Source organism: Lagenorhynchus albirostris, chromosome 18 (assembly GCF_949774975.1).
Source record: "Lagenorhynchus albirostris chromosome 18, mLagAlb1.1, whole genome shotgun sequence".
NCBI lineage: Eukaryota > Metazoa > Chordata > Mammalia > Artiodactyla > Delphinidae > Lagenorhynchus > Lagenorhynchus albirostris.
Window position 1 is genome coordinate 15,258,632 of NC_083112.1, and position 56,543 is coordinate 15,315,174.

Consider the following 56,543-nt stretch of genomic DNA (forward strand, 5'->3'; position numbering starts at 1 on the left):
CGGCCATGGCTCATGGACCCAGCTGCTCCGCGGCATGTGGGATCTTCCTGGACCGGGGCACGAACCCGTGTCCCCTGCATCGGCAGGAGGACTCTCAACCACTGCGCCACCAAGGAAGTCCCGGGTTCTTAATTTTTAATATCTCAGAAAGTTTAACAAAGATCTTAATCTCATTTAAATCTCTTGATTTTACACATTAATGAATAGCAGTGAGTTATTTTCACATGGTGATATTCAATCCATCTAAATCAGAAGCTTCATTCTAGGACCATATTTCAAACTCCTTTCCCACGGAAGCATCGTTCGGCAGCCACAAGTATGGCACACCTGACTCTTTCCTCCCCTTTCTTTTCCTGATCCCTCTTGCTGATGGTATAGGGAATAGAGATTGACTCAAAGTCAGACAATGGTAGCCTAAACCACCAATCTGTGGATTATTACAAGCTGACCTAGAGCCTAAAAGAATACTTTTCTTTTTTTTCTTAATTTTATTGAAGTATAGTTGATTTACAATGTTGTATTAATTTCTGCTGTATGGCAAAGTGACTCAGTTATCACAGGATATTGAATATAGTTCCCTGTACTATACTGTAGGACCTTGTTGTTTATCCATCCTATATGTACTAGTTTGCATCTGCTAATCTCAAACTCCCAGTCCTTCCCTCCCCCACCCCCCTTCCCGTTGGCAACCACAAGTCCGTTCTCTGTGTCTGTGAGTCTGTTTCTATTTCGTAGATATGTTCATTTGTTTCATATTTTAGATTCCACATATAAGTGATATCATATGGTGTTTGTCTTTCTCTTTCTGACTTACCTTGCTTAGAATGATAATGTCTAGGTCCATCCATGTTGCTGCAAATGGCATTATTTCATTCTTTTTAATGGATGAGTAGTATTCCATTATATCTATCTATCTATATATTTATAGAGATATATATATTCCACATCTTTATCCATTCATCTGTCGATGGACATTTAGGTTGTTTCCATGTCTTGGCTATTGTTCATAGTGCTGCCATGAACACTGGGATGCATGTATCTTTTTTTAAAAATAAATTTATTTATGTATTTATTTGGCTGTGTTGGGTCTTCATTGCTGCGTGCAGGCTTTCTCTAGTTGTGGCAAGCAGGGGCTACTCTTCATTGCAGTACACAGGCTTCTCATTGCAGTGGCTTCTCTTGTTGTGGAGCACAGGCTCTAGGTGTGCGGGCTTCAGTAGTTGTGGCACGTGGGCTCAGCAGTTGTGGCTCACGGGCTCTAGAGCGCAGGCTCAGTAGTTGTGGCACACGGGCTTAGTTGCTCCGCGGCATGTGGGATCTTCCCAGACCAGGGCTCGAACCCATGTTCCCTGCATTGGCAGGTGGATTCTTAACCACTCTGCCAGCAGGGAAGTCCCCATGTATCTTTTTGAATTATGGTTTTCTCCAGATATATGTCCAGGAGTGGAATTGCTAGATAAAAGAACAATTTTCTTTTTGCCCATAATGACACTGGAAAAATGACTTCTCTTCTCAGTGCTGTTTCTCACTTATCATCCCATTAAAAATTCTTTTTTCATTGTGGCCACTTTGACATTTGCCCCACTGAGCTTTCTGCCTTTAATTTTTTCCCAAATAGCCCTACTGAATTAGCCCCCCAAAACTCTGAGTTATTATTGTTATTCCACTCTTTAATGATTTTTCATCTAAACATTAACTACCACTTCAAAGTTCCTATGTTTGCGATGATCCCATTAGAATATTTTATTGAACCCAAATGAAGAAATTCCTTTTCCCTTTACTCCAGTGTATCCATATAATTGCTCTCAAATCTCTTCTTGAGGGGTACTGGGGAAAAAAAAACTTGGTTTTTGGAGTTGTTGATCTAGGGTTTAAATCCTGGCTGTACCACTTATTTGCAACATTGGGAAATTTATTAAATTCCTGTAAATGGGAATAATACATACCTTAGAGAATATTCCAGACTTCAATGATGTAATATGTGTGAAGCACACAGCACCAGGCCAGTCAGCCGAGAGGAGCCCACCACCGCAGTGGTGCCTGTGACCATCTCAGCCACGATGCTGATGACAGTAATTACTCTAGACTGGCACGCATGGAGCAACCACCTCTACTGCCCTCAGCCACCGAGCTACACCCTTCCAGCTTTCCTGCACCTTGGCTAACACGTGCTTCTTCCCGAAATGGTAGGTGGTCCTCTATTTGGCTTGAGAACAGAGCATTCTTTTTTCAAATGGTTAGAGTATCTTCATTATACACATAGACCATGGGACCTAGAATCTAAGGATAGTAGATTCTTTAGAATTAAGTGTGTAGATGGACAAAGAAAGGATGTTTTTAATGTCATGGTCTCAACTGTGAAGGTATGATAGTCCTTCAAAACTATGGCCAGATTCTGCATATCTTCCAGTTATACACCCACTTCCATTCATTCCTTAAAATATCATGAAATGTTGTTACATACAAAGGGATATCTGTAATATAATTTTTTTTATTTATTTATTTTTGGCTGTGTTGGATCTTTGTTGCTGCGCGCAGGCTTTCTCTAGTTGCGGCGAGCGGGGGCTACTCTTCATTGTGGTGCCCGGGCTTCTCACTGTGGTGGCTTCTGTTGTGGAGCACAGGCTCTAGGCATGCGGGCTTCAGTAGTTGTGGCTCACGGGCTCAGTAGTTGTGGCTTGCGAGCTCTAGAGAGCAGGCTCAGTAGTTGTGGCGCACGGGCTTAGTTGCTCTGTGGCATGTGGGGTCTTCCCGGACCAGGGATTGAACCCATGTCCCCTGCATTGGCAGGCAGATTCTTAACCACTGTGCCACCAGGGAAGTCCCTGTAATATAATTTTTAAAGCATGATAATAAAATGATCACCTGTGAACCTACCATCCAACTTGGGAAATAGAATGTTACTGCCGTTTAGGCTCCCTGGGTGTCCCTCCTCAACGCCACAGCCCGTCTCCCTTGGCTCCCTGAGTTACAGTATTGTGTTTATCATTACTGTGATCTGTGTTATAATCACATTTATTGCTCTGCAATATATTCAGAATTGTAAATGGGAGTCTATTGCATGTATTCTGCTGCAACTTATTTTTCACTCAACATCTGAAATTCGTCTGTATTAATGTGTATAGCTCTATTTTAATCATTTTTGCTTCTGTTTAGAGTTCCAACTGCCTGAATAAACCACAATTTATTTATTAGTTCTCCAGGCAATGGGCACTTCCTCCCCAAACCACAATTTATTTATTAGTTCTCCAGGCAATGGGCACTTCCTCCCCAACTTTGAACATTTTTGTAAATGCCTCCCAGCACTTATCTGCAAGGGTTTCTTTAGGTATGTACTCCAGAAGCGTTGTTCAGTTTATATAAATACACACACACACACACACACACACACACACACACACACACACACACACACACGGTAGATGTTTATACTATGTATTTACATATAATTATTAAAAGATAACTAAATGTTTCATGTATGTTATATATTAAGTTACATACTATATATGTATGTAATATATATTATATATAATTATGTAATTCCAAGAGTATTTGCCAATTTATACTCCCACTAACCTCAACATATGAGTGATATTGCCTATCTTTTGATTTTTCACCCATCTAAAGAATACACAAATGTTATCTCAATATGGGTGTGGTTCTTTTTGTTTGGTTTTTGTTTTTGTTTTGCGGTACGTGGGCCTGTCACTATTGTGGCCTCTCCCGTTGTGGAGCACAGGCTACGGACGCGCCGGCTCAGCGGCCATGGCTCACGGGCCCAGCCGCTCTGCGGCATGTGGGATCTTCCCGGACCGGGGCACGAATCCGTGTTCCCTGCATCGGTAGGCGTACTCTCAACCACTGTGCCACCAGGGAAGGCCTCAATATGGGTTTTTAAAAAAAATTTTTAACTGAAATGTTCTTTAAATTCTATAGTGCTTTAAAACTTTCAAAATTTCACACATAATTTCATGTAATCCCATAATAGCCTTTCCCCCCACCCCTATGTTGCCCCTCCCCCTTCCCTCTCCCCACTGGTAACCACTAGTTTGTTCTCTGTATCTGTGAGTCTGCTGCTTTTTTGTTTTATTCATTAGTGTGTTGTATTTTTTAGATTCCACATATAAGTGACATCCTACAGCATTTGTCTTTCTCTGTCTGACGTATTTCACTTAGTATAATACCCTCTAAGTCCATCCATGTTGCTGCAAATGGCAAAATTTCATTCTTTTTTATGGCTGAGTAGTATTCCATTGTGTATATATACACCACATCTTTATCCACTCATCTGTTGATGGACACTTGGGTTGCTTCCATACTTTGGCCATCGTAAATGATGCTGCTATGAACATTGGGGTGCATGTATCTTTTTGAATTAGTGTTTTCTCCATATGGTTTTCATTTGCATTTTCCTCACATTCTTTCATATATTAGCCAGTTATATTAGTTCTTCTATGAAATGCCTGTTTATATATTTTGACCATATTCTTTTGTGTTGTTTTTCTTCTACTTGATTTTTAGGAGTTCTTTGTATACATACTACTGATTTGGTGATTGTATTGAAGCATTTATCTTCTCCATGTTGGACACATGTCTTTTCACTCTTGGTGGTATCTTTTTTGATTAAAATTTCTAAATTTTAACATAGCCAAATTTATTAATCTTTTTCTTAGAGATTGTGCTTTGGTATTTTAAATCCTTGCCTACATCAGAGCCATAAAGATATTCTTCTGTATTTTCACTTTAAATGTTTATAATTTTATCTCATTTAAGTATCAAATTCAACTGAATTGGATTTTTTTAAAATATGAGAATCCACTTTTTTTCCTTCATGTGTATAACCAATTGTCCTAATACCATTCATTGAATATCCACTCTTCCCATTGATCTGCAATGCCAACTTTGTCATGTATCAAGTTTCCATATACTAATGGGCCTATTTCTGTGTTCTGTATTCTGTTCCATCAGTCTATTTAACTATCTCTGTGTGTAATATCCTGCTAATTATCACAGCTTTATAATAAATCTTTTAAAAAAATATTTATTTGGCCACGTTGGGTCTTAGTTGCAGCATGCGGGTACCTTCGTTACAGCGTGCAGGCTTCTCTCTAGTTGTGGTGCGTGGGCTCCAGAGTGCGCAGGCTCAGTAGCTGTGCAGTGTGGGCTTTAGAGCGCAGGCTCAGTAGTTGTGGCTCACAGGCCCAGTTGCTCCGCGGCATGTGGGATCCTCCCAGACCAGGGCTCGAACCCATGTCCCCTGCATTAGCAGGCAGACTCCCAACCACTGCGCCACCAGGGAAGCCCTACACATATTTTTAGATTCTGAATATGATAAGCCCAATATTTAAAGGCTCTGTGAGTCTGATTCTGTTGTCTGTTGTTTCTGCTGGCATACATTCATGGTGCTTTCTTTCCTTATGTGTTTTGTAATTTGAAGACTGGGTTTATGGTGAGTTCCTTCACATACAATTTTTGTTTGCTTGTGCCAGAGCTTGAACACTATTAGCCTGAGGCCACTGTAAACTAAATTCTTAATTTGAGGTTGTTTTTGTTTTTTTAAAAGAATCCTCGGTGCTTTCAGTTGTATGAATCTGAATCACGTTGCTATACACCATAATGGAAATTAGTTCTGGGCTTCCCTGGTGGCACAGCAGTTAAGAATCCACCTGCCAATGCAGGGGACATGGGTTCGAGCCCTGGCCCAGGAAGATCCCACATGCTGCGGAGCAACTAAGCCCGTGTGCCACAACTACTGAGCCCGTGTGCTACAACTACTGAAGCCTGCACGCCTAGAGCCTGTGCTCTGCAACAAGAGAAGTCACCGCATTGAGAAGCCCACACATGCAACGAAGAGTAGCCCCCGCTTGCCACAAATAGAGAAAGCCCAGGCACAGCAATGAAGACCCAACACAGCCAAAAATAATGAACAAATAAAATAAATAAATTAAAATTTAAAAAAAAAGGAAATTAGTTCTGATTTTAGCATGATGACCTAAAATTCTAGAAGTGATTAGTATAAGCCCTTTATTTCTATAAGGTTACTTCACTATAGTGACCCAGACTTAGGTAAGGGTAGTTAATTTAGTGTGGAAATATAAATATGTATATATGCAAATATAGAAACATGTATATGTAAATATAATCTATGCATATAAATTTGTCTGTAAATCCTCTCAACTGTTATAGTCCTCTGATGACATCACATGTATGGCGACTTATATTTCAAAGAAGTATGGTCACTGAATGAAAAGAAAAAGGTTACAGGAAGTTGCCTTAAACTTACTTATTAGTGATTCTAAGATACTCTTTTTGTTTAGAATTACTAGTTGAATCCATAAAAGCTGGTAACTTTTTTCCATGCAGGAATATTTTTCAGTTACCACCGTACATATACTTTTAAACAATTTAACATTTATACGATTCAAATCAGATGCAATAATGAACACAATATAGGAAAACTTCTAGTAAAATTATTTAATTATAATACGAATCTCCAACAGCTTGAAATAAGAATTTCCATGATCTTCAATTGAACTGTATGCCACTTTCTTTTAGAATGTCCCGTTTTTCATTAAAATAGTTCCTAAACCACTCTATATGTTCAACCTTCTGTTTAACACTCAGATACGGGTTTTTGGAAAGGCCACAGGTCACCAACTCCATGAAGTGGCGAATTGGTCCCTGTTTTGGAAAATCCTCCAGGTATTTATCCAGAAATATATGTTCATGAAATTCTGAACCATCATCATCAAAACCTAGGAAATGAGACAAAATATGTTACAATTTTGAATGTAAAACCTACACTATCAAATTAACATTAATGAGGTAGTATAGTATTACAGTAAAGGCATGAACACTGGAGTAAAACAGAGGTTTGCTCACCAATTTAACAGCCACATGATTGGGCAAATGAACTTCACTGAGCAACAGTTTCCTCAGGCATAAAATGAGTATTAAGACAGCACGTTCTTCATGGGGTTTTATAAAGTTAAATAGACATAAATCTTACAAAGTTCCTTTACAATGCTTAGCATACTACAAATATTCAAAATGTAGCAGCAATTACTACTAATGGATATTTTAATATCTAAAGAAACCACTAAGAAAACTATACAAACTACACTAAAAAAATACATAAAGCAAAATAAGATGGAATCCTTATATTCAAGCAGCACACAGGAAGCCCAGAAAAGACAGAGGAGTGGGAAGCAGAGAAAATGAACAGAAACCAAATAACAAAATGAGACTTAAATCCTAACAAATCAATAATTACTTTAAATGTAAATGTCTAAATATACCATCAAAAGAAAAACACGATCCAACTATATGCTATATACAAGAAACACACTTCAAATATTTACCTATAACATAGGTAGGTTGAAAGTAAAAGGATGGAGGCAGACATATCTTGCTAACATTAATTTTTAAAAAAAGAATGCATGAGTGGCTATAGGAATATCAAAGTAGACTTCAAAGAAAATTATTAGAGAGAAAGAGGAACATTACATAATAAAAGGATCAACCCACCAAGAAGACAAGCAATCTTAATTATGTATGCACCAAAGAGTTTCTAAATACATGAAAGAAAAGTTGATAGAAATAAAGTAGAAATTAAAAAATCCACAATTACAGTTGGAGGTTTCAAGACCCCACTGTCAACAACTGTGAGAACTAGCAAGTAGAAAATTAGCAGAGACACAGAAGAACTGAACAACATCAACCAACAGGATCACAGTGACATCTACAGAACACTCTACCAGACTATTGCAGAATACAAATTCTTTTAAAGTATCCATGGAACATTCACCTAGTTTAACCATATCCTGGGTCACAAAACAAATGTCAACATATTTAAAATAACTGAAATAATATACAGTATGTTCTCTGATCATAAAGGAATCAAAACAGAAATCGGTAACAGGAAGACAATAGGAAAATCTTCAAACAGTTGGAAATTAATGTCAGTAATTCATGGTCATAAAGGAAATCTCAAAAGAAATAATATTTATTTATTTGGATTGCGGGTCTTTAGTTGTGGCAGGCGGGCTCCTTAGTTGTGGCATGCATGTGGGATCTAGTTCCCTGACCAGGGATTGAACCTGGGCCCCCTGCATTGGGAGTGTGGAGTCTTAACCACTGTGCCTTGAGGGAAGTCCCTCAAAAGAAATTTTAAAAAACACATAGAATCGAATGAAAATACAACAAATCAAAATTTGTGGGACACAGCTAAAACAGTGCTGAGAGGGAAATATATAGCACTGAATGCACACATAAGAGAAGTCTCTAATCAATAATCTAAGCTCCCACTTTAAGAACCTAGTAAAAGAAGAGCAAAATAACCCCAAAGCAAACAAAAGGAAGGAAATAATAAAGATAACATCAGAAATCAATAAAACTGAAAACAAGAAAATAGAGAAAAATCAATGAAACCAATACCTGGTTCTTCACACGCACACACACAAAACAAAAAAAACAAAAATTGATACATTTCTAGCAAGTCTGATAAAGAAAAAAGAGAAGGCACACACCAACAATAGTAGCAATGAAAAGGGGGTTATCATTATAAATCCTGAAATCATTAAAGGGATAATAAAGGAATACTCCAAACAACCTTACACTCACAAATTCAACAACTTGAAAAAAATGGACAACTTAAAAAAAAATCCATTGAACTACCAAAACTCAACCAAAATAAAAGATAACCTGAATAATCTTATAACTACTAAAGAAAAGAAATATGTAATTTAAAAGTTCTCAAACATTTAAAGAAAAACTAACACCAATTTTACACAATCTCTTCCAGAAACTAGAAGACAGGATACTTCCTAACACGTTTTATGAGACCAGCATTACCTTGTTAAAAAAACAGACAAAACAACCAAAAACAGGAGCGAGAGAGAGAGAGAACTACAAAACAATATCTCTAATAAACTTAGAGGAAAAACCTTTAAACAAAATTAGCAGACAAATCCAACAATGTATAAAAAGATTTATACACCAAGATCAAGTAGAATTTACTCAAGTAGGATTTTACTGCAAGGCTGGTTCAACATCTGAAAGTCAAGGTAATCTACCATATCAACAGGTTAAAGAAGAAAAATCGTATGACCCAACACTCACTTTGATAAATATTCTCAGCAAATTAGGAAAAGAGAAGAACTACATCAACATGGTAAACCTACAGCTAATATCATAGTGAAAGACTGAAGGCTTCTCCCCGAAGTTCCTGAACAAGGCAAGGAGATCAGCTCTCACAACTCCTACTCAACATAGTTCTGAAATTTCCAGCCACTGATGAGGGAGGCAGAAAGAAAAGTCACATAGATGGGAAAGGAAGACATAAAACTATTTGCAGACGACATGATTGTCTACGTAGAAAATTCCAAGGAATCTACAAAAAAACTCCTAGAACTAATTAGTGAGTTCAGTAAGGTTACAGGATACAAGATCATAAAAATAAGAATCACTATTTAAATTGGAAGACTCAACATAGTAAAGATGTCATTTCTCTCCAAACTCATCTACAGGTTTAATGTACTTTCTACCACAATTCCAGCAAAGTTTTGCCACAGACAAGCTTATTCTAAAATTTATATGGAAAGGCTTAAGTCCTAGAAGAGTTAAGACAATCCTGAAAGAGAAGAATCAAGTGGGAGGAATAACGCTCGGGCTGACTCTACAGCTACAGTACAGGCATGCCTCGTCTCGCTGTGCTCTGCTTTACTGTGCTTCACAGATATTGCCTTTTATTTTTGTACAAATTAAAGGTTTGCAGCAACCCTTTGTCAAGCAAGTATATCTACACCATTTTTTCCAATGGCATTTGCTTACTTCCATGTCTCTATGTCACATTTTGGTAATTCTCACAATGTTTCAAACTTTTTTCATTATTATTATATTTGCTATGCTGATCTGTGATTGGTGATCTTTGCTGAAGGCTCAGATGATGGTAAGCATTTTTTAGCAATAAAGTATTTTTTTAACATCTTTATTGGGGTATAATTCCTTTACAATGGTGTGTTAGTTTCTGCTTTATAACAAAGTGAATCAGTTATACATATACATATGTTCCCATATCTCTTCCCTCTTGCGTCTCCCACCCTCCCTATCCCACCCCTCCAGGCGGTCACAAAGAACTGAGCCGATATCCCTGTGCCATGCGGCTGTTTCCCACTAGCTATCTACCTTACGTTTGTTAGTGTGTATATGTCCGTGACTCTCTCTCAATAAAGTATTTTTTAGTTAAGGTATGTACTGTACTTTTTTAGACATAATGTTATTGCACACTTAACAGAATACAGTGTAGTGTAAACATAATTTTTATATGCACTGGGAAACCAAAAGATGCATGTGACTTGCGTTATTATAATCTTTGCTTTATTGCGATGGTCTGGAAACACACCTGCAATATCTAAGGTATGCCTGTAATCAAAAGAGTATGGTATTCACAGGGAACTCAATATTATGTAATGACCTATATGGAAAAAAAAAATCTAAAAAATAGTAGATATATGTATAACTGATTCACTTTGCTGTACATCTGAAACTAACACAACATTGTAAATCAACTATATGCCAATAAAAGTTTTTAAAAAAATAGAGTATGGTATTGGCAGGCAGTAAGACACAAAGGTTGATGGAACAAAAATCGAGGACCCAGAAATAGACCCTGTTATGGACTGCCAACACATGGATCTTGGACTTCCAGCCTGCAGACTTTGAGAAAGTAAATTCTGTTGTTTAAGGTACCTAGTCTGTGATATTTTATTATAGAAGTCTTAGCAGACTAACACAGATCCACATGAATATGCCCAACTTTTTACAAAGATGCATAGACATTCAATGGAGAAAGGACAGCCTTTTCAACAAATGGTGCCAGAAGAATTGAAAAAGAACCTCAACCTCATACAAATTAACAAAGAATGGATCACGGTCTAAACTATATATATAACAGAAAAAAAACCAGAGGAAAATCTTCTGGTTCTAGGGCTGGCAAAGAATTTGACACCAACAGCACAATCCATAAAAGGAAAAATTGGACCCCATCAAAATTGAAGACTTTTGGTCTGTGAAAGAATCTGTTAAAAGGTTACAAAGATGGGCTTCCCTGGTGGCGCAGTGGTTGAGAGTCCGCCTGCTGATGCAGGGGGCACGGGTTCGTGCCCCGGTCCGGGAAGATCCCACATGCCGCGGAGTGGCTGGGCCCGTGAGCTGTGGCCGCTGAGCCTGCGCGTCCGGAGCCTGTGCTCCGCAACGGGAGAGGCCACAACAGTGAGAGGCCCGCGTACGGCAAAAAAAAAAAAAAAAAAACTAAACCTGTAACTACCACACTACCCAGCAACTGCACTCCTGAGTATTTATCCCAGGGGAATGGAAATCTGTATTCATACAGAAACCTGTACATGAATATTTACAGCGCCTTTATTGTAATAGCCAAAAACTGGTAACAGCCCAGATGTCTTTTATCAGGGGAATGGTTAAACAAACTATAAGGTACATTCAAACCATGGAATATTACTCAGCAATAAAAACAACAGCAGCAAACAACCCCTACTGACACACATAACAACTTGGATACATCTCCAGAGAATTAATCATGCTGAGTGGGAAAAAAAAGCCAATCCCCAAAGGTTACATACTGTGTGATTCCATGTGTACGTCTTTCTTGAAGTGACAAAATTATAGAAATGGAAAATGGATTTAGTAAGATTGCCAAGGATCAGGGACTAAGAAAGGACAGCAGTGGGAGGTGAGTGGATGTCGTTATGAAAGAGTATAAGAGAGATCCTTGAGGCGACAGAACTGTTCTGTATCCTGACTGTGGTCGTGATTACATGAATCTACATATGTGACAAAACTGCACAGAACTAAGCACACAAACACACTCACACAAAGGAGTACATGTAGAACTGGTGACATCTGAACATGGCTGAAAGACACGGCTGCCGGCTGCCTGCCTGTGATACTGTGCTGTGGTTACGTGGGCGGTAACTACTGAGGGAAGATGGGTAAAGGGTATGTGAGATATTTATCATTTCTTACAGCTGCATGTGAACCCACAATTACCTCAAAATAAGAAGTTTAAAAATGCTCTCTAATCACTTACAATTATCTTACACTTACTGAAAGAGATTTTTAAAATTTTATTTGGACAGTTAAAGATCTATTCATCATTTTTCTTTTTTTTTCTTTTTTGCAGTGCGCAGGCCTCTCACTGTTGTGGCCTCTCCCATTGCGGAGCACAGGCTCCAGATGCGCAGACTCAGCGGCCATGGCTCACGGGCCCAGCCGCTCCGCGGCATGTGGGATCTTCCCAGACCGGGGCATGAACCCGTGTCCCTTGCATCGGCAGGCGGACTCTCAACCACTGCACCACCAGGGAAGCCCTATTCATCATTTTTATAAAAACTAAAACACACAAGAAATAAATTAAGGCATTAGACGGCCAAATGGCCACATACTACTCCTATGCTTGTATACATGCCCCTTTGCACTGTGCCTTTGCCATTCTTCCCATAAAGAGGTAGATACAGCCTGTTTCTCCAACCCTTAAATTTGAGGTTGGCCAGGTGACCTGCATTGGTCAACGGGACATTACCAAACACAATGCAGACAAAGGCCTGAAAAGCGCTTGCACATCAGTCCCTGTTCTTCCTTGTGTTAGGAACTCTTCTATAGCCAGGTGAACAGCCCAGGCTAGCCTGTGAGATGATGAGTGACATATAACCCTCCTATCGCCTTCTCTGACAACCAACTAGACACCAACCAGCCAGCACCAACTAGACACTTGAGAGAAGCTACTCTAGAACAACCCACCCCCAGCCAACCTGCCAAAACCAACCAGAAAACCCATAAGCTCATGAGCAGTTACAACTTAGCTGTTGTTTTAGTAAGTTTGGGGTGGTTTGTTATGTAGCAAAAACTGATTGACATGATCGGCTGAAGTATTCCTAAAACTTCTTCACATTCAGAATCCAACTCTCCTGAACTGGCTTTTCAACTCGGAGTTGTCAGCGGCCGTGCTTTCCAATGTCTATTGAGAACATTTGCGATGCAGCGTTTCTTAAGAGTGTTCCACTATGGCCTCTCTGACGCCCCTAATGCAAATCTGGATGCGTATCCACAACAGGCAATGACAACTGCTCCTTCACTGATGCCTGACTAGCATAACCAGGTGCATCACGATCTCAGAGATATTTAAAACGGTGAAAGACAAAAGTAGTCATAGTCAATGAAATACAGGGAAAAAGCTGTGCAGGAATTTTTTAAATGGAAGTTTTCTCTATCCTATAACCCCCGAAAGTTTCTACTCACATTTTCCCAGGCTAGTCACTTCCAAGACTAATCACTTCTAAGGTGTATATCCTTCTAGTCCTTTCCCTAAATGCATACGTATTTTTTAAAAATAAGACAAATTATTGTTTAAAAAAATTAAAAAAATTATTGTTTAAAAAAATCTTTCTCTGAATCTCTATGAATTCTCTATGGTTCTCAATAGTTTATATCACAAAGCAAGCATGTTGTTACTCCTTCACTTTTTTTCCTTTTGTTTTTAAGGCGTATGCACCTGGGGATAGGAATGGGAGAAGTGCAATCCAGAGAGGTAAAAAATGAAAAATAAAAGCCTCGCTTTGCTAAAGGTCTTTTCCATATTGTCAAACACTACTAACAGTTTCCTGTGACAATTATTCTTTAAAAAAAAACAACAACCCAATATGGCTAATGTGAAAAACAAGGCAGGTTTACATGTTCAATATATTTGAAAGAGTATGTTAGGGCTAAGACATAAGGTCTGTAGCACTGGAGACTTAATAAATCAAGGTGATAAGTGCTCTCAAAAATCCAAGGGTGACTTCTGGATTGAGATTTTGTTGTTGTTGTTAGTTATTAATATCCTTAGATATACTTAAAATATAAGACTCAAGACAGAAAATTTTGCAAATCATTTTTAAAAATAGCTGTGTTAACACAAGTTCAATAATCAATTTATTAAATCATTAACAGATCGACTATCTCTGACATAAAGTTATAATGAGTTAATGGGTATAGCAATTATGACTATGCTATATTAGGTGGAAAAGCAAGGGCATAGGTGATCTTATTTCTTTTTTTTCTTTTTTTTTTTTTTTTTGCGGTACGCGGGCCTCTCACTGCTGTGGCCTCTCCCGTGGCGGAGCACAGGTTCCGGACGCGCAGGCTCAGCGGCCATGGCTCACGGGCCCAGCCGCTCCGCGGCATGTGGGATCTTCCCGGACGGGGCACGAACCCGCGTCCCCTGCATCGGCAGGCGGACTCTCAGCCACTGCGCCACCAGGGAAGCCCAAGTGATCTTATTTCTTATTACTCTTCCCCTAGATGAGAGATCAACCATCTTTTTAACTCAGAATGTTCCAGCAAGGCGTAATGAACAGATCCTTCCTGAATAAGTCAATGAGTGAATGAAAGCCAAGTGGTACTGGCAAGTATAAAACAAAGGAAAAAACGAGAAAGAGATAAAGAGGGGATACTATATACAAAAATAAGTTCCAGATAGATTAAACAGGAAAAGGCTAACAGATCTGACTAGGTCCAAATTAAAATCACTGTTGGTTGAAGACGTTTTGAACAGTTAAAAGATAAGCAACAAGGACTTCTAGTTAAAATGTAGCAGATTGAACCCATGCTTTAAAAATCTCTGTTCCCCTGTAATATCTACTACATGGCAATAAAAGGAATAAAAAGACAAAGAGAACAGAAGAAGAAACAATAACAGACAGGAGGTATCAGCAAAATGTTAGAGGAAGGACAGTGGACAGATAAGTAGTAACTGACTCAGCTGAGTCGAAGATGCTAAAACCAAATTAAGAAGCAGACTTCAAAGGCTTCGGGAATTAGTGGCAGCATATACCACTGAAATTAGGAATGGGGATGAGGGACAAAAAACCAGAGGATTAATTAAAACTGGTTTAGGGAATACTTAGATCTCCCATCTTCTACCTATATCTCTAGATGACTACACCATCCATTTCCCAAAGAAGATGGGAAGTTTACTTTTGGGAGAAACTAAAACAGAAAGAGGAATGAGTCACTAAATTGATAAGAAGGGGAATTAAGTGAAAATCTGTGTGCTGAATGGTGAGACATTCCATGCCGCCCCCGCCCCCATCCTACCAGCTGGCTATCTTTTTAGAAGAGAATGTGCCAATATTTATTGCAATATAAAACACGCCTATTGTTTGACCCTTCTAGGAACTGAAGTACTCAGACATATACAGAAGGATATGTATAAAAAGATTCACTACAGCTCCATCCATCAACAGGAAAGTGGTAAAATAAATTAGTGCATTCATACAATGGCATACTATAGAATATGTAAAATAGTTCCATTTTATGGTCCCATATAGACCAAAACAACAGATAAATGTGAAACTACCATTTAAAGTGGACTGTGAGGACACTTACCAAACTATTGACAACGGTCGTTTCAGAAAAAGGGAAGAGAACTGAGAGGTAAAGATATATTCTCTATTCTTCCATATTATTTAACTTTTTTGCAAGTAAACTTTAATATATTTATTTCTGTAATTTAAAATATTTTTTAATAAAAGAAACATAGTAAGGAGAAAATAAGAAAGTGTGGGAAATTAAATACAACAAGGAAATCCCAAATGGTGTACAATCAACTCAGGTTAAATCTGTGTCTAATTCTCCTTTAAATATTACTGAATGCAATTAAATATTACTGAATACAGCTAAAAATATGGTACAGCAAATAAACGGTAAAATCCAGCTAATAGCAATGACTGATTTTTTTTTTTTTTTTTTTTTTTTGCGGTACGCGGGCCTCTCACTGTTGTGGCCTCTCCCGTTGCGGAGCACAGGCTCCGGACGCGCAGGCTCAGCGGCCACGGCTCACGCGGCATGTGGGATCTTCCCGGACCGGGGCACGAACCCGCGTCCCCTGCATCGGCAGGCAGACTCTCAACCATTGTGCCACCAGGGAAGCCCTGACCAATTATTTTTGACAAGAGTGTATTATAGCACTGAAGCAAATTCAGTCACTTTCACTTTGACTTGCTTCCACTTCTATTTTGTCAAAACTATTATTTCTTTTCCTATTTGTATTCTGAGGCTCTTGTTCAAAGGCCACCATCTCAAACAACCAACAGATTGTTTCAGACAACACATACTTAATCATCTTTATATTTGCCCTAATTTTCTCCACACTATACCCTCCCACATGACAACAGAGCCCTCTTTAGAGTTCTATGGTAATTCTGAACTTTTCTCACTATTCTTGCTAGCTCATATTACAGCACACATTCCAGATACCCTAGCAAAGGATCGCACATTACAAGTTTAAACCAACTGAAGAATAAAAACAAAAGTGTGACTGACATCCATGACTGAGCTTTTTTGCCCACTGAAGCCTCTAAACTGAGAATTACTCCTGGAGGGTATTTCAAAACACCTGTAATTCGGTGGCATGTACATGGCTAATGGATATTCAAGAGCAGGACCCTGTTAACTGGGTAGTGGTAAAAATGGGATTAAATTTAGATAAAGCCAAAGCTAAAACAGAAGTGATCTTATTATCAATCCAATATATAACAAAGACTACAAAATCTAACTGGGAATAATTCCATCTAACAGCTTTTATAAATCTCTAGGCTCGCAAAGCACATAGAAGGGACAAACCAGGTTTTAAAAACTGACAAAAAGCTACTTCAAACTGGGAAAACAATGTTTACATTTTAAGTGGCAAAACAAACAAGTGCAATATTTTATATAACAGAAAAACACAACACTGGGAAGTAAATTTTAAACACAAGACAGGCATTTTATCATTTTTGGTATTATGTTCCCAAACTGACGTGGTGAGTCCCTAAATACACAACAAAACATCTTTTCCCAAAAACATCAAAGTAAATCTTCATGAAGCTAATTATTAGGAGAGAGAGCATGATGCTTTACTACTCTTAAAATTCAAGTATAAGAAATATAGAAGAATGTTACTGAACGGCTGAGGCTCCAGGTTCTAAGGCCGGTCCTCTTAAAGTATTCAGAAGACCCTAAGTGTGTACTGAGGGGAGTGATCAAGGTGAGAACGTTTCCACGGTTCCCTTCCTGTTCTTCGTTCAGATAACAATTGCCTTCAGGAGCTGGAAATGAGATACCTCCCTTTCCGACCCCAAAACATCAATAATATGTACAGTGTATATGGACACTTGTCACATTTATCTCCCCAACCTGACCAGAAAACATGTTTTTTTCCTTTTTCAGAAATTACACTTTCTCAGAAACGAGGTCAAATCTAAGATAAATTCCTTTGGAGTTTGAACACTCAAGATTCTGATGAACTTAAATGTTTTTCTGCTGATGACAATGTACTGCCAATTCATGCTTTTCTATTATCCTATTTGGTGGTTCCTAGAAAATACACAGTATCCTCATGAATATTTTAAGATTTAAAGATGTTATAGTATAGAAGAGAAAATAGTTATAATAGCAAATCTCCTCACAATATCGTTGTTGTAGAAACAGGGATGAGGATGGTAACAATGCTTTACTTGTATAATCAGTTGTTTCTCAGAAGAATCCCATAAAATAATCCTATTATTATTCCCATCATTTTATAAGATGGAGGAAGTGAGGCTTGGAGAGATGAAGACTCACTCAGGAACTTGGTCTCTAACCACCACACTCACTGTCTCTCCTAAGTAAAGTCACATATTCTACCTCAATACTGGGTTTTAAAACCATATCTTGAACCATGAGGACCTGGAACACCCAACTTTCATCAAATATGGAACAAAGTCTTCCCTTAATATCATAGATTGTATTTTGTTAGTTTTTTTTGCTACTTTTAAAATTCTATCATCATACAGGAGGGGAAAAGAACTAACATTTATTCCTATGTATTATATGCCAAGAACTGTGCTGAGCAACTCAATATCTTATTTAATTCTTACATTCTTCCAGTGAGGTACCTTTAATTTTACACATGAGAAAACTAAGGCTCAGGAGGTTAAATAATTTCCTCAAAGGCAAATGGCTAATAACTGACATAGCTGGAATCTGAACTCAGGCCTACAAAAATAAAAGTCCTTGGTTTTTGGGTTTTTTTTTTTACCTTATCCTGATACCTTCTAGAATGTAGAAGCCATAATACTTTTAAAAATATTTAAAGTATACTTTAAAAAATACACATTATTTAATAGATGAAATGCAAATTTCTATATTACTGAATATATCATACAAATATATAAAATATTAAGAATTTGCTAAAGGATTTGTAAGTCCCTAAAGTTTTCCTATACAAAAGATTACTTTATGAAAATATAAGACTATTTAAGCTACCACTCCACTTATTAATCCAAACAAATGAAAGGTTATCAAAAATGAAAATATTACAGTGCAGCATACTACTACAAAGGTTAAAATACAGACTACATTTTCCTAAGACTTCCTGAGGTGTTTGCTATTTCTATTTAATCTTACCATAAAAGTAAATGAATCCCTTCTAACTGAAAATACATCAATAAAAATTCAATGAAATGTTTAGCTGATGACATCACGGGCGCCATAAAAAATAAACAGCATAGCAATACAGTTTTCCTTTTGATTGAGGAAGATGTAACACCTCTAGAAAAATCTCCAGGAAAGTAGATAATGTTTTATTACTGGCTCAAAGCACCTAGGTATGCAGCCAAAGAATTTCAAAGCCTCCTAACCTATTTGTTTTGAGTGGCTTTGAATACAAGAAACTTGTGTCTCATTAATGCAACCGTTTTAAATAAAAGATACCAGCATAAAACTTGAAGGTTGTAATGTTCCCCAAAACTGAAGGATGATCTCATACCCAGTATTTAATGTATTAGAAGATTTACCAGGTAATCTCCTGCTTTTAGCAAGTAGAAAACTGTCATCATTTGCAGTTCTCAACACTTCTATGTCACAGAAATTCATGATGCATTTCTGCCATATAATTTTACTTCTTTATTTTCCTTATCCAACAACTAGAATTCAGTGAAATCGTAGCATTCTTTTTAAAAAAAACACTGTCAGATTTCTTTTAGGACATCACAAAGATGTTTACACAAAGTTTTGAAATTCAGGTAAATATCCAAAACCTACAACTGAACATCTGCCAGATTTAATCTCAATCATTGAGTTTTATAAACCTATGGCATTAAGACTTACCTGCTTCATTGTTAATTGGGAACTCCCACAATTTCCCCTCTTTTGTCAATTGGATCATCTCTTCAAAACCATTCTGAAAGGGTTGTTCATTGACTGCCGCTAACTGCTTAGCAAATTCTACATCCCAAAGAGAAGGTACTGCCTCTGTAGAATAAAAAATCCAAATTACACACAATTCCATATAAATATCTTTCTTTTTAAAAATGTTATCATCAGGGCTTCTCTGGTGGCACAGTAGTTAAGAATCCGCCTGCCAATGCAGGGGACACGGGTTTGATCCCTGGTCCGGGAAGATCCCACAGGCCACGGAGCAACTAAGCCCATGTGCCACAACTACTGAGCCTGCCCGCCACAATGCTACTGAAGCCCACATGCCTAGAGCCTATGCTCCACACCAAGGAAAGCCACCACAATGAGAAGCCTGCACACCACAACGAAGAGTAGCCCCCACTCGCCACAACTAGAGAAAGCCCATGCGCAGCAATGGAGACCCAACACAGCCAAAAATAAATAAATAAAATAAATTTATATTTAAAAAATGTTATCAGCTCTGAATTGATAATATATTTTCAGATCTAGAAGCTCATAATTAAACAGTATATAGGGACTTCCCTGGTGGCGCAGTGGTTAAGAATCCACCTGCCAATGAAGAGGGACACGGGTTCGATCCCTGGTCTGGGAAGACTCCACATGCCTCGAAGCAACTAAGCCCGTGCACCACAACTACTGAGCTTGCGCTCTAGATCCTATGAGCCACAACTACTGAGCCCACACGCTGCAACTACTGAAGCCCACGTGCCTAGAGCCTGTGCTCTGCAACAAGAGAGGCCACCGCAATGAGAAGCCTGTGCACCACAACGAAGAGTAGCCCCTGCTCACTGCAACTAGAGAAAGCCCGCGTGCAGCAACAAAGACCCAATGCACCCCCGAAAAAACCACAAAAAACAAAACCAACAAAACAAAAACCAGTATATAATGAAAGGTCACTCTTTGATAGCTAAAATTGAAACAAAAATAATATATAAAGACTGCAACCACAATAATTGTAAGCCTTACTTTTTGTTTTTACTACAATGCTAGGTAATTAACCGCTAGTCTCACTGCCCCCTCTATTGGAAAGGAAAAAAGAAATGTCTATTCTGTTCACAGATCTTTTTATGACTGAATATTTTTTATACAACATGTGATTTAGATCTTTAAAGTCCAGTCTGTTTATCTTTATTTTTAGTCTGTTAAGATAAGTCACAAATGTACTACTAATAAAGACCAAATAAGTTAAATTAACATAATTACAATAACAATGACAATGATAATACTATTAATGCATACTGGGCACTTATTCTGTGCTAAATGCTTTTTATACATTAGTTCATTTAATCCTCACAACCAACTCTATGAGTAAGGTAATATAGTGTTAGCTTTTTACCACCATCATATCACATGTTTCAATCATTTATATGTTTTGGAAATTTAAGACATCTTTAAAGAATGAGTCACATTCCCACCAAACATCACTGGTGGAAATGTAATGGTACAGCTGCTCTGTATTGAATAAAAGAGTGTGGCAGTTTCTTAAGAAGTTAAGAATATACTTATCGGGACTTCCCTGGTGGCACAGTGGTTAAGAATCCACCTACCAATGAAGGGGACACGGGTTCGAGCCCTGGTCCGGGAAGATCCCACATGCCGCGGAGCAACTAAGTCCATGCACAACTACTGAGCCTGTGCTCTAGAGTCCACGAGCCACAACTGCTGAGGCCACATGCCACAACTACTGAAGCACGCACACCTAGAACCCGTGCTCCGCAACAAGAGAAGCCACTGCAGTGAGAAGCCTGTGCACCACAATGAAGAGTAGCCACCACTTGCTGCAACTAGAGAAACCCGCGTGCAGAAACAAAGACCCAAAGCAGCCAAAGATAAATAAATAAATAAATAAATAAATTTACTTTTTAAAAAAGCAAGCTGGCTCCTTCAAGAACCCATCACCTCTTCTGGCTGTTCATTAGGTGAACCTTAGCAGCTGCCCTGACAAAAAATTCCCCTTTGGGGGCAAGCTTAAGAGTTGCCACTTCAGGAATTCCCTGGTGGTCCAGTGGTTAAGATTCACGGCAGTGGCCAGGGTTCAATCCCTGGTCCGGGAACTAAGATCCCCACAAGCTGGGCGGTGTGGCCCAAAAAAAAAGAGTTGCCACTTCAACAGGGGAGAGGTGATCCATTCTCCACGCCTGTGCATTTTGCATTTCCTTTTCATCAATCATAGAAGACAGAATGCAGTTGTCACAGTACAAGAAGGGGGGGTTGTTCTCTTAGCTTCATCTTCAGCTTAAATGAACAGTGATTGAATTAATGCCTTTCCTCCATGGATATTTATTTTATAGCTCAATTTGTTTAAAAAAGGATTTAAGATAACGGATTCCTATTATTTGTAAGCCACTTGGCTAGGGGCTATTGGGTATACAAAAATCAGTGAGACCCAGACCCTAATATCAAGGAGTTTATTGAATAGTGGGAAAATCAGATGTTTTTATAAGTAACTGAAAGATTAAATGAGCCACTGGAAGATGGCCTAGAAACTTAAATATCAAAAATAAAATTATTTCTACCAAGGTCCAAAAAGTTAACTGATAATCCTTAGAAATGAAAGTCACTTATAAGCTAAGACCATTTGTATGGAGTTTCTTCATTTATTTTAAGTTATCAGTAAAACAAATTTAATGTCAAGCAAGAGGACACTTATTTCTCTTTTAATTAGGCTTAAAATGGTGACTGTGAAGGATTTGACTTCTTGCCGAAAGAAGAAAGGGGGAAGAACAGAGAACAAACACTAACTGTGTGTTAAGAAAAAAACACTACAAGTCTGCTAAATATATTCCCTGAATGCTCTCCTTCCCATCTCCTAAATAATCTCTAAATCACTTCAATAAATTAGCACCTATAAGTGCTATCTCCTCTTCTAGATAGTAAGCTGCCTTAGGGCAGACACCACAATTTATCTTTACATAATAGTACAAAGGTGTGTTGCAAATAGTAGGTGATCATTAACGTTCTAACCCAAATTAGCAGCCAATCTATAGCTCTGGATTCATGTGGCTGATGGTACTTACCTCCCATTGCCTCACGGGCTGCAGCATTTCAAGGGAGAAATCTGACCAACACTAACATGTCAACAACTACGCTAATAAGAAAGATCCAGGTCAAGGACAGGATGGAATATTAAAATACCTGATGATTACGCAATCAAAACATGAAGGACATTTTCCAAAGATGGAATGTTTACACCTGAGAAATAGTGTTATTTTCTTAACAAACCTGTTTCAGGTGCCTCTTCAGTAACTGCCTTAAGCTCAAAAATATTAAGCCTCTTCCCCTTGAATATATTTTTCCTAAAACTGAAAAAGAAAAAAATTATTTTAATGAATATTTTATACACAGTCAACAATAAATTGTTTATGAGAAGAAAATTTTATCTGAAATATTCAACGTAAAAATTAAAAATAATTCTGCTGCCCCACACCAGACATTTTAACTAAATTGCCACGTCTTTAGGACTGATAACTAAAAACAGGAACAAGTTCACCTGAATTTCTGCATCATAATACAACAAAGAAGTTACAACAATTTAACTACCAAAATACCTAATTGAAAAGATCAGCTTAATTTGCCACAATCTTTATTTGATCCATTTCATATTAAGGTTTTAGAAAACCTGACATTGTGGAAAGCTACTAAAATATGCTAAGTTAGAAGTTGTTGAAGTCAACATTTGTCTTAGTTTAAGGGTAAAAAACACTGCCTGCTTAATTATAAATTATAATTATAAAAGATTGCACAGGGGCTTCCCTGATGGCGCAGTGGTTGAGAGTCCGCCTGCCGATGCAGGGAACACGGGTTCGTGCCCCAGTCTGGGAAGATCCCACATGCCGCGGAGCGGCTGGGCCCGTGAGCCATGGCCGCTGAGCCTGCGCGTCCGGAGCCTGTGCTCCACAACGGGAGAGGCCACAACAGTGAGAGGCCATGGGAAGCTCTGGCAGGTGGATTCTTAACCACTGTGCCACCAGGGAAGCCCCACAGTTATTTTATAATAGAAAGCTGTCTGTACTTACATAAAGTTTCTGTTCTTTCTCTCCTTCAAGCCTATAAAGTGACAGTTGGGGAGGGGAACCAAATATTTAGCATGGTCTGACAAACACTAACTGAACTTCATAGCAGGAGGTGCTTACAGAATGTCTTCTGTGTGTTGTGTATTCCATGGGTTTTGTTCTATGTATAATCTCAGGAACCTGAGTTAGCTCCTTCTGGGTGTTAGATTATTAATTTGTACAGGAAGATTGGAAAAGATGGTCAGCAGTTAACAAAGGAAGTTCAGGGGTTATAGTGACTTCGGAAGATTATTTGAATTACTAATTTAAAGTGATATTTATATCTATGACATTGAATAAAGCAGAATGTGTACTTGGAGTTTAACTTATTAAATATTGCCCTGGGACTTCCCTGGTGGTGCAGTGGTTAAGAATCCGCCTGCCAATGCAGGGGACACGGGTTCCATCCCTGGTCTGGGAAGGCCGCACATGCTGCGGAGCAGCTAAGCCCGTGCGCCACAACTACTGAGCCTGTGCTCTAGAGCCCACAAGCCACAACTACTGAGCCCACGTGCCACAACTACTGAAGGCTGTGCGCCTAGAGCCTGTGCTCTGCAATGAGAAGCCACCACAATGAGAAGCCCGCGCTCCACAACAAAGTTAGCCCCCCGCTTGCCGCAACTAGAGAAAGCCCATGTGCAGCAATGAAGACCCAACGCAGCCAAAAATAAATAAATAAGATAGAAAAGGCATTAAATTTGTTAAAAAAACAAACCAAGAAATATTGTCCCAAAATATTTAACTTTAGTCTTCTTTAAATCAGTCTTCTTTGAAATGATGCCATGCAACTACATCAGAATGTTATATTATAGACTGATTTTTTTTTTTTCGGTACGCAGGCCTCTCACCGTTGTGGCCTCTCCCGTTGCGGAGCACAGGCTCCGGACGTGCAGGCTCAGCAGCCACGGCTCACGGGCCCAGCCGCTCCACGGCATGTGGGATCTTCCCGGACCGGGGCACGAACCCGTGTCCCCTGCATCGGTAGGCGTACTTTCAACCACTGTGCCACCAGGGAAGCCCTAGATTAATTTTTAATGATTCAAGCTGTCATCAAAAATTAGAAGGTGGTGAGGAAGAAGCTGAAAAAGTAGGCAGGGGGTTTATATGCATATAATGACTGCATTAAAAAGCGGCCTAGGACTTCCCTGGTGGCACGGTGGTTAAGAATCCGCCTCCAATGCAGGGGACACGGGTTTGCGCCCTGGTCAGGGAAGATCCCACATGCCGTGGAGCAACTAAGCCCGTGCGCCACAACTACTGAGCCCGCGCTCTAGAGCCTGCGAGCCACAACTGCTGAGCCCCTGTGCCACAACTACTGACGCCCGCATACCTAGAGCCTGTGCTCTGCTACGAGAAGCCGTTGCAATGAGAAGCCCGTGCACCGCAACGAAGACTTGCCCCTGCTCACCACAACTAGAGAAAGCCCGTGTGCAGCAACAAAGACCCAACGCAGCCAAAAATAAATAAAATAAATAAATGTATAAAAACACAACCAAAAAACTATGTAACGCATGGCTTAGCATCTTTAAGAACTGCAAATTACCAAATTCAGATTGCCACAAATAATCTACTACTTTAAGGTATTATAATGGATCTTCTTTCTTTTTCTGATGGTGGGTTATTTCTCTAAGGTATGAAGAAAGATGATTATATATAGAGATAGAGAGAGTACATGAATCTACACTGTTAGGCACACATCAGAATGGAAAATAGTGTTTCTCACAAAACATTCATTTGTTCAGAATTCAGTCAGCTCCACTTACTCTAAATCAGGAGACCTTTATTCACCGTGGGTAAATGTGAGGCAGGGCCCATTCTGATTTACGATATAGAAAAATGTAGGGCTGCTAAACCCAGTACATCTTTCCCTCTCTAGGAAATGGGACGTGGAGAGTAAGGAGACAGATATAAATGCAGCCGTGACGCTCAGACACCCAACAGCAACAATATGCACAGCAACAAAGTAAATCTACAGTTCAACAAACAAAACCAAACTGACTGCAGAGCCTGAATACCTTCTTCTCAGATCAGCAGGCTTCGCTTGGCCAACAAAATCATCAGTCCCTTCATCAAACTGAATCTGATGCACTGGTCTTGTGCTAACTCTCACTGTGGCAGATCTGGCAACTTTCATATCTGATATGATGTCAGTGAAACTGAAATAAGAAAAAGGTCAAGTGTGTTAGAAATTGTAGCTACAGAAGAGTAATAAACTTTCTTTTTTTTTTTGAGTGATAAACTTTCTTAAACATGAGATTCATATCACTTAATTCTTACTTCACTTCTATGCACTAATACTGAACAAAAAGTCATGTTTAAATAAAAAATTATATGTTGCCTATTAATACCACAGACCACTAAGATTGATGTGGCTTTCTCTCTTTTAAAGATGTTCTTCAGAAATGTTCATTTAAAACATAATTAAAAGTATCCCTCATGAAAAACTGTCAAACATTCAGACAAGTAGATATCAATATCTGTATACCTAGCATCTAGATTAAAAACCTGTATTAAAGTTGAGATTTAGCCATATTTATTTATTGCCTTGCATTTGTTCAAAGACAAATAAAATGCATGATCATATTGTGCATAAAACCAGCATATTATTTAACTAAAAGAAAAACTTCTCAGAGAAATTGTCTTATTCTATTATTTATTTCTTTATTTTAAATAACATTACTGAATTTACCACTTCTTTTTCAGGGACAAGAAATTATGTAACTTCTCAAAAGAAGTTTAATCATTCAATTGGTCTTTTAAAACTGAAATCTTACTTAACACACGAGTTTTAAAAGAAATCAAACTGCTAATACTTATGAGGCATATTTTATATATAAATGAATATATTATGTAATGTAGCTCATCACTCACATGAAGCCAGCCTATTTTGACATATCAGCATCACTGACACAGCTATTGGATTCACCAACCTAATTTTAGGTCTCTCTCCATCCTTCTGTGCCCTCGAGACTTCCTCGTGCTGCTGGAGCTGCTTCAGCAGATCTGACTTGGTCATCTGCTTGTCAAAAGGGAGAGCGTCTGCAACCGCGGAGGCAGCCGCCACCAACTCCGGGCTCAGGGACTCACTTCTGAGAGAGAACATGGAAAACAAATGAGAGAAAAGAGGCATTACTTCAGTGGAAAGTAAAATGATTTCTTGGGAGAAAACTTTTTGTCCTTCAAAAAGTATCATTCAATTCAATTTCTGACAAAATCAAGAATTCTTAACACAGCATTGTAAATCAACTATACTTCACTAAAATTTTTTTTTAAAAAAGAATTCTTAAACACTAGGTGTCGGTTTTATAAAAATGTTACAATATTGAAAGTTAAAGTTAATGGATCCTTAATGAAGCACAATACTAACTCAGAGCAACAGATTAAGGTGGAGGAATGAGGGATCAGCCTCGAAAGTGATAAATTAGTGGATTTTTAAGTTAGATGCCATTTTATTTCAAAAACAATACAGGCTGCAAGCAAATATAAAAGTGGTTAAACCTGTTTATACAAGCTTTAACGGTAATATCTCAAATTGGAAACAACCCAAAGGTCTATCATCAGAACAGATAAACAGTGATATATCCATGCAATGGAACAGTACTCCGCTCACTCCACAACATGTATGAAACTGAATGAAAGAAGCTGGATTAGAAAAAGTATATATGGTATGATTCCACTTATATCGAGTTCTAGAAGAGGCCAAATTAAGGTGAAAAAAAATCAGAACAGTGGCTGCCTCAGTACAGAAGGTTACTGATGGGGAAGGTGAAGATGGGAAATGCTCTGCATCTTGGAAAGTGTGTGGGTTACATGGGCACATCAATTTGCCAAACTCCTACAGCTAAGATTTGTACACTTTAACGTATGTAAATTTTACCTGGAAAAAAAAAAACATAAAATCACCACGTGGGAGATGGAAAGTGGGTGAAGGTATAGATGACAAGAATGGCAAGATTTGATAATTATCAAAACATCATACGATTTTGTTTATGTTTTAAACTTTCCATAAGCTAAAAAAAAAAAAAAGCTGTTCTTCAGTAAATTAGGGTAAGTTAGGAGAAAAATATGCCAGATATAAAAAGTTATTTACATTTTTTACATCACTGAAAATTGCCACCTCAATGAGTGGGATCTGAATTACTGTTTTACTGCACCTGGCTTTCTACCTTAGGAAATGATGTCTAACTTGCAAATCAAAGTTCCCACATCCCTGAAGCTGGGCCTCAAAGAGACTGTCAGAGCCTGGAAACGCTCAAGGACGCTGAGAGTGAGGGCTGTAGGAAAATCAATGTTACTGGAAGCTGGAGGAAAGGGGACCTTAATGAATAGGTAGCTGAAATCAGAGCAGGTAGTTGCTTGGTTAAGAGAATGTTACTTAAAGGAGGAGCTAGAAACTATGGTTATCACTGCACCCACCAGGGGTCTTGTAAGGTTTCACAATACATGCAGACTCACAAGTCTACCACTGACGTGCCTGGCCCGGACTACTCAGAAAGGTAAAGGGCAGAACCACAGCAGGCTGGCAGGGCAGCCTCAGGTGTCCCTCTCGGGGAGTCCCTGCAGCACTCGCGGGTGACACGTCACACAGCCATCCAGGAGTTAGGATAGGAGACCCATATCGCGCAGGCGCGGGAGCTTAGCGCCCCACAGGAACCAGTATCTCTTGTAACAAGGCCACAGGCAGAGTATCTGTGGTCCCTACAAAGGACACGCAGTTACAAGAGTAACTGCGCTCAAGGAAGCCCTAAGTACACTGAACCATACTGTACGCATAGTTCGCCCAATCCAGATGCAATCAGTTATTCAGGGGGTCGATTTTATCATGATAATGTTGCCTTCGATACAGCTGACAACTACAGTAATCAGGTTAACGGCTGTGGCAGATACTTTCATAAAACAGAGACAGCAGTGTTTCTGGTCCCACAAGCTCTTCCAAAACCTTGCTACAAGCCCATCTAGAGAGGCAATTTTCCCTCCCCCTGAAACCAGGGGAGACTTCGTGACTGCCTCAATGAACAGAATGAGAGAGAAATGATGCCCTGTGACTTGTGAGGCTAGGCCACATAATGTGACACGACTTTTGTTGGGATGTCTCTTGAGATGTGTGTCCATGGACCCCAGCTCTCTGGTTGTGAAGAAGCCCAGGCCACTTGGAGAGGCCCTGGGTAAGTGTTCTGGCCAAGAGCCCCAAATATGGTCTCAGCCAATAGGCAGCATCAAGCGCTGGAAGGTACTGTGCGTGGGCAAGCTTTCAGAGAATTCCAGATGCCAGCTTTGAAGCTGCCTTGCTGACGCTGAGTGGAGCAGACACAACTATGTGCAGCTCTTTGCCCAAACTGCAGAGAGATGCTGCCCCCAAGCCTTGGGATGGTTTGTTATGCAGCGATAGATAACTGGAACAGATTTTGGAGCCTGGAGCTTGGGCGCTGCTGTTATAAAACAAAAACAAAAAAACCTAAAATGTATGGGAGAGTTTTGGGTACTGGCAGAGGGGGGAAACCGGAGAGATCCTGAGGCAAGTGTTAGAGAAAGCTTCGGGCCTCAAAGAGACTGTTAGAGCCTGGCGGCCGCGTGAGAACTATAGGAAAATCAACGTTACTGGAAGCTGGAGGAAAGGGGGCCTTTGTTTAGTGACATTATTGCTTGAAGTAATATGGCAAATGAGAGAGATGCTCAATGAATTGGACGACCTAGCAAGGAAACTTCCAGACAGAATACTGAAGGTGCCTCCTGCCTTCTTAGTGGCCAATGGTAAAATGTGAGAGGAGAGAGAAGAAAGAACTGTCCCACATAAAGGAGCCAAGACCTGCTGGGATCAAAAGAAAACATTTGTCATTCTTAGCCCCTCCAGATAGCAAATGATGCCAAAATTTAGAAATGGCTTCTGTACAGAGATCAAATCCAGGGCAGCATTAGGAAAACGGTCTAAAGATAAAGCCATGGGCATGACTGTAAAACCCTCTGTTAAGATCTTAGAAAGATTTAAGATGGTGCCTTAGAGTGCCCTTCAGACAACAAGAATTCTAGGAAACTTAAAGGTGTGGTCCCAGGGCCTCTCACGGGGAGCTCAATGTAGACCAGGACCCTGGTTCCCAAACTGTGCCCTAAGGCACCCTGGAGTACCATAGGGAAATATCAGCCATGTCTGTCAGTGACTGTGTGAACTACTAACTCAAGGTAGTTCACAGTTTCAACATTAGACTACCGCATTCCTTTCAATGCCACCATATCTTTGTGAAGATGGTTCTCCAGCAGTTGCTGTGATGAAAAAGCAAGAACCCTTCAAAAATCAATATGGAAAAGGAATGAGAGTGGCGGTGTCCAGTCTGACTCCAAGGCTAGGTCATAAAACGATACAAATTCCTAGGGGCTCGTTTTCTCTTGGGACACTCACCCTTGGAACCCAGCCACCATGCAGTGAGGAAGCCCAGGCCACATATAGGTGGCTCTGTAACAGTCCTGGCTAAGGTGTCAGCTAACAGCCAGCATCAACTGTCAGACCTGAGTGAGCAAACCCACAGATGATTCCAGCTCCCAAACTTCCAAGTCTTCCAGCTGAGGCCCCAGACATCACAGAGCAGAGGTGAGCCTTCTCTACTGTACTCCGTCCAAACTGCTGACCCACAGAATCGGTGAGCATGAAAAAAGGCTGTTTTATGCTGCTGAATTTGGGGGCAATTGTTATGCATCCATTGTAACTATCAACATAGGGGAGGGTGTTCGACATATAATACAAATAAACGAGCTAAAAGCGGGCCATGCGCGGGGCAATGATGACAGTACATCATGAATCAAAGACGATGACGAACCAAATTCTCTGCAACTGGGATTCCTTAAAAAAAAAAAGCAGACTGGAGGGGGGTGGGAATCATTAAAAGATACATTTTTGAAAACTCAAAATAAATGTATCTCATTCACCGATCTTTTGATATAGGATCAAAGCCTCTTCTTTGAACACAGGACCACTGACAGACGTTCCAAGGTATCGATACATCTCTTATATGTATACTACACCCATAGTACATCCTCCAATATTGCCAATTTTGGTTTCTTTAAAGTGGAAACATGGAGCAAGAACTTAAAACGCTTACAAAGCAGTCTGAGTGCAGAATTTTCCTGGACTTTTATGCTTGTCTCATTCATACCTAATTGGAAAGCAACTTTAAAAATTACCTTTACTGAGGCTTTGCAAAGCAATCAACTCATTTTAACCACTTCATTAATAGTTAATTAAATTGTATAATTATAAAAAAAAGCAAAATGAATCATAAACAGGTCTGGAAGCTGGGAAAAAAACCTTACACTTCATAAGTAATTATAAAGTGTGTGGGAGTATTACCTAATTACGTATGTATATATTTTTTATTTGTTTTATATTGTTTCTAAAAAGGAGGAGGAGAAGGTACTTAACATGGGCACTTCCTGTTTGAATTAGCTTACTCTCTACCACCCAATTATGCTTTCCAGTGGTAGTTTAGATACAATATGATACAATGTAGAAACTAAGCAGTTCTGTTAAAATGTTAAGTCATTCTGGGAATAGAAACCTATACTATCTGTTTATTCTGCTAAGAGAAGTCAGAGATGGGGATCTTAAAGCCACATTTCTTACTACTTGAATTGACTATGTCACTGGTGTAATCATTATTTATATATCACTAAAACAAAATACTGCCATTTAAACTACAACACAATGCTAAAATATCACTGATTGCACTTAGAATCAGTAAAATATTATACTCTTTTGACAAGCACAAGTAATTACAATACTTTGAGGAAACCACGTAAGCTGAAAGCCCTGATAATTACTGGTCAAAGGAAGTAATATAAAACAGCTGTAATTAACATGACAAAATTCTATCCTAGGTGGAATTTTTTTTAATGAAATTTCAAATAAAGAAGTCCTTCAGAGACACAAAGCAACCTTCAAATCAGGATGTAAATAATTTGTTAATTAACAGCTTAAAGAAGCAATTAAATGCAGTTAATAACTGATGAAGGGCTTTCCTGGTGGTGCAGTGGTTGAGAGTCTGCCTGCCAATGTAGGGGACACGGGTTCGTGCCCCGGTCCGGGAGGATCCCACATGCCGCGGAGCGGCTGGGCCCGTGGGCCATGGCCGCTGAGCCTGCGCGTCTGGAGCCTGTGCTCCGCAACGGGAGAGGCCACAACAGTGAGAGGCCCGCGTACCGCAAAAAAAAAAAAAAAAAAGTGATGCATATGTAAGAGAATGTGGAATTCTCAATTAGATCACTACTCTTTCCCTCTCTCTAGACTCCATACAGATATCCACTTATTTAAATATAGAATAACAGTATTTCTCATTTAATATTAGTCTCTGTGTTTACAAACTAATATTTAGTCTTCATTAACTCTGTATCTCCAATGTTCTCTAATTAAAAAAATTTTTTTTTCTAAAAGAAAAAGACTGGAGTTTCAAAAATTACTTTCAAAGAAAAACATTCAAATTGCAATTCAATTTACCTCTTTTGGGGGGCATCTTCTGGAGCATTCTGAAGTCTGACAGTTGAAGCCTCCAAACTTTTAAGTTGTCTTCTGTTGGGTGGCTTTGTTGTTTGCACATTTACTGAGCTTAATTCAACTTTCATTCCCTTAAGAATATTTACCAAGTCTTTTTTCGTATTCTCCTTTACATTGTGTTGGCTCTCTGTCTCCTTGGAAATCTCACGGGTTGGAACAGACTGCTCATCTTTCTTGCTATAGATCACGCTGTTAGTGCCAAAATATCTTTCGATATTATTTTTTGTCCTGAAAAGATTAAAGAAAACAAAAAAACACTGCAAAATAATACAGGACTCAAAATGCTGCTTCTATGTGTTTAAAATTTTTTCAATTAAACCCTTCCCTTTTGCTTATTACTGTTATCAGCAACTGTAAGGACAGCAATTTAACATTTACTGAACATATACTATGTGCCTAGTCTTGTGCAGCATTTTATGTACATTTTCTCATACCCACATCAACTCCAAAAGGTAGGTATTATCCCCATTTTGCAGATAAGGGAACTGGAAACCAGAGGAGTAACTTAGCCAAGGTCATGTAGCTCAGAGCTCACTAAGGCCTAAGACCCGCTGGTGAGCACAAATGAGTTACAGGTGTGCTGAGATACTGACCACCTGGTCCTTGAAGTGGCTGGGTGAGGAGCAGGGCCGCTGGTGCACCTGTCTGTTGCTGCCTCCCATTTATCTCAAGGTCTGGTACAAATATCATTGTCTATGTTCCATGACATTAAAAAAGTTGTGAAACACTGACATGGTTAATAAATTTCAACGTATTATTCTCAAACCCCAAACTGACAGACTGCCAAGTCCTTGCTCTTAACATGATATAAGACCTCTATAAAACGTCACAATTAAACAATATGAAAATAAAGAAATTTCTATCAGTAAAAAAAAGGTTACTTTCTTCAAACAAATTCCTGGGTGTGATTCTAATCTATTCAACTTTCTCATTGAGCTCCATGCCATTTAACTGATCACTATCTGTAAACTAAGCTAAACTGGAACAGGAAAAAAGAACATTCAGTGGCTAGAGTTGTCATTCTGCTTTCTTCTTTAGATTTATTTGTGAAAATGAACAACACAAACAATCACATCTATTTCAAACTCATGCAAAAAAAGACTTCCCAATTCTAAGGAACCCAAATATCTAACTTTACTTTGTGGCATTAAGAACCTTTTGATAGTTAATGTTGAAGAACTTTAAAAACTAATGAATGTGTTAGTTTCAGTAAGAGGGTATAAAGTACAAAAAGTCATTTATTAAATATAATGAATATCTACTCTGCGCTGGGCACTATACTAGGCATTGATGATGCCTTAGTAAATAGAAATTTCATGGTGCCTATTTCATTTAGCTAACAAGCTAGAGCACTTTCTCTCAAACTTTAATACGCATAATAACTACCTAAAGGACTTGCTGAAACACAGATTCTTTGGTTCCACCAAGGAATTCTGACTCAGTAGCTTTGGGGAGGAACTCAGAGTCTGCATTTCTAACAAGTTCCCAAGTAATGCTGATGCTGCCCATCAGAGGCCCACATCTGAGTAGCTATGTTACACATGCCATTTAATCCTTACACTCTTACAGAACAGGTTTTATTATTCCCATATTACAGAAGAAACTGCTGCTCAAAAAGGTTAAATTAGTGGTTCTTAACCTTCAGAGGTTATATGAATCACCTGGGGAACTTATTTAAAACATGGATTCCTGAGATTCTCAGTTGGTAAGTTTGGAATCAGGCCCAAAGATCTGAATTTAATCAAGACCTCAGGTGATTCTGGTGCAACTGATCTCAAGAACCTGCATCAGACCCTGGGTTAAATAGTATCTCAAGTTCTCGAAGCTAGTAAGTGGTAGTGCCAGATGAGGGAGGCTTTAATGAAAAGAGAAATGGCTATTTCCAAAAACGCTGAAACAAACTATTTGATCTGCTCATAAAAATGTCAGAGGCTAACACATCAGACACTTAAAAATCAGAATGAAAACCAACTGCTTAACCAATATCCTTATAATCAGTACACAGGGGACTTCCCTGGTGGCACAGTGGTTAAGAATCCGCCTGCCAATGCAGGGGACACGGGTTCGAGCCCTGGTCCGGGAAGATCCCACATGCCGCAGAGCAACCAAGCTCATGCACCACAACTACTGAACCTGCGCTCTAAAGCCTGTGTGCCACAACTACTGAGCCCGTGAGCCACAACTACTGAGCCCATGAGCCACAACTACTGAAGCCTGTGCACCACAACAAGAGAAGTCCCGGCAAAGAGAAGTCTGTGCACCGCAACGAAGAGTAGCCCCCGCTCGCCGCAACCAGAGAAAGCCTGCGTGTAGCAACAAAACCATAAATAACACAGCCATAAATAAATAAATAAATTTATTAAAAACAAATCAGTACACGGACACATTATAATATTCAATATGTGGTACCACTGAATTTAGGAAAATGCTCTATTATTTTACATGTGAAAGTTAAAATAATACTAAAGGTATTATAACAGAAAGGTGGCAATCAGGAGAAAGAATCTCACATATAACCCGTACTTCAATGTTTCCTTCCAAGACTGCTCTAGTGCTACAGAAAGTAACCTATATTTATACCAGGAAAATCATGTATAAGGAAGTAACTCCATAACACTAAAGTAATAAAACTCTAGCCCTAACCCCCACCTGGGCTTGTTTCCACTGACAGCACCTCATCAGCACTTCAAATGCAGCACATCCAAGACCACATTCAAGAGCTTGCCTCTCCGACTGACTTTCCATTTTTCACTCTTCTGTACTGAAGGGGCCTCTTACCATAAATAGCTACTTTTCTATTCTAAAAACTATGACATATTTTAAAAGCCTTCTCAAAGCTGGTCCTCATTCTTCTGTTAACATTAATGGTACCCTAATCCTGCCAAGCAGCCAGCTGAAATCTTTGCTCGGACTGCCCTACCCTTACCTCATCATATATCACATCCCAGCAATTTCACCTGTGAATTCTTTTCCATCCAGCTACTTCTTCCCATCCCCATGGCTCCTAACCTGCTTCAGGGCTATACTTAACCAAAAGGGCCCCCAACTGATCTGCATGGAATATATATGCAGGAGAATTAAGTTTTCATAATCATGAGAGTTCTCAGAGAATAAATACCAACACCAAGTATGCTGCAAATCTTCTTCTTGCCTGGCTAACTCCAACCCTTGGGCCCCCTTTAGATTTGATCAGGCTTCTTTTCCCAAAGGGATACTCTGAACCTCTCCTGCAATGGTCAGGCGTCTCGATTTGCTCACCCAGCAATTACCAGTTCAATGAATTCTGCGGCACTCTGCGCTACCTACACTATCTCAGCGATTACTCCACTACACTTGAATTGCCTATGTGGTGGAACTCTAAGCTCGGCGACGGCAGGACTGTGTTACTCGGGGCTTAACCCCAGGGCTGGCACACGGTAAGCGTTTTCAATAATGAAGGTAAAAATGAAACCATCACAGACTTGGGAGGCAAAAAATTTAAAAAGAATTAAAAAATAAAACAACTTCGATTTCTGGAACCTGGATAAAATGAGGGGAGAAGTGGCAAGAGAGATGAGGCACGGTATGTAGCAGAAAGAGCACAGGCGGACCAGGCCTGTCACCATGACCTTGGGCAAGTCATTTTATCTTTCTGGGATTTCCCTTTGCTCAGATTTAAAGTGACGGCTTCTAAGATCCCGCGGATCATAACACGGACTCCGGGAAGCCGGAGAAAGAGAACTGAATGTGCAGGAGCGGGGACAGGGGTTGCCTGAAGACCTGCCGGGCCAACAGCGCTGCAACGCGGTACCTGACAGATCCATGCGGAGAAGCGAGTAGCACGACGGCGGCCGCCGATACCTCTGGGTCTCCGGAGCACAAAGAGAGGCGGGAAAGGGGGCGAAGAGGAAGGAGAGCCGACACCCTCGGAAACATCGCAGAGAAACAAACAGAACTGGGCACACAGGGGCGACGACGCGTCCTCTAACACGCCCCCCCGCTCCCGCTTCCGTTCCCCAAGCCGACGCGCTCCTCTCGTTCGTGCGCCGGCTAACAACAGGGGCTGCTAACTGTGTTCCGGGTTCGTCCGCGGCCGAGCCCGCTGTCTCCAGGCGACTCCTCCCTCGCTCGGCGATTCTGGCCCCATCCCAGAGGTGGAGTCAACTGAGGTCAGCAAGGGGGTGGCGCTGGGGGCGCGGCCCTGACCCGAGAACTGAGAGTGGAGGGAGCGATCGACTGTGCAAAATACTGCCGATGGGGCCAGTAAGATGAGGCGCAGAACAGACCCTGCTGTGCGGCAGTAGGGGGAGAGGATCCACAGCGTTCATCATATTCTCGAAATAATCCATGGCCACCAAGGAGGTTAAAAAACAAAATTAACATGGGACATGCTGTCCGATAAATTAGTGTTTCTTTTCAGTCTGTTTTTGACGGAGAATCAAAACATGAGACATATATGTTTCATTGATCTAAAATGGCCTTAGAAATTAAAAAAAAAAAAAGCAAGAGAAAGACCTGGCTTTCTCCTGTCCCGTATGAAGGCAGTGAACAGTGGCCCAGAAAAGATGAGGGATTCTCAGATCTGGAAGGGCATGAGCGTACACACCCGGGTGAAAAATGCCGGCTAGTAGGTCACATGCCAACCTCTAGCTTAGAATTCCATACTGTCGGCTGAATACTGGCATCAACATTTTCCCTGACGCTTCAAAAAAGAAGCAAGATTGGTGGAGAATTTTTTAAAATAAATTTATTTATTTTATTTATTTATTTTTGGCTGCGTTGGGTCTTCATTGCTGCGTGTCGGGCGTTGCCGTGCTGGGGCTTCTCATTGAGGTGGCTTCACTTGTTGCGGAGCACGGGCTTCAGTAACTGTGGCTCTCAGGCTCTACAGCGCAGGCTCAGTAGTTGTGGTGCAAGGGCTTAGTTGCTCCACGGCATGTGGGATCTTCCCAGACCAGGGCTCAAACCCGTGTCCCCTGCCTTGGCAGGTGGATTCTTAACCACTGCGCCACCAGAGAAGCCCTGGTGGGGAATTTTTTGTGATGCTGAAAACACAGGTTACGTTGAACAGATCTTGCTAAGATCCACTAGCCCTGGCAGAACTTTTGTGACAATGCTAAACACAGTACACTCAAGGATGCTTTCCTTTTTTTTTTTTTTTTCTGTCTACAAGAAATGCACTCTGTTTGGGGGTGGGGGGTGTTTGTTTTTCCTCCAGTTTTGTTGAGATATAATTGATAACCAGCACTGTGTAAGTTTAAGGTGTGCAGCATAATGATTTGACTTGCATACATCATGAAATGATTACCACAATACGGATAATTAACAGAGTAGTTCTAACTGGCCACAAATTAAACCACAAGAGAACTTCAATACATTCTGAGAAAAATAAGAATAGATCTGCCCTTTGAAAAACCATAACTTGTGCAATTGTCCAGAGCAATCATTTATGAAAGTGACAAAAACATAGCCTAAAAGAAAATGTTTTTCGTCCTCCTTCTCTTCTGGCGTTGATTCACCAGTCCTTTTCTTCCCAGTGCCCCCTTGAAGTGCACTTTCTAGAGCAATGTGCCTTGGGTAAGGGGCAGCAAATCAACTGAAATAGGTCCTGACATACATCAGTGACTTTGGCCTAAATGTCTCATGAAATTCTACACTAACTGACTCGATAAGCCTGCCATGAAAATGAAAAAAACAAAATCATTCTATATCCCAGTTATCGATTGCTACGTAACAGACAACCCCAAAACTTAATTAAATGGCTTAAAACAACAATTTATTATCTCTCATGGCTCTCTGGTTGACTGGGCTCAGCTGGGTGGTTCCTGCTTGGGGTCTCTCATGTGGTTGCTGTCAGATAGCAGCTAGTTGGACGTCCAACATGGCTTTTTCATTCACATATTTGATGGCTTAGCTGGAATGGCTGGAAGAAATGGGCTGGCTGGGCAACTCTCTCTCTCTCTCTCTCTCTCTCTCTCTCTCTCTCTCTCTCTCTCTCCCTCTTTCCACGTGGCCTCTGAGAGATAGCAGAATATGCCAGCACAAAATATGCCCCTTTGGTATAAAGATTATTTTGAGCTGTAAGCATTTGAGAAGAAGCAAACACAAAAAAAACCTCTCTGCCTTCCCTCTGTTTGCCCAAAAGCAGGACATAAATTTGTAGAGATGTCCCCACCCTCCTCTACCAGAAAGAACAAAAATTAATCACCGAAAACAACCCTAGACGCTTGTCAGCCCAGAGATGACACTAAAGGAATCCACATAACCCACTTTACTCACTAACCTCTAACTTCTGTTAGTTCCCCCATATATTTGCCTTCTCACAATCTGCTGCCCTAGAAACTCAAAGTCTTTTGCTTTGGTTTCACCCGTCTCTAAAAATGTACTGCTTTTTTGTTAAGATGCTCTATAACCCTGAGTTATAACCACTCATTTGAGTTACTCATCTCTGAGTGCTCCCATGTGTATGCATGATGCATGTGTTAATAAACTGCTATTTGTTCTTCTCTTGTTAACCTCTCTTTTGTCAGTGTAATTTACAGAGACCCAGCCGATGAACCTACAATGGGTAAATGGAAAAGAGATCCTTTTCCTTCCCTTCACCTCTCTACATGGCTAGCTTGGGCTTCCTCACAGCATGGCACCTTAGGGTATTGGAATTTCTTACGTGGAAGCTGGCTTGCCTTGCCGTGAGGGTTCCACAGATGCAGGCTAACGCGGCACAGCTTTTTATGACCTAGTATTGGAAGTCACATAACATCACTTCTATGACATTCTATTGGTAAAAAAATGAGTCACAGGGCCAGCCCAGATTCTAAGGGAGGGAACTACATTTCCCTTCAGATTCCAGGAGTAGGGACTTCCCTGGTGGTCCAGTGGTAAAGAATCCGCCTTACAATGCAGGGGACTTGGGTTCGATCCCACATGCCGCGGGGCCACAAGTACTGAGCTCGTGCACCTCACCTAGAGCCCGCGTGCCGCAAGCTACAGAGCCCACGCGCTCTGGACCCCACGCGCCACAACTAGAGAAGAGAAAACCCGCACACCACAACTAGAGAGGAAGCCCGCACACCGCAACGAACATCCCACGCACCTCAACGAAGATTGCACATGCCGCAACTAAGACCCGATGCAGCCATAAATAAATTAATAAATAAATCTTTAAAAAACCCCACAAATTCCAGGAGGAGTGGCTCATTGGGACCATCTTTGGAGACTTGCTACTATCACATCTTTTTCTTTTTTTTTTAATGTTCTTAGCAGCATTGTTCTTAATAGCCCAAACTGGAAACAACCCAAAAGTCCACCAACAGTAGAATGGATAAATAAAATGTGGTATACACAATAGAGTATTATGTAGCAATGAGAATAAGTAAACTGCAATCATACACAGTAACATAAATCATTACAGTAAATGAAAAAAAACAAGCTACTAAAATTCCTATAGTGTGATCACACTTACATAAAACTCAAAAACAGATAAGATCAAATAATACTGTTTAGATATGCACACATAGTGGTAAAATTCTAAAGAAAAAGGAAACGAATTGGGGAGTTGGAGCGGTTATAAGTGGGGTGGGACACACAGGAGAGCGGGGAATGTTCTTTTTCTTGAGCTGGTGCTGACTGCATGGATTTGTGTTTATAGTAATTATCTAAACCATAATTTCCGCTTCATGGACTCTCCTGGTCACATGTTATGTTTCATAATGAAAACAATATTTAAAAAGAAGAGGAACAAGGAGTAATAGGAAGAGGGAAGAATAGAAGGAAGAAGAAGGAGAAGAAGGAGGTGGAAGTAGAGGTGGAGGTGAAAGAGGAGAAGGCGGTCTACCACCACATCTTGGCAAACTTTTAATTAAGCCCATTCACTTTATCAGTCTATTCTGCCGGGGTTCTTTTTTTCCATTTCCAAGCACCTTGATGGTCTTTTAAGAAGTTCACATTTCGATTTATATAAAATTTTGCACCCTCCCAGCACATAGATGTGTTCGCCAACTCCAAAGCTCCTGCAGAAGACAATTTTGGTTGATGCTAAATTATCGAGAAGGCTAGTAAACACTGTCCTTTATAAGAATGTCTTATGATTTCAAATGGAGCACACCTGGAGAGCACCAAAGCCAATTTTTTTCAGCAATTACTACTTCTGGACCGAACAGTGAACTTTCATCAGTCAACTCTTATCAGATAGTCCAGGGAGAATATATTGCTGTTGTTTTTAAGAACTGTAATATATTTCTACATGCAGGTGCTAAAGAAAATGAAATGAAAGAATTTTTTTAAATCAGGAGAATATTGATTCCAGTCAATTCATGGTGCGGCAGACCTCTGGAATCTATGATTCAAAGGCGGAAATCTAAGTAAAAGGAATGTTGATATTGCATCAGTTGTGTTATAAAGCAATATGTGCACGTAGCATTCGATATTGAGAAGAGTTTTTCAAATGTTCTGATGATAGTACATCCTTGGGTGAGGCGAGCCTGAGAGTTTAGGAGGGGTCATATCCTGACGTAGATAGGCATTCTTGGCTCTGTGCAGCACGATGGGCAGACAGGAAGGACCAGCTCTGAGAATTAGACCTGCCCTCGGGTGTCACCAGATACAAAGGGAAAGGGTTGGGCCAGCTGCCAGCATACAGTGGTTGAAGGCTGTGCTGATAGCCACCTAGAGTCCAGTGTGATAGTTATATTTATTGCCATGTAACACACACACACACTCCACTCAAATGATATATACTACTCTAATTCCAAAGCACTCCATGAATAAATGATCATTTGAAATTTGTTAGCTAATGGGTTAGAAGTGGGATTCAATAACTGGTGGTTCACTAAACTGTAACACCGTTATGCATAGTATTAATAATTATATAGAAATATTGAAAACAGGCTAAGTTATACAGTGTTACAAAAGAGCAACAAAGATATTAAAATAGCAGCTTAGCTTAATGGTACAAGCAATTTCACTTCATCTTCATGAACTTCCTTCCCATACTATCTAATCTACCCCAGATTCATTTCCTACATTATTTAATTACTATGCTAGGGACTTCCCTGGTGGTCCAGTGGTCCAGTGGACTCCGCACTTCCACTGCAGGGGGCCCGGGTTCGATCCCTGGTAGGGGAAATAAGATCCCACAAGCCACAAAGCACGGCCAAAAAAAAAAGTTTTAAACCCAAATTACTCTGCTAATTCTATGAAACACCCTACATCTGAGTAAATAATACATCTGGGAAGTATCTAAATGAATAACACACCTAGAAAGATACAGGAAAAGTTAGAAATATCCTGGTAATCTGACATTTGCTGCCAATCTGCTCATGCTAGGAGACCACAATAGGACAAATAGAGAGGCCACTTCTCCCCAGTGCCAGGAGAGTGGAACACAAATGTCACAGCACAGATGAGTTTTACAGGTACTGTGACTACTTGTTCATGCATCCATCAAAATGTTTGCTGCTTGTCTTATTCTACCTTACATTAGACTTGCTCTGTCTGCATATACTTCATATGCAATCAGATTTAATCTATATTATGAATTGCTTTTCAATCACTAGCATCGCCTGTATATGTGACTTCATTTTCCAGTAAATATGTTGCTTTGTTGTCTATTATATACTAGTTTACATTGCTACCAATATATTTATTTTTAGCTATACAATTTTCTATTTTATTTTCAGGGTTGGTAGACATTGTTTTTTTTTCCGTTATGGTTTATTACAAGATATTGCATATAGCTCCCTGTGCTATAAAGTAGGACTTTACCTATTTTATATATAGGTAAATGTTGAATATCCAGGATTTATGATTTAATATTTCCATTTCATAGAATCAGTATACTTTATTTGACGTGCAAAATAATCCTTTTTCCCTAAAATCAACTTTAAATCAATTTTCAATGCTTCTATGTAAAAGAGTACAAAAAAGTAAAACCTTTCCAACAGAATTGGGAGGTGCTATATATATCTGCAGCGTAGTAATTAATGATAATAACAACATTAACTGCCGTGTTGAGCACTAAACAATTTATATCTGTTACCTCACTTAATTTTCTTTTCTAAAAAAATTATTGTATTGAAGTATAGTTGATTTACAACGTTGTGTTAATTTCTGCTGTACAGCAAAGTGATTCAGTTATAGGTTTATATACATTCTTTTTCATATTCTCTTCCATTACGGTTTATCACAGGATATTGAATATAGTTCCCTGTGCTCTACAGTAAGACCTTGTTGTTTATCCATCCTGTATACAGTTTGCATCTGCTAATCCCAGACTCCCAATGCATCCCTCCCTCATCCCTACCTCCCCCTTGAAAACCACAAGTCTGTTCTCTATGTCTCTCAAATTTCTGAATAACATCTGGATGATCCGATGCAGGGTAATTGTGTGTCACAGCAGATGACGACATCGTGTAACAAGGAGTCCAAGAATTTGAAATATTTGAAAATCCAACTAGCCAGGTCGCCAGAGGCACTGAGGTTTGTTCTTTGAGAAGTAAGCCTGCAGAATAAACCCACTTATCCAGCAGTTTTAGCTAACCATTTCAATACACTTGTGACCCCACTCGCAAAAGTGTTAAATTATTACGGGCATCTTTCAAAGGCAATGTACCAGGTAAAGGCACAGAAAGAGGTAGAGAATGAGGCTGGACGGCTCACCTTAGGGTGAAGCCTGTCCCGAGGTTTTCTGGTTTGGGTGGGGCATGGCTGTGTGGCGCAGAGCGTTAAATGGAGAATTTGTCTTCTTTTTTCAGAGGTGGAGTAAGAGGAGTTTTGTCTCCACACCTTCCACAGTGGGAAATTTTTATCTTTCTCCCTGTATATACATATATTTCCAGCTAATCTAGTTTATAAACAAGGGCAAACTAGAGTATCAAACACAGCCTAAAATAGATGAATAGATACGTGTACCTATGTAAAATAAATAGAGATATATGGGATCAGCATAAACATGTAGTACTTGTTATGTGAAAATAAGGTTTTAGTCCCCTTGGAATACAAAAATGAGTAAGAATTCATTCCTGCTTCAAGGGGCTGGTGATCTGGGCATGGTCACAGGTAGGTTAGCAGGTGGTGTGACAAGACACAGAAGGCAGCGGCGCAAAGTGACACAGGCACAGGCTCCTGGGGGGCCCAGGTGGCGGAGCCTGCCCGATGACGTGAGTCTTTTTACAAGGTCTTCAGTGCTCAAAGCCAAGGACAAGGTAAGGGGGGAGGGGGCTTTGAGACAGGCCGTGGCAGCGTTTATGCAAGATGCGATGGAAAAGGAAGTGGTTTTGTGCCCTTCAAATTAGACGTCTAGATGCTTGCCTTTTCCCTCTCTGTGTAAAATGACTCATTCTCAGGATATTTATATATAAAATTGCTTTGGACTTTTAAGTTTATCAAAGACCAGGATCATATGCTAACGTGTATTGCCCAGCAGAAGACAGAGAATTATGGTGAAACAGCGCTTAGCAAGTGATCTCTGGAGATGACAGAGATGTTTCCAGGCAAAACTGTCCTCGGGCCCTGTTCTGAAGTGTCTGAAAGTTCCCCGGTCGCCCCATCCCCACGCCTTTTCATACTCATCCTCTCCAGGCGCCCTTCTCTCTGCTGCCCTCGGACTTCTCCGAGCCACCCTGTTTTGGGCTTCAGCCGGGCCTGGCACCCTGGCCAAAGGCTCCTCTGCAAACGAGCCTTCCCTTCCCAGCTCCTGTCTATCAGACGCCCTCTCTCCCATCCATCCACTGGGTGGACTGGCTGTATCATTTAACTAACAGTAATACATGAAAGCCCAAATTACTGGCTTATTATACGAGCTATCGCAAGAAAATATAATTTTTAAAAGAAGGCGTTTTAAGCTCCAATAAGCAAAGGCTGTAGCTTCAGCTGAGATTGTTTTCTCTTTGCTTTTCTGGCCCTCTCAACGGATGCCCTCCAGGAAACTGCTTCTCTGCCTGAGTTAATGTGCTCTGACCCTTGGAGACATTTGTAACGTTCAGGTGCCCTCTGGCGGCGAGAATAATCTCATGTTACATAAAACATGTATACCGTGTGTGTGTGTGTGTGTGGTGTGTCTGTGTGCACGCACATGCGCACACTTCCACCAAAAGACTACAGTGATCAGAGCCTGTGCTGGGGGTCCCATCATCCCTCTTCCCACCACCTAGACCCCAAGTCCAGGCCCTCATTGTCTTGGGCCTTGATTGCTCCACTAGTCACCTGCCTGGTCCCCTTCCCCTCATTCTCACTCTCCTACAATTTCTTCTCTACCCAACCAGCAAAGTGATCCTTAATAACTTAATTTAGGCCATTTATTCCACCAATTTAAAATCTTGAAGTCTCCCCCTTGCACTTGGAATTTTTCCCCCCAGAGGGCAAGATTTCACTTTGTCACTACATCAAATCTCACAAAATAAACCCAACACAGCCAGAAACACTGAGCAGATAAAGTGCCAATCAAAAGATATTTCTATTACACAAGAGTGAGAGCAGCCAACTTAAGAAGCAATCTATTCCACAGACACTGTGAAGTAAGGAAGAGAAAATCTTACCAGGTGGGGTCTGTGCAGGGCAAGCAAATAGGCATAAATGTGGTAAATGACCAGCCTTAGCCTCCTGCTCTGACCTCCTTCCCTACCTCTCTGTACCCCTTGCTCACTGCACCCCAGTAACTTGGGCCCTCTTCCTGTTCTCTGTAGAGCCTTGCTTCAGGACTGTTAGCTTTGGCATGAAATACTCTTGTGCCTGGAATATCCTTCTCAAAGAGTGTTCCATGATTGGCTCCTTCACACCTTGACTTAGCTCGCCAGTCCCTTTGTCAGTCACTTTCACATCTAGGGAAGCCAACCTGCCGGCTTCATCACGTGGCCCTAGCACTCATCACTACCTGAAATGATTTTTCATTCACTCACCACATTCATTGAATGCCTGCAGGGGGCGCTATCTCATGCACTCGAGATACATCAGGGTACAAACAAACCAGCTCCCTGCCTGGTAGAGTTTACAGATCTTGTCAATGCTGTTTTTTACTTATTTCCATTAGCCTCCCCGACTAGGATATGGAAGCAGGGACCTTGGTCAGCCTTGTTCACTGCTTTATCCCCAGAGCCTAGAACAGTGCCTGGTACACCGTTTATGGCCAATCACTATTTGTTGAATGAATAAGCAAACGTTTCTATTTTTTATTAGGGTACACAAAACAACATGTTAAATTCTTATCATTGTGATAAAATTAATTCATTTACTGTAAAAATGAGGCAAACAAGATACCTAATTATCAATTATTCCAGTGATTGATAACAATAGTTAGCATTTATGGACAACTTACTATGTGTCAGTCACTGTACTAAGTGCTCTATATGTATTATCTCATCTTCAGAAAATTCCATGACACAGGTAGGGCCATTCTCCCTGGTTTTTTGGTTTTTTTTTAATTTTATTTATTTATTTAGGCTGCATTGGGTCTTTGTTGCTGCGCGCGGGCTTTCTCTAGTTGCAGAGAGCGGGGGCTACTCTTGGTTGTGGTGCGTGGGCTTCTCATTGCGGTGGCTTCTTTTGTTGCGGAGCACGGGCTCTAGGTGCGCAGGCTTCAGTAGTTGTGGCTCGCCGGCTCTAGAACGCAGACACAGTAGTTGTGGTGCACGGGCTTAGTTGCTCTGCAGCATGTGGGATCTTCTCGGACCAGGGCTCGAACCCGTATCCCCTGCATTGGCAGGCAGGTTCTTAACCACTGTGCCACTAGGGAAGCCCCATTCTCCCCTCTTTAAGATGAGGAATTTCAGGCTTAAAGAAGTTGCCCACCATCAAATGGGAGAACAGGACAGTCCAATTCCAGAGTCCATGCTTTCAACCTCCTCTGTGTGCTACCTCTACACACATCCACATTCACATGAAGAAGGTCTACTTTACTCAATGGCTCCCTCTCCCACCCTCTGAATAAACTCAACACGCTTAGCTGGGCACGTGGGACCCTTACTGAGCAGCCCTGCTCCTGTTTCCCTCACCTCCTACTCTGCACTGAAGCTTCAAGGCTCCCAGACTTCCATGCTGCATTTCTCTCCTTGCAATTGTATGGTTTGTTCCCTCCTTTGAAACTCCTACTCATACTTCAAAACTCAGCTCTCACTTTCTCCAGATGCCCTTCCTGGTTTCCTGGGCTGGGTTATGTGCCTTTTCTCTGTTGCCCCCCAGCACCTTTGACATGTCTCTATAATTCTCAGTAAACTGTCTTCCCTCCCTGCAGTAGAAGCTACTTGGGAGATGAGGCTTTGCTTTTCATCTCCAGATTTCCAGAGCTTAGCACAAAGCGTGGAAGAGAGGTGTTGAATAATGCTTTGAATAATGGATTTTTATTTGGGGATTAGTTGAATGACATGCTTTAGTATTTTACACACAGTGAGGAAAGGATCCTATGATAAAGAGAGGGTTAGAATGTGGCACGTGGAATTCTTCATTGATGAGACCACATGGAGTGTAAAAATGGGGGGCTGAGAGGCACAGGTATGGGCGGAGTGGTACTTAACGCAACAGTTGGTAGAACTGAATCATTCTCTTTATTCTCACCCCAGTGGAAGAAGAGATACTGGGATTTCCCCCTCAGGCCTCTGACTCCAGAGCCTGTGCTAATCTCTAGGCCAGGTTGCCTCAAATATACTGGGCCTTCCAAAGAATGGGTGTATCCCTTTATTTGTGTATCCTTTCAGTGGTTATATCTGTCTGTGTTTGCAAAGAATAATCAATTTTCTAGAAGCACATTTTTTTTTTTGGCTGCACCACGTGGCTGGTGGGATCTTAGCTCCCACAGGGATTGAACTTGTGCCCCCTGCAGTGGAAGCACGAAGTCCTAACCACTGGAGCGCCAGGGAATTCCCTAAAAGCACTTTTAAAATGTTCATAAATAGGGCTTCCCTGGTGGCGCAGTGGTTGAGAGTCCGCCTGCTGATGCAGGGGACACGGGTTCATGCCCGGGTCCGGGAAGATCCCACATGCCGCGGAGCGGCTGGGCCCGTGAGCCATGGCCGCTGAGCTTGCGCGTCCGGAGCCTGTGCTCCGCAACCGGAGAGGCCACAACAGTGAGAGGCCCGCGTACCACCAAAAAAAAAAAAAAAGTTCATAAATAGCTAATTGCCTAACGATGGGTGCACTGTCTTAATTTACTCAAGTTTACACAACGACTAATAGTAGAGCAATTTGCCTCTAGATACTCTTCTCTTAACCATTGGCCTATCTTGTCTTAAAACAACTCAGCCATTCAATCATTTGTTTTACAAATACTTATTGAGCTCTACAACATGCCAGCTATTGTTCTAAGTCAGCAACGTTCAATAAAATTTTGGTGGTGATGAAATAGCCTGTATCTGTCCTGACCAATATGGTAGCCGCTAGCCACAGACGGCTCTTTAGCCCCTCCATGTGGCTAGTACAACTGAAGCACTGAGTTTTAAATTTTACTTCATTGCAATTAAGTTAAACTAAGTAGTCACATGTAACAAGGGGCTACCAAAATGGACAGTATAATTCTAGATGCTAGGGAAACATCAGTTAGAAACAAAGATCCCTCCTCTTGAGGAGTTTACATTTTGGGGATGAAGGTAGAGGTGAGAAAGGAAGAGAAACACAGTAAATAAAACATAATAAATAAGTGAAATATATAGCACATGATGTGCTACAGAAAATGAAGTGTGCAGCAGAGGAAGGAGGGCCTAAGTTGCATTTTAAAATAGGGGGGTCAGGGCTTCCCTGGTGGCACAGTGGTTAAGAACCTGCCTGCCAATGCAGAGTACATGGGTTCGAGCCCTGGTCTGGGAAGATCCCACAGGCTGCGGAGTAACCAAGCCCACGCGCCACAACTACTGAGTCTGCACTCTAGAGCCCGTGAGCCATAACTACTGAGCCCGTGAGCCACAACTACGGAAGCCTGCGTGCCTAGAGCCTGTGCTCCACAACGAGAGAAGCCACCACGATGAGAAGCGCACACACCCCAACGAAGAGTAGCCCCCGCTCGCGGCAACTAGAGAAAGCCTGCACGCAGCAACAAAGACCCAACGCAGCCAAAAATAAATAAAAATTTAAAAAAATAAAATAAGGTGGTCAAGTTAATGTCAGAACTTTTGGATCCTTTGGTTACGATAATTCAGTCCAATCCAATTTCAACCCCAATTTCTCTTCTCCTCTCCCTCCTCTCAAGCCCCTCAAGGATGGGGCAGGAAGGGGATAGAAACGGTAGTCTTGCCTTTTTTGTTGTTTGTGCTCTTAATTCTAATTCATTTGTGATTGTATTTACATTTAACTATTTAGACACATAGTTAGTATATGAAGCAAAGCAATGCTTCCTAAGGGATGGTGTTCAGGGTCACCGCAGCCCTCTCCACGGTGAAGCACCTCCTCAGAGAAGGGCAGCCAGGCTTCCTTCTGCTGCTGTTAGCTCACCCCCAAATGCCCTCTTCTGGTGGGGTATCACCTCCTTTGGCTCCCTGGGCAGCCCTACGTCTCCCCTTCCTGTACTATTCTCCTTCATGGGGAATCATGGGAACCACTGAGAACCCTGCTACCCTTCCCCAGGCCACTGTTCCTTCGAACCAGCTGGCCAAGCCTCCCCACCTTCAGAATCTCTCTGTGAGAAATAGACACCAGTCCTCATGTTCATGAGACCCCTGTACACCAGCTGTCCCAAGACAAGCTCTTCCAAGACCCCCTCATCATGCTCAGCTCTGCTTGGACAGTAAGTGCACTAGTGGCCAGCTGGGAGAGAGCTAAGTGGATTCCTTTCAATGTCCTGGTGATCCAAATGATTTTGTGAAGGGAAGGAATAGGTGTCTCGACACAAGCCCTGCACCCTCCCTGCCCCCTCTCCCCCAGGTGGCCTACGATTCATGACTAACCTCTCCCCTCACACACTTAATCAATTCCTCTCCCAGTGATGGAACAGGAGGCTGGGAGGGCGGAGCTTGGGCAAGGAGGGTCGGGCTGATGGATGAGGAAGCAGCAGGTGTGACACCTCGTGGTTAACCCTACAAGGAGGCGTTATTAGCCACTTGTGGTGGCTCTCTCTAGAATGCCCTTCCCCTAAGCACTGAATCTTAGCATCAGTTTGGACAAGCAAAATCCTACCCAGCACCCCGTCATATTTTTGGTGTTAAATCACACGTGTAATTTTTAACCCTGTATTAAATGATCAAGGGGTGGTGGTGGGATGAATTGGGAGATTGGGATTGACATATATATATACCACTATGTATAAAATAGACAACTAATGAGAACCTGCTGTTTAGCACAGGGAACTCTACTCAGTGATCTCTGGTGACCTAAACTGGAAGGAAATCTAAAAAAGAGTAGATAGGGACTTCCCTGGTGGTCAGTGGTTAAGACTCTGCACTCCCAATGCAGGGGGCCCAGGTTTGATTCCTGGTCAGGGAACTAGGTCCCACACGCCACAACTAAAGATCCTGCATGAGGCAAAGAAGATCCCGTGTGCTGCAACTAAGACCGGGCACAGCCAAATAAATAAATATTTTTTTAAAAAATAAAAAATAAAGAAATAAAAAACAGTGAATAGATGAAAATAAATAAATAAGTAATCAATACACACAACCTTCTGGGCATACAATATACAGCTTTCCTTCTTCGGTTGTCTTGTTTGGCTCATAGAAGGGGATTCTCCACAAGAGAATAGAGACAAACTTCAAACCTGCCACTGACCACAGTGAACAAAATATTGGGTGGGCCAAAAAGTGCCTTCGGTTTTTTACATAAAAGACATATTTTTCATTTTCACCAAGAACTTTATTGAACAACGTATTCACCCTTTTGTTCCACTACCTTCTGCCATTCTTCAGGCAACTTCATAATTCCATCTTCTGAAAACTTTTTATCTTTTTGAGCAAAGAACTGTTCCAGGTGCCTTTTACAGTCTTCCAGGGAGTTGAAATTTTTTCCATTAAGAGAATTTTGTAAAGGCTGAAATAAATGGAAATCTGAAGGTGCAGCGTCTGGTGAATACAGAGAATGAATCAGAACTTCCCAGCCAGCCAAGCTGTAACAGTTTTGCCTGCTCATCAAAGAAACATGCATTCTTGTGTTATCCTGATGGAAGATTATGCCGTTTTCTGTTGACTAATTCCGGATGCTTTTCGTGCTTTCAGTAGGTCTAATCGGGAGCAGTACTTGTTGGAATTAATCGTTTGGTTTTCTGGAAGAAACTCATAATAGAGGACTCCCTTCCAATCCCACCATGTACACAGCATCACCTTCTTTGGATGAAAACCAGCCTTTGGTGTGGTTAGTGGTAGTTCATTTCGCTTGCCCCGCGATCTCTTCCATTCCACATTGTTGTACAGTATCCACTTTTCATCGCCCGTCACAATTTGTCTTAAAACTGGTACATTTTCCTTACGTTTGAGAAGAGAATCGCATGCAGAAATATGATTAAGAAGGTTTTTTCGCCGAACTTATTGGAACCCAAACATCAAAGCGATTCATATAACCAAGGTGGTGCAAATGATTTTCAACGCTTGATTTGTATATTTTGAGTATGTCAGCTATCTCCCACGTGGTATAACGTTGATTGTTCTCAATTATTGTTTCAATTTGATCGCTATCAACTGCAATTGGTCTACCCAACCATGGAGCATCGTCCAGCAACAAATCTCCAAGCACAAAACTTCGCAAACCACTTTTGACATGTTCGATCAGTCGCAGCAACTTCTCCGTACACTATGCAAATCTTTTTGTGGGTTTCAGTTGCGTTTTCGCCTTTCTTGAAATAATAAAGCATAATATGCCGAAAATGTGGCTTTTTTCCGTTCCATGTCCAATATTAAAATGGCTACACAAAAATTCACCGATTTTGATGTCTTTTTTTAAAATACACACTGATATGACAGCTGTCACATACAATCTAACAAAATTGTTTCGAATGAAGTTAAAGACATCTAAGTGCTACTAGAGTCATCTTACGGAAAAAGACGAAGGAAACTTTTGGCCCACCCAATACGTGAGAGAAGAAGAAAGATTTAAGAACTGTGGGCTTGATGCAGAGCATGATGGGTACCAAGGCAACTGTTCTGCCATCATTTGTGTCACCTGGCCTGCTCTGGTTAATAGTGACCAAACTAGGAACTCTTCCCCCAGATCTGACCGTGAAGATACTATATATTAAGTCCTCGAGCTGATGGCGGTACTTCTTTGATAGTTCAAGCTGAATTTAATGCTTGTTGCCTTGGAAAACTTGAAGGCATATACCTGATTGCTGTAGATGTGAAGATGAGAAAGGACAAGGGGAACCTACAGGAGAAAATGTATTCATCAGATACTTTTGATATGTTTGTATTTTGAAGATAATAGAACCAATAATAAGTAGATTTTGCAGATTTTAATAATCGAAATAGAAAAAAATAAAGGCAAAAAGAAATGGCCTTTACAGTTATTTTGTTTGAAAAATATATAAAATGCTTGCACTGCCTACTTCGGCTTATTAATTTGGTATAAGTATAAACGGTCTGCAAGTTTGATAATGTTTTCCATTTATTTTATGATGAGACGGATTATTGTTCATTCTATTTCTCAAGCCACATTTTATGACTTTTTAAAAATGGTTTTGATCTTACATTCAAATGGAGGCATCATCAGAGAATACGGACGCGGCTCTGAAAGTTAGTAATTGAATACTTCTCATACTGAAAGCAAATTAGCCTTTAGAAGAGTATCTGTTGGAGACAGGCCCAGTTGTGGGGAAAGACACATGTGTACACAAGCACACACACACACAAGAGAACTGTATACACCGGCAACTTTCATACTGGTAAATTTTACAACAATGATGCAATCCAACAGATTTACTATAATGATTCATATCAACAGATAGTGACTAAAACCCTCCATGGCCAAAGCCCTGGGTCAGGCAAGGTGTAAATCACAGCTTCTGTGCCTTAGCTGGGGACACTGAGTAGATTAGAGAACAGCGGCCCTGAGAACTCTGCAGGTTGCTCCTTCCACCTCCGAGCCCCACCTGCCAGCACTCCCTGCTTTATACTCCAGCAGAGCCAAACTGCTATAGTTCCCCAAACATGCTGTCCTGTTTCATACCTCTGTGCCTTCAGACGTGCCGTTTCCCCAGACAGGAATGCTTGGCCCATCTGGAGTGAGCATGTGTCATGTTTTCTGGCTGCTTAAACTTGTCTGAAAATCCTACCTACATTCAGGGAACTTCCTAATAAGCGAGTCCTTCCTCTCCAAGACAGAAGCCAGAAACCCCACACTCCCAGCCCTCCCTTTACAGATCAGGGTCCAGGCACATGACCCGGACTCCAACCATCAGCTGTATCTACAGGAGACATCAACTTGGAATGAGAAACACAAGGCAGTGAACATGGCGTGGCAGTGATTTACTAGGCAGAGCTGGGAACCAAGGTGCCCAGCTTTGGAAGAGCAGTAGCTACAAGGCTGAGGCCCTGGCACAAATGGGACAGTGGTACAAACTATAACATCTACAGCTCGGAAGGAGCTGCAGCATGGGTTCCACAGATGACCCGCTCTGCAGTGGGTTTGAGGACTTGTTTCAAGTTCTTCAGGAAATACCATCTCCCTACTCAGCGGTGGTGAGAGTCACCCAGCATCCTTTTAACCAGCTGCTTTTGTGCTCCACCAGCCAGAGATAGCTTCTGTTGATTGCAGCTAAGAACCCTGGGTGGTACATCAACAGACTTTCATCCTCTTAAAAAAGGGCCACTTTGTCTTTCAGAACCCACCCTGATACGGGGGTCTCCTAGGGGCCTCCCCTGAAACCCTCTTTTCCATCTTTTATTCATGCCCTTCTCCGAGATGCTACACTACCCATACCCCTCTTGCTGCACGCTCTCCCTGAATTATAATTATTTGTTTCTTCCTCCTCTGCTTGGACTGAGGTCTCTTTAAGGCTAGCCATTGTCTCTTTCATTCTGTATTTCCAGCACTCAGTTTGGGTTGACAAAGAGCCTAGCACATGATCGGTGCTAAATTTGTTAGGAAAGTTTGATAGGAAGCAGTGATCTAATTTGTTTAGGAGGACCAGGGACCAGGAAAGGCATTTGAGGAGCCATGTCTAATACAGGTCTTGGTGAAGAGCGGGGGTTTCAACGGGCAGGATTAGTTGGGATCATCCAGTCCATATTGACATGTAATCTGCCTTCTAAAATTTATATCCTGAGCATTCTTCCATATCCTAAATACATGGTAGGGGACCTTCTTGATTGCCTAATAGAACCCTGCTTTATTTTATTTTACTTTTTTAAGGTCTGCAGTGGTGATGTCTCCGGGAAGGTGGGTCTCTCCTTATTCCCAAGAGGATAAACCAGAGGTTGACAAATCATGGCCTGGTAGCCAAATCTAGACTGCCACTTACTTTTGTATGGCCACGAACCATACAAAATGGTTTTTATTGCTTGTTTCTGTTTTTTACAGTTTTAAATGGTTGAAAGAAGTTAAAAGAAGAATAATATATCGTGACAGGTAAAAAGTATATGAAATTCAAATTTCAGTGTTCATAAAGTTTTATTAGAACACAACCACACTTATCTGTTGGCAGGTCTATGGCTGTTGCTTTACAACAGCAGAGTTGAATAGAGGCAAGAGATTGTATGCCCTGCAAAACCTAAAATATTTCCTAGCTGGTCCTTTTCAGAAGAAGTTTGCTGACCCCTGTTCTAAACCAATCATGTTAACTTCATTCTCTTCCCAATGTTTATGTTTGGGGGAGCATGAGACCCAGTTCTGGGCCAATGAAATATAAGGAGAAGTTTGACAGAGGGCTTCTAGGAAAATATTTTTCTCTGATAAAAAGTTAGTATGGGAGAATGCTTCCTGCCTTTGGATGTCGCATGTGAGAATGTGATCAGTAGAGCTGTGGCAGCCATTTTGTGATCATGAGGAAAAGCGAAGAGAATCACAGAGAAGGGGGCCCAGATACTTTTGAGCTGCTAACTTAATCAACCCTGGAACTTCCTACTTCTAGATATATTTTTATATTCAAAATAAATATACTGACAGTTGGACATTCTATTACTTGCAGCCAAATATGTACTAAAACATATGAGAATATGATTTTTAAAATTATGGCATAGTATTTCCTCTTATTGATAACCCATTAAGGTTTAACCATTTATGGGCATTTCTCCTAATTCTTTGTGTTATCTTATTTTTAACACATATTTTACAAATTCAAACTTAAGGCTCATAAAACGTGCACATTTGCTGACTTTCTTTTTCTTATTTTTGCTTGTACCATTAAAAAGCTGACAAGGAAAAGACAAAAGAAATTGTCCGCCTTTAAAATGTGGCCCTAACAACTCTTTCATGAGACACGAATTACCCCCTTATTCCACATTGAAAGACAGAAATCCAAACCCATGTTTATTTCAAATACATACTCTACCTGATTCCAAAAAATTTTGAGGGAGTTTTCAATAAGTTACATCAGCAGCCAGGAATGTTCAATGGGAGTTGAAATTGTGTAATCAAAGCATTTTTTTCTTCTTTCTCATTAACTAAAAGTACCCTTGAATCAGAGATAATTTATATTTTTGAATTACTTGCAACTCCAATTAACACTTTGTTAAAACACACCCACATGGTATCAGGGCCCAAAGCCTTCAAGTGGTGAAATGATTTCTCCTTTTAGTATCATTAACCAGCACATTGTGAAATTCTGTTGAAACAGCAAAAGGTCCCTTTTCCATGTAACCACTCTGTCTGTCCCCTCACCTCTGACCTGCGTCATACCTGCCCTCTCATCCCAGAGCCAGCCCCACTGATGTTCCTGGATTGTGCAATCCCAAGTTCAGCAAACAGATGCCTGGAGCAAAGAGGTCAGTGCATTGACTTATTTGCTGTTTTGAACCTGGATCTGAAATACCATTGGGTTGACTAACCTCTATGGAGAGCCGTGATGCATGACTCTAAAACTCTGTTCTCAAGAGGGCATTGGGTTGCTGGGGAATTACCCTTAGGACAAAGCTTGCATGGACACTTTCATGATTTAATGCCAACCAGGTGGTTTGCCAATCCATTCCCTGAGCTCCTGTGAGATGTTAAGCTTTTCTACATCTACATATTTCTCTATTCCTAAAGCAAAGATAGCAGATAGGGCCACTGCTGTGAAGGATTTTAAGCAGTTGAGGTTATTTTATAAAATATTATGGAGGGAGATCTATTCCAGGAGAAAGAACTTCTGGTTCCTGCAACCCTCTTGCTTTTAAGAGGAGGCCTTCTGGGAGGTATTAATGTACAGTGTAGCAGTTAACAACAGGAACTTGGTTGAGTCCCAGCTCCCCCCTTAGTAATTTGTTTTGGAATTATCTGCCACTCGAATTAACACTTTGTTAAAACACACCCACATGGTATCAGGGCCCAAAAGCTTCAAGTGGTGAAATGATTTCTCCTTTTAGTATCATTAACCAGCACATCGGGCAAGTCACTTGACCTCTCTAAGACTCAGTTTCTTCACCAGCATCATTGCCAGCCGTGGGGTACAGCAAGCAAGACAGCAGGCAGAGAAGAAAGTTCGTGCAAAAAGGCAACTTTGCAGATTAGGGGTTAAAGAGTTGCACAGAAGCTTCCTAATTGCTTCTTAGTTTACAGAACTGAGGCTGAGGGTTGTTTAGGGGAGGCGAGGGAGAGAAGAAATGTAAAAGGCTTGGGGAGAGTGATGAGAGTTTGGGACAGCCCTTGTGAGGGTAGGAGAGGAAGGTGCTAAAGCCAGAAAGGACAAAGTATCAGGGGGGAGCTGATGACTCAGGGAGACCCAGATCTGGAGTAGCAGTGCCCTCCCCTGCCCCCATGCTGGATTGCCCCCAAGGCTCCCACAGCAGGGGGGTGCAGAGGAGGCCAAGATACTGTTACGTGATGGCTGGGGTTTAAAAGGGTTAAATGACTCACTAAAGTTCACAGAGATTTTAACACAAGTGGCCTGGCTCCAAGTCCAGCTCTTTCTAATCTGTAATAGGAGATCTAAGCCTGTCCTAATTAGCTCCTTTGGGTCTCATCTTTCTGGTTTGCAAAAGCCAGGTGATACTGAAAGTCCTAGTCCTGTAGGACGTTATACCATAGGTTCTGTCCTGATCTGCTTCCCACTTGTTATGTTACATGTCACTTTGGGCAAGTCACTCAAACGCCCTGGCTTGCTTCTGTAATTAAATTATGTTCCGGAAGCTTGAGTTCTAAAGCGCAGCAGAAGACGGTCTTGGGCTGGGTTGAGGAGGGCCCTTGTTTATCAGGAGCTCTGAACCTTCACAGCACCTCCCCCTTTCCCCCCTTCCCCAAGGTCTATTCAGCTCGGCACCCGTGTTTAAGGACTAACACAAGTCACCTCAAATATTTGTCACTGGCCCTCACCCGAAATCACTTAAGTTACATTGGCCGTAGTCTAACACCACATCCAAACAGGGCAGAAAATTGTAAAAGAAAACGATAGCACGGTTTAAGGAAGAAAACACGGTGTAGAAAAGAAAAATAAATCCATGAGGTTTGAACCAAAGCACTCCGAAGGCCGCGGCTGTTAACAACGAGCAGCTGTCAGTAATAGACCAAGACACTTCCAGCTGTGCGGGTCTTTGCCTGGGGCACTAGAGAAAATTCCTTCACTCCCGGTGCACAACAGACTCCTGCTTTCTAATAAAATTCCAGAGAACCATAGAACTAGCCTATAATTCACTGGAAACTAAAAGGACATTTAGAGTTACAGTTTTCAT

At 40.9% G+C, this 56,543-nt stretch overlaps 1 protein-coding gene across 2 annotated transcripts; it reads right to left on the bottom strand.

Moving 5' to 3' along the window:
* Positions 1-6,459: 6,459 nt before the first annotated feature.
* On the bottom strand, positions 6,460-35,868 carry MRPS31 (mitochondrial ribosomal protein S31). 2 transcript variants are annotated; one of them, XM_060129241.1, is made up of 7 exons: positions 35,654-35,868; positions 31,807-32,091; positions 26,255-26,413; positions 25,340-25,480; positions 22,495-22,574; positions 19,183-19,326; positions 6,460-6,755 (listed from the first exon to the last, which is right to left on the bottom strand). In XM_060129241.1, the coding sequence occupies exons 1-7, from the start codon at positions 35,776-35,778 to the stop codon at positions 6,526-6,528; spliced, it is 1,164 nt and encodes a 387-aa protein (XP_059985224.1). In that variant the 5' UTR covers positions 35,779-35,868; the 3' UTR covers positions 6,460-6,525. The 2 variants fall into 2 exon arrangements, with proteins under 2 accessions (XP_059985224.1, XP_059985225.1); XM_060129242.1 differs by lacking the exon at positions 31,807-32,091 and having other exon boundaries at positions 35,654-35,867.
* Between the last annotated feature and the right edge of the window lie 20,675 nt (positions 35,869-56,543).

Excerpts from the sequence above, each read along its gene's own strand:
- MRPS31 (XM_060129241.1), bottom strand. The coding sequence starts at position 35,778 with ATGTTTCCGAGGGTGTCGGCTCTCCTTCCTCTTCGCCCCCTTTCCCGC. Across the intron at positions 22,575-25,339 it reads CCTGCTGATCTGAGAAGAAG|TTTTAGGAAAAATATATTCA; the intron begins GTATTCAGGCTC and ends TTTCTTTTTCAG. Across the intron at positions 19,327-22,494 it reads TGAAGAGGCACCTGAAACAG|AGGCAGTACCTTCTCTTTGG; the intron begins GTTTGTTAAGAA and ends TTTATTCTACAG.